Source organism: Sapajus apella, unplaced genomic scaffold (genome assembly GCF_009761245.1).
Source record: "Sapajus apella isolate SASKATOON/1434 unplaced genomic scaffold, GSC_monkey_1.0 scaffold112, whole genome shotgun sequence".
In the NCBI taxonomy this organism is placed as follows: Eukaryota; Metazoa; Chordata; class Mammalia; order Primates; family Cebidae; genus Sapajus; species Sapajus apella.
Genome location: NW_022437052.1, coordinates 4560368 through 4630691, shown reverse-complemented (window position 1 = coordinate 4630691; position 70324 = coordinate 4560368). Strand labels below are relative to the sequence as shown.

The 70324-nt window shown below is 47.6% G+C and overlaps 2 protein-coding genes across 23 annotated transcripts in view; both read left to right on the top strand.

Annotated features, from left to right (window-relative positions):
• Window positions 1–9784: 9784 nt before the first annotated feature.
• On the top strand, window positions 9785–68669 carry SUN1 (Sad1 and UNC84 domain containing 1). Of its 22 annotated transcripts, none has more exons than XM_032259903.1 (23): window positions 9785–9890; window positions 25940–26036; window positions 33273–33461; window positions 35790–35974; window positions 36981–37007; window positions 37111–37284; window positions 42114–42311; window positions 42905–42988; window positions 43306–43416; window positions 45289–45387; window positions 45845–45938; window positions 46826–46884; window positions 47020–47162; window positions 47694–47903; window positions 49582–49668; window positions 50908–50951; window positions 52879–52993; window positions 55862–56116; window positions 57147–57231; window positions 61457–61572; window positions 63991–64158; window positions 66616–66708; window positions 67053–68669. In XM_032259903.1, the coding sequence occupies exons 2-23, from the start codon at window positions 25960–25962 to the stop codon at window positions 67167–67169; spliced, it is 2730 nt and encodes a 909-aa protein (XP_032115794.1). In that variant the 5' UTR covers window positions 9785–9890; window positions 25940–25959; the 3' UTR covers window positions 67170–68669. The 22 variants fall into 22 exon arrangements, with proteins under 22 accessions (XP_032115794.1, XP_032115797.1, XP_032115777.1 ...); XM_032259886.1 differs by having other exon boundaries at window positions 9807–9890; window positions 42114–42284; XM_032259885.1 differs by having other exon boundaries at window positions 9807–9890; window positions 47023–47162.
• Window positions 68670–70055: 1386 nt separating this feature from the next.
• The window catches only part of GET4 (guided entry of tail-anchored proteins factor 4), a 17258-nt gene continuing 16989 nt past the window's right edge, over window positions 70056–70324 (top strand). Inside the window, exon 1 of the mRNA XM_032259884.1 lies at window positions 70056–70293. Within this exon, the coding sequence (XP_032115775.1) occupies window positions 70136–70293 (158 nt within the window). The 5' untranslated portion in view covers window positions 70056–70135. The remainder of the gene's footprint in view (window positions 70294–70324) is intronic.

Genomic DNA, 70324 nt, shown 5'->3' with positions numbered 1-70324 from the left:
TGGGTCACTTGAGGTCAGGAGAGACCAGCCTGGCTGACATGGTGAAAATCTGCCTCTACTAAAAATGCAAAAAATTGGCCGGGCGCGGTGGCTTAAGCCTGTAATCCCAGCACTTTGGGAGGCCGAGGCAGGTGGATTACGAGGCCAAGAGATCGAGACCATCCTGGTCAACATGGTGAAACCCCGTCTCTACTAAAACTACAAAAAATTAGCTGGGCATGGTGGCGCGTGTCTGTAGTCCCAGCTACTCAGGAGGCTGAGGCAGGAGAATTGCCTGAACCCAAGAGGCGGAGGTTGCGGTGAGCCGAGATTGCGCCATTGCACTCCAGCCTGGGTAACAAGAGTGAAACTCCATCTCAAAAAAAAAAAAAAAAAAATTAGCTGGATGTGGTGGTGCGTGCCTGTAGTCCCAGCTACTCATGGGGATGAAGCAGGAGAATTGCTGGAACCCAGGAGGCGGAGGTTGCAGTGAGTTGAGATAGTGCCACTACACTTCAGCCTGGGCAACAGAGCAAGACTCTGTCTCAAAGAAAAATAAATAAAAATAACAAAATAATAACAAAAGAGGGCCGGGCGTGGTGGCTCCTGCCTATAATCCCAGCACATTGGGAGGCCAAGGTGGGCGGATCACTTGAGGTCAGGAGTTCGAGACTAGCCTGGCCAACACGGTGAAACCCCATCTTTTAAAAAAAAAAAAAAGAAAAGAAATGGTAAAAAAAAAAAAGAAAACGAAAGCAAAGTCGAGACACTCAGAGTTAGCGGAGCTCCTGGCAGCCTGATCAGCTCTGCCCTGCCTGGGGTTTGTTTTCCAGAAGGCGTCGCCTCCACTCAGGACTTTTCTGGAGAATACAAGTCATAAAGATGTCCCCACCCTTGTCCCAGCAGTTCCACTTCCGGTAATTTATTCTAAGGAAACTCCAGGACAGGAGGGCAAAGGTGAGTTCAGGGATGTTTTTTGGAACGTTGACTAACAGTGAGCTGGATGGGTCTGAGGTTGTTCACTCTGGGAGAGCTGTCTTCAGTCACAGAGAAAGGCTGCAAGGCCAATTTACTCAGACAAATGAAAATGGCAAGTCACAAAGTCAGTATGTTGTGACTCCATTTTTGTCTAAGAAAAAGAAATATGTTGGCCAGGTGAAGTGGCTTATTCCTGTAATGACAGCACTTTGGGAGGCTAAGGTAGGCAGATTCCTTGAGCCAGGAGTTTGAGACCAACCTGGGCAAGAGAGCAAGACCCCATCTCTACAAAAGACAGAAAAATTATCGAGGTATATTGGTGTGTGCCTGTAGTCCCAGCTATTTGGGAGGCTGAGGTGGGAGAATTGATTGAGCCCAGGAGTCCAGGAGATCAAGGCTGCAGTGAGCTATGATGGCACCACTGCACTCCAGCCTGAGCAACAGAGCAAGACCCTGTCAAAAAAAAAAAAAAGAGAAAAGAAAGAAAGAAAAAGAATTATGTGAGGTTATACTGCAAAATACGAACACTGGCTATTTCTTATGGGCCACCACAGTGACGTCTGAAAGTGTTATTAGGCCAGGCGCGGTGATTCAGGCCTGTAATCCCAGCAATTTGGGCAGATCACTTGAGGCCAGGAGTTTGAGAACAGCCTGGCCAACATGGGGAAACCCCATCTCTACTAAAAATACATTTAAAAATTAGCTTGGTGTGGTGGTGCATACCTGTAATCCCAGCTACTTGGGAGGCTGAACCACAAGAATTGCTTGAACCCTGGAGGCAAAGTTTGCAGTGAGCCAAGATCATGCCACTGCACTCCAGCCTGGGTGACAGAGTAAGACCCTGTGATATGGTTTGGCTGTGTCCCCACCCAAATCTCATCTTGAATTGTAGCTCTTATAATTCCCATGTGTCATGGGAGGGACTCAGTGGGAGATAATTGAATCATGGGGGAGGGTTTTTCCTGTGCTGTTCTCATGATAGTCTCACGGGATAGGAGGGTTTTATGAAGGGACATGCTCTCTTGCCTGCCACCACGTAAGACGTGACTTTGCTCCTCCTTCCCTTTCCACCACGATTGTGAGGCCTCCCCAACCATGTGGAACTCTGAGTCCATTAAACCTCTTTTTGTTATAAATTACCCAGTCTAGGGTACTTCTTTATTAGCAGTGTGAAGTCAGACTAGTACAACCTGTCTCAAAAAAAAAAAAATTCCATTTAGTGTTAATTTTTTTCCCCTTAACACTGAGGGTTGTTGTGTTTTTCAACAACACATGTATGTTGCTTGTCAAATTGAAAAACAATGAAATGTAAAACTAGTTGCCATGATGACAGCTGCTTTTTTTCTTTAGCAAAGGTCTGCTCCAGATGCCCAGCAGTGTTGCTCTGGGACCTGGCTTTCCTGGGTGCCTTTCCTGGGTCCTGGGCTCTTGTCACTCTCTCTCCTCCCTCCAGCTTCGTCCTGGGCAGGTTCCCAGTAGCACATTCCCAGGTGGGCCAGGGGGCCTTCCGGGCTCCCTCCCAGAGACGTTTCTCTCATTAAGACACAGGTGCAGGCTGGGCGTGGTGGCTCACACCTGTAATCCAAACACTTTGGAGGCCAAGGCAGGCAGATCACTTGAGGTCGTGAGTTCAAGACCAGTGTGACCAACATGGTGAAACCCCTCCTTAAAAAAAGAAAAAAAAAAAAAAAAGATACAGGGGCAGTTTGCCTCCTCTCCCTTCTAGCTCCTGTTTTCACTATTTTCAAATCTGCCATTTCCCCTCTGAACAGGGTACAGCCTCAAACAGGTGGATTTTACAATGAAGTGGGAGGATTTTGCCCACAGGAAGACCTCAGAGGTGGCTGCTTGTCCAGATGGTCTGACCTGCTGCAGAGGCCTTCCTCAGCCCCAGGGAATCCTGGAAGGTCTCAGGCATCAGGGTGTCCACACTCAATCCTGGACAGGAGTGAGCCTCCATTTCGGGGAAATGCGCTGAGTGGGGGCCACACTTGTGCCCTGGAGGAAGGGCCTCTGTGTTACTCAGATCTCGAGTTGCTATGAAGGAACACCTGAGGCTGGGTAACGTGTAAAGAAAATAGGTTAACAATATGGTTTGGCTCTGTGTCCCCACCCAAATCTCACCTCAAATTGTAATCCCCATGTGTTGGGGGCAGGACCTGGTGGGAGGTGATTAGATCTTGGAGATGGTTTCCCCCATACCGTTCTCCTGATAGTGACAGAGTTCTCATGAGATCTGAGGGGTTTGTTTGTTTGTTTGTTTTTAGACGGAGTCTGGCTCTGTCATCCAGGCTAGAGTGCAGTGGCACAATCTCTGCTCACTGCAACCTCCACCTCCTGGGTTCAAATGATTCTCCTGCCTCAGCCTTCTGATTAGCTGGGATTATAGGTGCCACCACGCCCAGCTAATTTTTGTATTTTTAGTAGAGATGGGGTTTCATTCACCCTGTTGGCCAGACTGGTCTCAAACTCCTGACCTCAGGTGATCTGCCTGCCTCAGCCTCCCAAAGTGCTGGGATTACAGGCATGAGCCACTTCACCCGGCCAAGATCTGATGGTTTCATAAGTGTTTGGTAAGTTCCTCCTTCGTGCACTTCTCTCTCTCACCTGCCGCCATGTAAGATGTGTCTGTTTCCCTCCCTCTGGCCCTTGCCATGACTGTAAGTTTCCTGAGGCCTTCCCAGCCATGTGGAACTGTGTCAATTCAACCTCTTTTTCCTACAAATGATACAGTCGTGGGTAGTATCTTTATAGCAGTGTGAAAACAGACTAATACATTTTATGTGGCTCACGGTTCTGCAGGCTGTACAGGAAACCAGGCAGCAGCATCTACTTCGAGGAGAAAGGCCTCAGGCTGCTTCCTCTCAAGGCAGAGGTAAAGGGGGAGCTGCATCGCAAGATGAGAGCAGGAGTAAGTGGTGGTGGGGGGGCGAGGGCGGGAATCCCAGATCTCACATGAACTGAATGAGAACTCACTTATCACCAAGGGGGTTGCACTGGGCAATTTATGAGGAATCGGCTCCCATGATCCAACACCTCCCAGCAGGCCCCACCTCCAGCACTGGGATCAGATTTCATCCTGAGATCTGTACGGGACACATATGCAAACCACATCCGCCTCTCTCCTGGGCTCCTGACGACGTGTGGCCATGGCAGGGCAGGCCCAGCACTGGCCAGATACAATGATCTTTATGATCTTTCAAGAGAAGCTGGAAGTCCATGTTTAAAATGTGTGTGTGTGTGTGTGTGTGTGTGTGTGTGTGTGTGTGTGTATCTGACTCCCTGGTTCAAGCGATTCTCTTGCCTCAGCCTCCCGAGTAGCTGGGACTACAGGCACGCGCCACCACACCCAGCTAATTTTTGTATTTTTAGTAGAGATGAGGTTTCACCATGTTGGCCAGGATGGTCTCTATCTCTTGACCTTGTGATCTACCCGCCTCAGCCTCCCAAAGTGCTGGGATTCCAAACATGAGCCACTGCGCCCAGCCAAAAATATATTTTTTAAGTCCTTTAATTTTTAAATATTGGTAACTGATTTAGTTTTGTTTGTTTGTTTTATTTTGCCTTTTTTGAGATGGAGTATTGCTCTGTCACCCAGGCTGGAATGCAGTGGTGTGATCTCAGCTCACTGCAACCTCCGCCTCCCTGGTTCAAGCAATTCTCCTGCCTCAGCCTCCCGAGTAGCTAGGACTACAGGCACGACCACCACAGCTGGCTAGTTGTTTTTTTTCTGAGACAGAGTAGTGTCACACTATTGCCCAGGTTGGAGTGCAGTGGTGTGATCTTGGCTCACTGCAAGCTCTGCCTCCTGGGTTCCAGTGATTCTCCTGCCTCAGCCTCCCAAGTAGCTGGGATGACAGGTGCCCGTCACCTTACCCGGCTAATTTTTGTATTTTTGGTAGAGACAGGGTTTCACCGTGTTGGCAAGGCTCATCTCAAACTGTTAACATCAAATGATCCTCCCACCTTGGCCTCCCAAAGTGTTGGAATTACAGGTGTGAGCCACCACTCCCAGCCACATGAATTTCATCTCAATTGAAACACCACAGTTACTAGGGGACAGGGGTTACCTGAGGCACTTTGATCACCATGAGGACTTGAGTGTATCCTTCGTGTGGTCTGGAGCCTGGCTGGTTGTTTGTGGAGGAGGGGCATGATCCAACTGGTCCAGCCACTGTGTCAGGTAGGAGCAGAAAGACCGGCTGTGAGGTGGCTGTTGTAGGCAAGTAGGACTGACTCTGGTGTGGCCGGGGGCCAGACAGCCCAGGGGAGGGACAGGCTTCGGCTCTGGGTTTGCTTCAAAGACAGAGCCAAAAGCTGGGCGCAGCGGCTCATGCCTGTAATCCCAGCACTTTGGGAGGCCAAGGCGGGTGGATCCCCTGAGGTCAGGAGTTCAAGACCAGCTGGACCAACGTGGTGAAACCCTGTCCCTACTGAAAATAAAAACACTTAACTGGGCGTGGTGTTGTGTGCCTGTAATCCCAGCTACTTGGGAGGCTGAGACAGGAGAATTGCTTGAACCTGGGAGGCAGAGGTTGCAGGGAGCTGAGATCATACCACTGCACTCCAGCCTGGGCAACAGTAAGAGACTCTGTCAAAACAAACAAACAAATAAAAAAACAGACAGAGCCAAAGTGATGCTCATGGGCGTGGGCTGGAAAGAGGGGTCAGGGAGAGCTCCAGAGTCTTTGGCAGGAGGAAGAAATGGGCGTCTTTGACTGTTGTGAGGAAGACCTGAGAAGGAGCAGGATTGGGGAGGGATCAGGAATTCTGATTTGGAGATGTTAAATTAGAGACGGCCAGGTGTGGTAGTTCAGACCTATAATCCCAGCACTTTGGGAGGCTGAGGCAGGAGGATCACTTGAGGCCAGGAGTTCAAGACCAGCCTGGACAACATGGTGAAACTCCGCTTCTATAAAAAATGCAAAAATTAGCTGGGTGGGTTGGTGCATGCCTGTAATCTAGCTACTCAGGAGGCTAAGATGGGAGGATCACTTAAACCTGGGAGGTGGAGGCTGCAGTAAGCCAAGATGGCACCACTGCACTCCAGCCTGGGTGATAAAGCCAGATTCTGTCTCAAAAAAAAATAAAAGGAGACGCCCAGGTGAGGTGGCTCATGCCTGTCACCCCAGCACTTTGGGAGGCCAAGATAGAAGGAAGGATCACTTGAGCTGAGGAGTTTGAGAACAGACTGAGCAACATGGCAAGACCCTGTCCCTACAAAACGTTCAAAAAATAAAATTAGCTGGGCATGGTGGCGGGTACCTGTAGTCTCAGCTACTTGAGGTGCTGAGGCAAGAGAATCACTTGCGACCAGGAGTTCGAGGCTACCCAGGAGTTCATGAGCTGTGATTGCGCCACTGCACTCCAGCCTGGGTGACAAAGAAAGACTCTGTCTCAAAAATAAGTAAGTAAATAAATACATACATACATATATAAATGAAACACTGTGAAGGGCCCAGCATGAATGTCTGCAATCTGTACTGAGTTCAAACTCTCTGTCAATACTGGGAATGTCTGTGCATGGATTTTTGAATTCGGGGTATTAGGAAATCTGGCTGAAATCTGTTGCAACCATCTGGCAAGTTCCTTTCACCACTCCCCACAGACTCACGCCCTGAAACCACACCAGGATGGGGGGGCCGCCCTCCCTCGCCGCAGGGAACAACCACCCACCAAAAACCATTTCCTCTGCGGATGCTTCCCACCCAAAGGAGGAACCAGAGGCAGGCAGGACAGGGAAGTGGCTGGCAGAGAAGCCGAATCCTTTCCTTAAGGGAAAGGGATTTACAGGAGGTGGAGGTTGCAGTGAGCCGAGATGGTGCCATTACACTCCAGCCTGGGCAACAAGAGTGAAACTGTCTCAAAAAAAAAAAAAAAAAAAAAAAGGGAGAGATGATTTCCTGAGCCTCTAGGAGGTCGGCTGGGAGGTCGGCCGGGTAATTTCCTTCACCCAACTCTCTCTCTGGCCCTTGCAGCCACCCTCATCCAGATGGCATGAAGCCCCTGGGCTCGGATTTCTGTCTCCCAGGAGCTGGTTTCTGTTTACAGCTGAAAGGCACAGCCTGCTGCCAAAATTGAGGTGTGAGCTCACCATGAAAAAAGCACTGAGCTCCCCTGGGAGCTTTGCAAGACGGGCCATTGCTGCCCTCAATTCTGTAGCAGAGATGGTGGCCTTGAAGACAGAGAGGCTGCCTATGGGGTCACCCCATCCAGTCTCACTCCAGCCAGGCTATCGGCCTGTCACTGCCTCTGTTTCCCTTGCTGTAAAATATCAGTGGCTGTGCTGCCTGCTCCATCCTGCTCTGCAGTGCTAGGAAGATGGGAAGAGCCATAGGGACAGACACTCTGAAGTCCAGCCTGTTGCCCAGGGTCCTCTTCTGAAATGAGGATCAGCCAGGCCGAGGAAAACGGACCCAAGTTGTGCTTTGGGAGACACAGAAGCCCCCAGACTCTCCTACCTGCTTGTTCCTGTTCCTGCTTTAACCCACTCCACAGACCAGGGCCTTCCAGGGGGCCATACTGGCCCCAGGGTGGAGTCCAGCCTTCTTGGGGGTACAATCCTAGCACTGGAATGCCCGTCTTCTCTAGTGAGAGACCCAGGCGGTGGGCTCTGGCAGAGCCATCTGCCAAAATGTTTCCCCCAAACAGATGTGCCTGTTTAAAAAGCAGATAAAATTCAGGGTTTTAGCAGCAATGTAAGGGCCATCCAAGTTAATGCTCAGTTGAAAAAAAAAAAAAGTGGCCAGGTGCAGAGGCTCACACCTGTAATCCCAGAACTTTGGTAGGCTGAGGCAGGTGGATCATGAGGTCAGGAGTTCGAGACCAGCCTGACCAACATAGTGAAACCCCATCTCTGCTAAAAATACAAAAAATAAATTAGCCAGGCATGGTGGTACACGCCTGTAATTCCCACTACTCCAGAGGCTAAGGCAGGAGAATCACATGAACCCGAGAGGTGGTGGTTGTAGTCAGTGGAGATTGCACCACAGCACTCCAGCCTGGGTGACAGAGGAAGACTCTGTCCCAAAAAAAAAAAAAAAAAAAAAAAAAAAAAAGGCAGTTAGCCAGGCATGGTAGTGGGTGCCGGGGGAGACTAAGGCAGAGGATTGCTTGAGCCCAAGAGTTCAAGACCAGCCTGAACAACATAGTGGGACCCCATCTCTACAAAAAAGATTAAAAAATTAGCCAGATGTGGTGGTGTGTGCCTGTAGTCTCAGCTAATCAGGAGGCTAATGTGGGAGGATGGATGGAAGATGTGAGGGCGAGGCTACAGTGAGCTATGATGCCACTACATGATTACTCCAGCCTGGGTGACAGCAAGACCATGTCTCCAACAACAACAATAACAAAAAGCAAAAAACAGGAGTTCGAGTCCAGCCTGGCTATCATAGTGAAACCCCATCTTTACTAAAAATACAAAATTAGCCGGGCATGGTGGCAGATGTCTGTAATCACATCTACTAGGGCAACTGAGGCACAAGAATCACTTGAACCCAGGAGGTGGAGGTTGCAGTGAGCCGAGATTTTGTCATTGCACTCCAGCCTGGGCGAAAAGAGTGAAACTCCATCTTAAAATAATAATAATAATAATAATAATAATAATAAGGCTTTAATGGCTGGGTGCGGTGGCTCATGCCTGTTATCCCAGCACGGTGGGAGGACTGCTTGAGGTCAGGAGTTCGAGACCAGCCTGGGCGACATAGTGAGACCCACCCCCATGTCTACAAAAAAATACAAAAATATGCAAAAATAAAAAATTATTCAGGCACCCCTGTAGTCCCAGTTTAGGAGACTAAGGTGGGAGGATCTGGGCTGGGGAGGTTGAGGGCGCAGTGAGCTATGACTGCGCCACTGCACTCCAGCCTGGGCAACGGGAGTGAGACCCTGTCTCAAAAAAACAAAAACAAGAGCCAAGAAGGTGAACATGAGTTTACGTCAATTACACTTCATTTTAAAAATGCAAAGAACAAATCAGTATTTACAAGAGACGGTGCCGTCCCCAGCACTAAGGGAACCTGCGAATTCCACGTGCGAAGAGTCGAGTTTCCATCAGCCCGGGCCCTGACGGAGACCGTGCGTGCAGACCGCGTACATTCCCCAGAGGGGCCGCGGGAAGACCCCTGCTTTGGGGCGCCTGCCCACGCCCAGCGCTGTGGGGGAATTGGGGTGGGGGCGGCGTCCAGCACCGGGAGACCAAGGAGACATTGGGGTGGACCTGGCCTAGGTGAGCCCCGTGGGAACCCGGGGCTGGCTCCCAGAGCTGCAGCGGCCCCTCCCCCAGATGCGGACGCCCTCCTGGAGATGCAGACCCCTCCCCCAGATGCACACACCCTCCCGGAGAGGCAGACCCCTCCCCCTAGATCCAAACATCCCAGATCCAAAAGTCCCTGAGATGCAGACCCCTCCCCCAGGTGCAGACCCCTCCCCAGATGCAGACGTCTTCATTCAGATACACAAACCCTCCCGGAGATCAGACCCCTTCCCCAGGTGCACTCCCCTCCACCGGGTGCAGACTCCTCGCCCACATGCAGGTCTCTTCCCCAAATGCAGATCCCTTCTTCCAGATGCAGACCCCCTCGTCCACGTGCAGACCCCTCCCCCAGATGCAGCCTCTCCCCCGAAATAGACCCGTCCTGCAGATGCAGACGGCCCCGCCCCTCCTGCCCCTCCCCGGGAAGCATCCACGCCCCTCCCCCTCCCTATCTCCTCCCTCCCCTTTCACCGCCTGGAGCCCGCCTCGCTCCTCCGCCCGCGGCCCGTAGCCGCCTCGTCATTGGCCAGAACGCTTCAGGTGGCGCGCTCAGGATTGGTGGAGGCCCGCTTGCTCCCGCCCTCGGTCAGGGGTGCGGCCCACGATTGGCTGGCGCGGGTAGAGCGTCTTCTTGGGCCTGGGAGGCGCAGACGAGGCCTGAGGCAGCGGCGCGAGACAGGTGAGCTTCGGGCGGGCAGGGCCGAGGGGACGCCGGGCGAGGGCAGGGGGAACGCCGGGCGGGAGCCGGGCTGCGGGAACGCAGGGCGGGAGCTGAGGTGCTGGGAGGACGCAGGGTCGCGGCCGGGGCGTCCTCAGTGCAGGCTGTGCCGGGGCCTCCTGGGCCAACGGCCGCCGCCCCCGCCCGTCCGGCGCCCCGCGGCTACTTGGGCCTCGACCCCTGCCCGCGCAGGTGAAGACGCCCGGGGACCCTGGCGGTCGTGGTGCAGGAGTCCTGCTTCTCCCCGGGGTCTTGCCGGCCGAGCCGGGACGCGAGGTCTGGGGCCGAGCGGGGAGAGGCGCGGGAGGCCGCGGCGGGCGGCCCGGGCTGGGCGTGGAGGGGCGTCCTCCTCGCGTTCTCAGGCCTCGGTCAGGGCTGCCCGCGTGGACCTGGCTGTGGGGGCCTCAGTCCCTGGAAGTAGCGGCGGGGTCGGAGGTGCGGTGGTGGGAAGATGGTGTTTTTTTTTTTTTTAAAGGTGGGGTCTCGCTGTGTTGCCGAGGCTGGTCTCCACCTCTTGAGCGCGAACAGTCCTCCCGCTTCGGTCTCCCGACGCGCTGGGATCACGGGCGCGAGCAACCGCGCCCGGCTGATAACTCGTGTATTTTGGAGTATTGGGGTCTCTGTGCTGCCCAGGCCGAACTCCTGGGCTCAAGCGCTCCTCCCCCGCCGGCCTCCGCCCCCACCTGTTTTGAGGCGCGCGGGCTGTCCGCGCCCTGTTGGGCCTGCAAAGTGCCCAGAGCGGTGTCTGAGAGCGCAAAATAAACAGTGGCGGGAACACCTTGCCACTGTCACTGTCACGGGGAGGATTTCTCCCGGCTCCCTAGGGCTCCCCAGGGCAGGTGGGCGGTGAGGTCTGAGGTCTCTGCTCTCCCTTTGCAGCTTGTGGTTGGTGTGCCTGGCTGATTCCAGGTGGGAAACTGCTCATAATTACGTCTTCTAAGCTTCAGTAATAGTATTGCCCATGAAGTGCTTGAGGCTCTAATTGCTAATCCTCTGTTTGAGGGCCTTTGTAGTCCGTCTGTTTTTACTCCCACATCTCCACTGTGCAGAAATATCATGTGTTTTGGTTTATTCTCATCTTTTCTTGGACACTTGATAGTTACTTGAAACCTTTAGTTTTCTGAAATTATTTGTCTAACAATTTCCTCTTTCCTTACTCTCTTTTTCTGAGTTTTGGAAATACTACTGTTCGGACTGGAGGGCTTGGGCTGGCTTTATAATTTTCTCGTCTTTCTCTCTCCCATTTTCTGTGTTCTACTTTCTAGATTTCCTCTTACATTTTATTCCAGTGTATCTATTTAGCATTTTAGTTTGGCCATCATATTTTAAATTTCCCAGAGCTGTTTTTTTCTCCTATAACATTTGTGATATGTTCTTCATAAAAGCACTATCCTCACATTCATCTGCTTTTCTTTTTTGATTGTGCTAAAATGCACTAACATAAAACATCATCACCACCTGGTTACAGAATTTTTTCATCATCCCAAATAGAAACCCTATACTGATGAAGCAGTCACTGCCCATTCTTCCCTGTCCCCAGGCCCTGGCAACCACTAATCTGCTTTCTGTTTGTACGAATTGGCCTGTCCTGGACATTTCATGTAAATGGAGTCATACAGTATGCAGCTCCTGTGTCTGACTCCTTTCACTGAAGATGATGTCTTCAGAGTTCACCCATGTTGTAGACTGTATCAGTGTTCCGTTCCTTTTTATGACTGAATAATTTTCCATTGTGTAGATATACCACATTATGTTGATCCATTCATCTGCTGATGGATGCTAGGGTTGTTTCCACCTGTCTGCTATTGTGAGTAACGCAGCCACTATGAACATTTGTGTGTGTGTTTTTATTTGAGCACCTGTTTTCAATTCTTTGGTTGTAGATAACCAAGGAGTGGAGTTGCCAGGTCATATGATAACTCTATGTTTAGCTTTTTGAGAAACTGCCAGACTTTTTCACAGTGGCTGCATCATTTTACATTCCCATCAGCAACGTATGACAGCTTCACTTTATCCACATTCCCCCCAACACTCATTTTCCTTTTTTAAAAAAGTATGAGTATCCTACTGGGTGTGAAGTGGCATCTCATTTGGCTGTGATTTGCATGTCCCTGATGACCATTGAAGTTGACAGTTGTGTCATGTACATGTTGGCCATTGTGTGTTTTTGGAGAAATTTTCATTCAGATCCTTCCCATTTTTAAATTGGGTTGCTTCTCTCTCTCTCTCTCTTTTTTTTTTTTAAGTTGTCAGAATTCTTTGTTCTGCATACTGGACCCTTATCAGACATATGATTAGTAAATACTTTGTCCCATTCTTTGGATTGTCTCTTCAATCTCTCGTTACTGTCCTTTGGTGCCCAGATTGATTAACTCTAATTTTTCTATGTTTTCTTTTGTTGCTCATGTTTTTGATTTCATACCTAAGAACTCTGCAAAATCCAGGGTTAGAAGGATTTGTCCCTGTGTTTTCTTTTAAGAGTTTATCATTTTAGCTCTTGTATTTAGGTTTTTGATCCATATGAGTTCATTCTTGTTTATGATGTGTGTGTGGTGGGGGTCTAACTTCTTTCTTTTGCATGTGGATATTCAGTTGTTCAAGCGTCATTTGTTGACTAGATTTTTTTCTCTATTGAGTGGTCTTGGCACCTTTGTCAAAATCAACTGACTACAGACATGTGGGTGTATTTCTGGACTCAGTTCTGTTCTGCAGGTCTGTATGTATGTCCTTATGCCAATGCCACACTATTTTATAGTAAGTTTTGAAGCTGGGAAGTTGGGGTCCTCCAACTTTGCTTTTGTTCTGGAAGATTTCTTTGCTATTTGGGACCCATTGCAGTTCTATGTGAATTTAAAGATCAATTTTTCCATATTTGCAAAAAAAGACCAATGAGATTTTGATAGAGATTGTATTGAATCTGTACATCACTTTGGGAGTGTTGCCATCCTAACAATATTAAGTCTTTCCATCCATGAACATGGAATGTCTTCCCATTTATGCAGATTATCGTTAATTCTTTCAAAAATGTTTTGTGATTTTCAGTGTACAATGTACAAGTGTACAGTGTACAAGGAAACAGTGCACTTCCTTGGTTAAATTTATTCCTAAGTTTTTAATTCTTTTTGATGCTATTGTAAAATGAATTGTTTTCACAATTTCACTTTCAGATTGTTCATTACTAGTGTAGAAATGCAGAGGACTTTTGTGTTGATCCTGTATTCTGAAACTTTGCTGAGTTGCTTATTCGTTCTTTTCTTTTCTTTCTTTTTTTTTTTTTTTTTGAGATGGAGTCTTGCTCTGTCACCCAGGCTGGAGTGCAGTGGCATGATCTCAGCTCGGTGCAACCTCCACCTCCCGGGCTCAAGCGATTTTCCTGCTTCAGCCCCCTGAGTAGCTGGGATTACAGGTGCCCACCACCATGCCTGGCTAATTTTTTTATTTTTAGTAGAGACAGGGTTTCACCGTCTTGGTCAGGCTGGTCTCGAACTGCTGACCTTGTAGGCCGCCTGCCTCAGCCTCCCAAAGTGCTGGGATTACAGGCGTGAACCACTGCGCCTGGCTGAGTTTGCTTATTAGTTCTAACAGCAGTTTTTTGTTGTTGTTGATTCATTAGGATTTTCTATACATGAGACCGTGTCATCTTCGAATAAAGATAGTTTTAAGTCTTCCTTTCCAATTAGTATGCCTCCCTCCCCCCACTCCCCTTTCTTCACTAATTGCTCTGGAGAGAACTTCCAGCACAGTGTTAAAGACCAGTGGTGAAAGTCATCACCCTAGTCTTGTTCCTAATCTTAGGTGAAAAATTTGTATATGACATTCACTGTGAGTTTTTCATAAATGCCCTTTATCATGTGAGGAAGTTCCTGTCCATTCCTGGTTTGTTGAGTGTTTTTTTTTTTTTTTTTTTTTTTTGAGACGGAGCTTCACTCATGTTACCCAGGCTGGAGTGCAATGGCGCAATCTCGGCTCACCGCAACCTCCGCCTCCTGGGTTCAGGCAATTCTCCTGCCTCAGCCTCCTGAGTAGCTGGGATTACAGGCACGCACCACCATGCCCAGCTAATTTTTTGTATTTTTAATAGAGACGGGGTTTCACCTTGTTGACCAGGATGGTCTCGATCTCTTGACCTCGTGATCCACCCGCCTCAGCCTCCCAAAGTGCTGGGATTACAGGCTTGAGCCACCGCGCCCGGCCTTGTTGAGTGTTTTTATTATGAAAAGGTGTTAGAGTTTGTGAGGTGCTTTTTCTGCACCAGTTGAGGTGAACACCTGGCTTTGCCTAATTGTTTCTTAAACAGCTGGTAAGTATTCAGTTTCTCCTGTATTTTGGTTCCATCTTATAACCTCACTTCCACAATGTAAACTAGTGCCACTATTTTTGGAGCCCTTTGGGGGTTCCATGATGAAAGTTAGATTGTTCTTCAGTGTTCTGCATTGCATGCTTATGATTCAACTTTTTCTGGCCTAAGTCAGTTTATATTCACCTATCTAGCTCCCCAAAAGGTGTTGCTATTTTGTTTTCTCCCTTTCTTTTTGTTATCAATGAAATATGCCTTTAAAAAAATAGCCCTTTCTCGGCTGGGTGCGGTGGCTCACGCCTGTAATCCCAGCACTTTGGGAGGCCGAGGCGGGTGGATCACGAGATCAAGAGATCGATACCATCCTGGTCAACATGGTGAAACCCTGTCTCTACTAAAAAATACAAAAAATTAGCTGGGCATGGTGGCGCGTGTCTGTAGTCCCAGCTACTCAGGAGGTTGAGGCAGGAAAATTGTCTGAACCCAGGAGGCAGAGGTTGCAGTGAGCCGAGATTGCGCCATTGCACTCCAGCCTGGGTAACGAGAGCGAAACTCTGTCTCAAAAAAAAAAAAAAAAAAATAGCCCTTTCTCAAAGAGCTATATGGAAGAGAGTGAATGCTAAATCAGTGTCCAACACATTTTTTTTTTTTAATTGAGACAGAGTTTTGTTCTTGTTGCCCAGGCTGGAGTGCAGTGGCCCTATTTTGGCTCACTGCAACCTCTGCCTCCCTGGTTCAATCAGTTCTCCTGCCTCAGCCTCCTGAGTAGCTTGGATTACAGGCACCCGACACCACACCCAGCTAATTTTTGTGTTTTTACTAGAAATGGTATTTCACCACATTGGCCTGGCTGATCTCAAACTCCTGACCTCAGGTGATCTGCCCACTTCGGCCTCCCAGAGTGCTGGGATTACAGGCATGAGCCACCATGCCTGGCCTGGTGACCTATTTTGAAAAAATGCTGGTAGTTAATGGAGTGTGTTGTCAGCTCATAATTGTTCTGAATTTAGGATGGTTCTGAATTTAGGATGGTCGAATGTTCTAAACAGTCTGCTTTATAGTGTCTCCAGATTCTGAAAATCCAATTCAAAGTTGCTTACAGTGAATGCCAGGCAGTGTTTTTTTGTAGAAGTACTGATAGGATGAAATCATCCTTCAGCGTTCAACTCTTGCCCTTTGCTCAACGTTTCCAGGTGTGGCGAGAGTCCCAGAATTGCTCTCCTGGAGGCAGTTGAATTACATGTGATAAAGCCCACTGATGATTCAGGTTAAGTGGTCCTGAACACAGCAGGAGAGGGTGTTCCAACATCTGGGTTTGTGAGGCAGATTAGAAACAGGACTGTCTGGGTGGTAGGCACAGTGTCCTTGGGCTCGCCTTTCTCTGTGAATATTTGTGGGGTAGTTGTACTTGTGTTGCCTGCCGAGGGTTGAAGTGTTTAGTTGATTGAAAGCCTGCTCTCATTTTCTTCTTCCCCTTGCTGCCTAAATGTGGAGCTCGTTGCTATTTTGGACTGCTCACCCACTTGATTTATAGATAGAGGAGACCAGGCCTGCTGGATTGCATTTGAAGCAGTTTGCTTCCACTGGGATGAAATAAACTAGGAAGTAACAGATGAAAAATCCAGAACATGATGTTGCTTCTTATAATACATTGTTTATTATAATTGTATATTTTAATTGTTTCTATTAAGCATCTTTTATAATTCATTAGTCAGTTTTACAGTTTAAATTGTATCTGTAATTAAGCATGCTTGTTCTGTTGGTACTTTGGTTTTCATTTAGTTGCTTAGGGGCATACCATGAATGGCTGTAGGTTGTGAGTTTTAGTTTAGGTAGTAATATTTGTATGACAGATACTTTTGACATTTGTACAGAATTAAACTGCAGATCTCAGACAAGCAGTGTGAATGTCATCACATCCAGGTGCTGGGTTCTCTGGGTCCCAGTGGGAAGGGAGACATCCCCAGGGCATGTGCAGTTTGAACACAGAGCAGCCCTTTGGTGGCTTTGTTCTTAGTCATTCCCTTTATTTTGATTTTTAATATTATTGGAATATGTGAGCTGTATCTGCAATATGAAAAACAGATGACTTTATTATGTCTTTACTTGTTACAAACCTCTTCTGTACTAAAAAGTATTCACCATTAGCACAGTGAATAGTGTGCACTAGCAGGGTGATCTAGAGGTGGTATGGACATGTGTGCAGCACATGCGGGCCCTGAGACTGCTGTTCCTAGTTACTATTGGGAGTGGAGCAGCTGACACACCTGTTTCAGTTAGACAAGGAGACATGTGACGGTCCGAATGTACTGGGAGGAAGAACAAAGATGCCCAAGCACACGTGACCCTGTGGCCACGCACACATTCCCGTACACGACCCTGTGGCCACGCATGAATTCCTGTACAGGATTTTTCTAGGAGCGTAGTCAGGTAAGGAGTAGAGAGTGGTGGAGACTGGAGGATTGTCAGCTTAGTGGCAAAGTGAGCAAGGTGCGTGGTGTGGGGGTTGCCTGCCTTCTAGGCACATGTAGCATTCACTTGTTCTGCAAACATGGGTTAGAGCTGAAGGTGACTAAGACACAGTTCCTGCCCTCAGTTCAGGGCCACTTGGAAAGAAGGACTCATCAAGAAAGAATCATTATGATTTGTATTAGTGGTGATCACCAGTGAGCCCTAGAATTGGCAGTAACTGGGATGGGATGAGGCCCATGGGAGCTTCCTGGTGGTGGTATCTCTGCTGAATACTAAGTGTGAGGAGAAGTTAGCTGGCAGAGTTTGGGGTGTAACTAGACCAAGGAGATGGGGAATGGGGGTTAGGAAATAAGGAGGGCACCTCAGGAGGACCCTCATTGCAAGGAAAGAGCAGAGGAGCGGCATGGAAATGGGTGGGAAGGATAGGGTTTCCTGCAGCCATGGTGGATCCTAAGGCATGGATGGGAAGTGAGGGAGAATTGGGGGCATTTGCACTGGGCCATGTGCGCAGGCAGCCATGGTGGGAGTCTGCAGGAATGAGGCGGGCAGATTTCTCTGTAGGTGGATCATTCAGGTGGTTTTCTCAAGGATTGGCTTGAGAGGCAAGACTGGAGCCAGGGAGATGGGTCGGGCGCTTGCAGGGAGCCAGCCAGAGATGGCATGTCGGGCAGGAATGGAGAGGTGGGGGTGGGGCACGTACCCTGGAGAGGGAGGAGCCAGCTTTCTGTGTGATTTGGATCTGTGAGCCTGCCTGACTTGTGGGTCGTCCAGGCGGAAATGCTCAACAGAAAATAAAAGGATGCCTGTGTACAAACTGGAATCACAGATGGGTTACATGATTTATTAACGGCTTGCAATGTAAACGTCAAAACAGTAAGAGTAGTCGAATCCACTGCAGACTATTCTTCTATTCTTGGCTTAGGGACAGTCTTTCTGAGAAGCAGGACGTGAGTGAGGGAAGGGAAAGACCAGACATGGTGTGGCCAAAGTCACCTAGGCGAAGTTACGGACAGGAATATCCTGGCATATGCCTATGTATTCATATCCTATGTGTATGTGGTCCTGTAAAACAGAAAAAGGCAGATCCCCTAACAGGATGAGAAATGCAACTGGCTGAGAAACATGAAAAGATGTTTCAAGTCACTGATAATTAAGGAAATGCACATGAAAGCTGTGTGAGACTCTGGATCCAGACACAGCGCTGGCTCTGTAGGAGGAGCATGCTGAGAGTGGCTTCAGCGGCACATCATTGCCTGAAGGCCACTGGTTGCAGACGAGTTGTTCCAGTAGACATTTCCGGCAGTCCTTCTAATTGTACTGATTATAAGGAAATTTAGTGCACTCTAGGTTTGAAGCAAATACAATGAAGCTATTTAAACTAATAGTTCTGTCTTCCTTAAAAAAAAATCCTTTACCATAATGTTTACAAACTAAATAATTTGGCCTTGGGCTTTTGCTGAAACACAGTGATGACCACCATTTTGCAAGAGGAAATGGGGTTTTTATTAAAAAGATCCAGCACCCTTATCATAAGGAGATGTGCGCACTTGATTATTGGTCTTCTGGTAGAAGTTCTTGTTTTTCTTGACACTCAGAGCTGTTTGCTTTTTTTTTTTTTTTTTTTTTTTTTGGAGACAGCGTCTTGCTCTGTTGTCAGGCTGGAGTGGTGTGGTGTTGGCTCACTGCAACCTCCAACTCCCTGGTTCAAGGGATTCTCCTGCCTTAGTCTCCCGAGTAGCTGGGATTACAGGCATGCGCCACCGTGTGCAGCTAATTTTTTTGTATTTTTAATAGAGACAGGGTTTCACTTTGTTGGCCAAGCTGGTCTTGATCTTCTGACCTCATGATCCGCCTGCATTGGCCTCGCAAAGTGCTGGGATTACAGGTGCGAGCCACCGTGCCCAGCCTCAGAGCTGTTTTCTTGATTTACAGGCTAAATGGGCATGCTTACCTTTGCCTGTTGTTTCATCATTTCCAAAACAAATGAAGAAACAGTGCATCTTGGCTAGGAACCATCTGTTGATATGCTTTGCTGCTGATGGGGTGTGCTGGGAGGTGGGAAATGTTAATGTAATTATTGTGCTTAGATAATTATGTCCGCTTTGGGTCCTGCAGTGGTGCTCTAAGGAGCAGATTCTGTTTCTAGCGACAGTGGACTTGTCCACACCTCAGAGCTAAGGCAGTGGGAGACCTTGAATTGGACCCCAGCAGACTGGCTGCCTGTACTACCTCACAAATGAAGATAAAATGTGTTTCTTTTTGAAAGTGACATTTATTACGTTAATTTTTAAAATGATAAAACTAATACCTGCTCTTTAAAAAAATTTTTAAACAGCACAAAAGGGGTTAAATGACAAGTAGAAGTTCCGTTCCCCCGAATTGACTTGAATCTAGTGTGTTATTTTTCTTTTATTTTTTTTAGAGGTGGGGTTTCACCGTATTGGCCAGGCTGGTCTTGAACTCCTGACCTTGTGATCTGCCCACCTCGCCTCCCAAAGTGCTGGGATTACAGTTGTGAGCCACCGTGCCCAGGCTTTTTTTTTTTTTAGATGGAGTCTTTTTTTTTTTAAATTTTTTTCTACCCCCTCACCCCCTGCCCTAGATGGAGTCTTGCTCTGTTGCCAGGCTGGAGTGCACTGGCACTATCTCGGCTCACTGCAGCCTCTGCCTCCTGGGCTCAAGCAGTTTTCCTGCCTTAGCCTCCCAAGTAGCTGGGACAACAGGCAAATGCCACCACGCCCAGCTAATTTTTGTATTTTTGGTAGAGGCGGGGTTTCATCATGTTGGCCAGGATGGTCTTGATCTCTTGACCTTGTGATCCACCCACCTTGGCCTGTACTGGGATTACAGGCATGAGCCCCTGCACCCGGCTCATGTGTGATTTTTCTAGAAGTACTAAAAGCATGTTCACCGGTATATGTACGCAAGTATAAAATATGTGGCATACAGCCCTTTCAAATATTTTTAGGTTACAGACATTTATTTCTGATATGTTTTGAATAATCAGTTAGTTTTTTTAAGGATTCTCAGTCACTTAGTGTAAATCATCCACTTTTCATAAACCAAAAATCGTTTTTCTTCCTCAAAATGTAATTAGAGAGGCAATGCCAATTCTTGTTTGTTATGTTGTAGAAGTAATTACATGAGCATGATCTTTGGAAAACATCTATTTCTAAGCCAGTTTCTCTTTATTTTTTTTTAAATCTACAGGCAAAATAATGTTTTTATTAGTCTCTACATTATTTAGTTTTAATAGGATGAAGATCTAAGCACAATAATTACATTACCATTTAGTACTGATTTTTTTTTCAGAATTTTAATTTTAAATAATTATTTACAGTGGATTTAAGAAACAAACTGAGCTGGGCATGGTAGCTCATGCCTGTAATCCCAGCACTTTGGGAGGCTGAGGTGGGAGGATCGCTTGAGCCCAGAAGATAGAGCCCAGTTAAAGACCAGCCTGGGCAACATAGAGAGACCTTGTCTCTACAAAAAAATAAAAAGATTCACTGGCTGCCGTGGCGCACCCCTGTGGTCCCAACACTTTGGGAAGCTGAGGCGAGAGGACCGCTTGAGCCCAGGAGATAGAGGCTGCAGTGAGCTGTGATTGTGCCCTTGCATTCTAGCCCCGGTGACAACATGAGACCCTGCCTCTTAAAAATGCATATATAAGAAAGATAAAGAAATGAACTGTCTGATGTCAGGCAAGCTGCCCTTCAACAACCCCGCCCTGGGGTGCTTAAGGATTAGCCAGAGTGAGGATGGAGCAAGCATGTGTGCCTGAGTGTGTGTGCCTGTGTGCTCATCATGCCCTTGGCGGTGTCTCTTGGGAAGGGCCCTGAGGGAAGATCTGGTGAAACATCGTTGCCCCGCCAGGTGGAGCTGCAGCTCCGGGTGTCCCGGTGGGCGTGGAGCTTGTGGCAGATGGTGCTCTGAGAGGAGGGACCTGTGTGTCCCCCTCCCTTGGATCAGTGACAGACTCACAGAGAGTTGCAGGTTTGAGTGGTAGGTTTGTCTGTTGTTTCAGGAGGTAGGCTGCCATTTTAAACCAGGGCTTGCAGGGTCCATGTGGGCAGGTCCCCATGGTTTCTGATGGGAATGCTGCATCACACTGGGCTCCTTGTCAGTCTCAGACCACGTTGTCAGTGACGAATGCTGGGGCACAGGAAATGTGGCCTATAGCATCCGGCTAATGTCTGTAAGCACAATGCCTTTGCAGCAAATTCCATCGTTGATGCGTGTTTCATAGAAAATAACTATCAAAATACCTAGGTGATAGCGGTTGGTGTTCCTAGGCTGAAGGGAAGTGCTGATGGCAGGTTTTAAAGTTTGCCTTTCCAGTTTTCTTCAGAGCTGAAAGCATTTCCTAAGAAAAGATGGTGTGCTGATTTTATTTCAGAACCCCTCAGGTTTTCTTTTTTTTTTTTTTTTTTTTTTTTTAATAAAGATAGGGTTTCACCCCGATGGCCAGGCTGGTCTTGAACTCCCGACCTCAGGTGATCCACCCACCTCGGCCTCCCAGAGTGCTATGATCACAGGTGTGAGCCACTGCGTCCGGCCTTTTTTTTTTCTTTTTTGAGATGGCGTCTCACTGTGTCACCAGGCTGGAGTGCAGTGACGTGATCTTGGCTCACTGCAACTTCTGCCTCTTGGGTTCAAGTGATTCTCATGCCTCCGCCTCCCAAGTAGCTGGGACTGCAGACGCCTGCTACCACACCAGGCTAATTTTTGTAGTTTAGAGACAGGATTTCACCGTACTGGCCAGGCTGCTCTCGAACTCCTGACCTCAAGTGATCAGACCACCCACCTCGGCCTCTCACATTGCTGGGATTACAGGCGTGAGCCACTGTGCCAGCCTAGACCATTTAGTTTTGTCCTGTTTTCAGCCTTGTATGAGGATTTTTCAACCATGTTCTCTAGATTGTTACTAGATTAGTACAGACATTCTGAATAGTAAAGACTCAAATGATAATGGGGAATAGGACTAAAATCCATTTTTTACCAAAACATTCAAGAAAAAAATGATCCTGTATATTTTCATGTCTACCATATAATATAAATTATACACTGTAAGAGGTAAAGGATATTAAAGGAGAAACCTAGTATAATTTAAGAAGAATCTTATCTAATTTTTTTTTTTGAGATGGAGTCTCACTCTGTCACTCAGGCTGGAGTACAGTGATGCAGTCTCGGCTCCCTGCAACCTCTGCCTCCTGGGTTCAAGTGATTCTCATGCCTCAGCCTCCTGAGTAGCTGGGACTACAAGCATACACCACCACACCCGGCTGATTTTTGTATTTTTAGTAGAGTCGGGGTTTTACCATGTTGCCCAGGCTGGTATCGAACTTCTGACCTCAGGTGATCCACGTGCCTCAGCCTCCCAAAGTGCTGGGATTACAGGCATGAGCCACCACACCTGGCCTTATCTAATTTTAAAACCCTGCTAAGATGTATATATTTGTAAAAAAACTTAAGCCATAGGTTTGAAACCAAAGTTTGCAGTCTAAACAGATTGCCTCTACTTTTCTGTGTTTGTGAGCTTGTAAACTCTCTTGGCCATGAACGAACACAAGATAAAAGGGAGAGACTTTGTCTGGGTGACATGCAAGGCTGTGCTCTCTCTCCCCCAAAGATGGTGCTCCTGGCTGCCATCTGCTAAGGTGTGTGCTTTTCTAGTTTCAAAGGCTCTCTGCCCATCTATCCTACAGAAGCCATCTCTTAGCAGAACCAGCAGGGACTTTCCCACCGTCACCTCTGTGGATACCTGTGCTGAGCCAACCAGCCTGAGAACCCACGCCTAGGGCTTTCTGCGGCCCAGCTCCTATCTTGGCTTCCTGTACAAAGCTTCGTACCAGTTAGTCTGTCTCCCTCCACCAGGCCAGGGACACATATTCATGCGGAACACAGCTCTGACAAGGTCATGCCAGGCGTGACATTCAGGGCAGTCAGGAAGGGACTGGATGCAGCAGGCAGGAGCGTTACGCCGACGGGCCTTTGTGACACATCTATGCAGAATGTCAATTTCAGATTCTTTCCAGGTTTTTCTGATGCCGTTGAAAACATCCTTGATCCATTTTTCACTTACTGTGTGATTACTGATAAGATTATAAGTGCAAAAAAACATCTCCCTTGAGTCTCTCAGACAGGCAGACTGAGGCAGCTTCCCCTTCACATAGGAAGGCTCTAATGTTACATTTTGGCTTTAATTAGCAGCAGTGTAATGGAAACTGGGAATGCTGTTGTGGAAATGCTAAGTACTCTGGCTGTTGGCAGAGCTGGTCTTAGAACTGCCCTGTTGCCTGTAGATGTGCAGGGATGGGGGCTCTCGCTTGCTGGCTGGGTCCCAGCTGTGGGACTTATCGGTAGACCTTTGCCTTTCATTTAGGGCAGGGTAACTGAATCTTTTGTCTCAGGAATTGCACATCCAGAAGAAAAATAACTTTTTTTTTTTTTTTAAATTTAAAACATTGGCCATATCGCTTTACTCTCAAAATAATTGCAGCTGACGCCTGAGTGCTTGTCATCTGTCAGGCATTGCCTGATGTGCATGGTTTCATTTAATCCTTTTTTTTTACTTTATTTCATTTTATTTTATCTTATAATTTAATGCTTGGATTTTAAAGGACTAAGGATGGAATTTAAAATCTTCCTAATGCATGTTGTAGTCTGTTAGGGGAGAAGGAGGAAGGAGGGAGTGAATGAGACTGCAGGGTTGGGGAGGGGAGTTGGGGAACTCTGGGAGCCTTTCACCAGGCAGCAGGCCTTTGGCGCACATGGGAGAGCCCGGAGCACCTGCTCAGGAACCCGGGGCACATGATCACAGCCTCTGCAGCTGCTGCCACTGCCTCACAAGTTTCTGCTTGGCGTGAGCTTGGCCTTCAGTGCTTGTTGGGGTGGGGTTATTTTCTAGGCTGAGAGATAATGGCCAGAACATTTCCCTAGATCCTAGATAGGTGTCATTAGGCCGGGACTGGATCAGGGTAAATAAGGTGCCCTGTTTCCTCATTTCAGAGTTTTAGGAAATAAAGAAAATGATAGATTCTGCATGTTTTATACATAGATGCATTTCACCAGGGAACATAAAATTCACGTGTTATAAAAGTGAAATCAGAATGATGAAGACAGATTAAGGGTCTGTAATCACAGACTCTCCAATCTGTATTCCCTCAGCACCTGCTGAACCTGGAGTGTGACCTCTCTTTTCCTCACCATCCCTGACTTCCTTTCTTTCCTTTTCTGTGGCCTGGCTGCCCTTAATGGCCTTATTCCTAAATTAGCCTAACATCTGAGCAGGAGTGAGCATCCATAGCACTATTGAGTTAGCCCAGTGTCCCCTATCCAGAGTGGGAGTGGGAGTGGGCATCTGTAGTACTACTGAGTTAGCCCAGTGTTCCCACATCCAGGGCGGGAGCAGCAGTGGGCATTCACTGAGCCCCACATAGGGTTATTGCTTAGCAGAGCAGGCAGAGCCCATTGTTGTATTGCTGCTAGGTGGGGCTGGGTTCTGCAGAGACTGCCAGCCAGGCCTGTGCACCTCAGCAGCCCAGGCGTGGAGGGTAGGTGGAGGGCAGAGACCAGTGGAGCGAGCAACCTAGATTGGATCCTGGCCAAGGCCTTGCTCCTGTGCCATGCTCCTCTGCGTGTGTGGTTGAATCTAGGTTTAGGTGTTGTTTAAAATAGGAAGAGAAGTGAGAAAGACAGTTAAACAGGTAGCGAATATTATTTGGATTAAGCGATCATAGTTTTATTTGCAAAAAGACGTTGACGTGTAAGCTTATAGAATGCCAAGTAAGAATGAATTGTACTTGCTGAACCTGTGTTCTGGGTCGGTGCTGAGCTGGGTGTCCCTGAACTGAAGAATTTTGAAACGTGTTTAAAAAAGCAGGAGTTTTGTCATACCTGCCGATACTTATAGATGCAGTACAATTTTTACATATAAACTGTGGTCTTTATTTATTTATTTATTTTGAGATGGAGTCTTGCTCTGTTGCCCAGGCTGGAGTGCAGTGGCACGATTTTGGTTCACTGCAGCCTCCGCCTCCTGGGTTCAAGCGATTCTGCTGCCTTAGCCTCCTGAGTAGCTGGGATTACAGGTGCCCACCACCATCCTGGCTAATTTTTGTATTTTTAGTAGAGACAGAGTTTCACAGTATTGGTCAAGGTGGTCTCAAACTCCTGACCTTATGATCTGGCCACCTTGGCCTCCCAAAGTGCTAGGATTACAGGCCAGTCAACAGTGGTCTTTATTTCTATGGTACTTCATTTCAAAGAAAGTCATATGAATTAAAGTACTTTTGGTTTGATTTCTGGAGTTCAGTCATTTGTACAAAAGTATCTTTTGTCCAGGACGTTCTTTATTTTTAATTATATCTTCCTCAGATAGTTCAGCAACCAATTATGATTCACATTGCTACTATGAGGATTTTTTAAAATTTCAGGGTATGTGCTTGTGAATATTTTTAGCTGGAGGAAAGTTGTGAGTCATTCCAAATAAATCATAGATGACAACCTGAGAAACAATATACTGAACACTTTTTTTTTTTTTTTTTTTTAAAGATGGGGTTTCACCATGATGGCCAGGCTGGTCTTGAACTCCTGACCTCAGGTGATCCACCCATCTCGGCCTCCCAAAGTGCTAGGATTACAGGCTTGAGCCACCAGGCCCGGCTATACTGAACACTTTCTAACCTAAAAAATAATCTGTTTTCTTGTAAGGAAAAGTGTAAATAGTACCTTAAGCTTTTTGATTATTCATCCTGCAGTTTCTTTTCTGATTCTGGGATGCTTGTGAGAACTTCAGCATCTAGGAACGTGTGCACTGCTGCTTGGCCATAGAGTAGCAGGTAGTTCTATTTTAGTTAATAAAAACTTGTTTCAGAAGACTGAGAACATTTTGACACCGTGAGGATTTCAAAAGACATCTTGAAAAGAGTTCTGAATTTCTTTCAATGTTTCTTGGAAAGTGCTTCTGGTTTCACTAGTCAGTCAGTTGAGGGTTTCACCAGTCCTTTTTCAGGATACGCCAGGGGAGTAGATATTATAGAAGTGCCCCAGGCTTGTAACTATGGAAATACTGTTTCCTCTCTTCAAAAAGTAAAAACACTACTGCTGGCCGTATTTCCTTAGAGCATTGATGGTGACCTGGGTTCAGTCGCAGGTAGGCGGCTCAGGTTGACTAAGACAGGACTGCCCTGGATTTGTGCCCATTAAACACTCTGCATTTCTTTCCCACCTTCTGCAGTATGGTTTGAAGTGTTGAACATGGATTTTTCTCGGCTTCACATGTACAGTCCTCCCCAGTGTGTGCCGGAGAACACGGGCTACACGTATGCGCTCAGGTGAGTGTGCGCCTGCACGTGACGTCCTGGCCTTGCAATACCCACTTGCTTTTGCTGTGGCATGGAACATCACAGGAACTTGATAGTACACCGACTACATGTGGTATTTTGAAGGTGAAAGGAAAAGATTTATCTTATGGCTTTAAGAGCTTGTTTTGGTTTCCAAATTTGTTTATCCTGGTGACTGTGGTTAGTCATCACAAGTGGCTTGATGGCTTCGACCCCACCCAGGTGGTTTTGATCTTGAGAAGTCTCTGGTTATAGCTAGTGTTTGATGTCTATCAATGGCTTGGTATTTTTAAGTTAACAGAAATAACCTGGAATATTACTTGCCATTTGAAAGGAAGCATCTCCTCGAACACTATTGAAGCTCAGGGTTTCAAGAACACGACTTTTGTCTGAGGCTGAGTTTTCTGCTTTTATTCGTATTCTGATCCACTGAAGTGAGACTTTTGAGTCTGAAGACTTGCTGCCGTGCCTCTCATGTTTTCAGTTTACCACATAGAAAGGGTGACTGAAATGAAGCTTGCATTTCATGAAATTATGTGTTAGTGCCAAAGGAAAATATACAACTAGACAGGCCAGGATTTGATCAGCAGGTTGAAAAACTTGTGTACCCAAGCAGATGTTTAAGGCACCAGAAAAATGCTTGTGTAATTTTTTCAGTGGCTTATCTTTTTTTTTTTTTTTTTTTTCTTGGAGACAGAGTCTTACTCTGTCACCCAGGCTGGAGTGCAGAGGTGCAGTCTTGGTTCATTGCAACCTCCGCCTCCCAGATTGAAGCAATTCTCCAGCCTGAGCTTCTGGAGTAGCTGGGATTACAGATGTGCGCCACCACGCCTGGTAGTTCTTGTATTTTTAGTAGAGACAGGGTTTCACCATGTTGGCCAGGCTGGTCTCAAACTCCCAACTTCAAGTGATCCTCCGGACTCAGCCTCTCAAAGTGCTGGGATCACAGACATGAACCACCGTGCCCAACCTCAGTGTCTTATCTTCTAAAGGGTGAAAATGTAATTGAAAATTAGAAAATATTTTGAGAAAAATACTTCTTACCAGGATTAGTCAGCTCTTCAATTTGATGATTGAGTTTTTAATTCACAATTCTAGGTCACATCATACTTCCATAGCAACACATTCTGTTTTGTAAGAGTCCTGTAGCGGTTAGAACAGAATGGGTGGGACAGCTCGGGGGAGACTGCTCCATCCTCCAGACTGTGCAGTATGGAACATGATTCCTACTCATTTATTTTTGCTTTTCTGACCTATTTTAAATAGTGTTTTAAAAATGCCTATATCTAGCCGGGCGCGGTGGCTCAAGCCTGTAATCCCAGCACTTTGGGAGGCCGAGGCGGGTGGATCACGAGGCCAAGAGATTGAGACCATCCTGGTCAACATGGTGAAACCCCGTCTCTACTAAAACTACAAAAAATTAGCTGGGCATGGTGGTGCGTGCCAATAATCCCAGCGACTCAGGAGGCTGGGGCAGGAGAATTGCCTGAACCCAGGAGACAGAGGTTGCGGTGAGCCGAGATCGCGCCATTGCACTCCAGCCTGGGTAACATGAGTGAAACTCCGTCTCAAAGAAAAAAAAAAAAAAAATGCCTATATCTGACCAGGCACAATGGCTCATGCGTGTTATCCCAGCACTTTGAGGGACTATCATGAGGTCAGGAGTTCAAGACCAGCCTGACCAATATGGTGAAACCCCGTCTCTACTAAAAATACAAAAATTGTCCGGGCATGGTGGTACATGCTTGTAGTCCCAGCTACTCGGGAGGCTGAAGCAGGAGAATTGCTTGAACCGGGAAGCAGATTGCACCACTGCACTCCAGCTTGGATGAGAGAGGGAGATTCCATCTCCAAAAAATAAATAAAATTTGTTTTGTCTTCTGGAAAATGACAAACTATGCTGGTTGACAGAACAGTGACAAGCCCACTTGCTGGCCACTGGCTTCGACAATGATGCATGCAGGTCTCTGCTCCCACCCAGCACTGTGGAGCCTCCACGACCAGTGCCTCAGCTCACAAGAGTTCCTCAGCCACTATATTGCTGCACCAGTGGCCTGGCACGCTCCCCTCCAGGGTAGGGTGGGCCCCAACACTTTCTCTCACGTTCCCCTGAAACTCCACTGGACTATTTAAAGCCAGTCTCTAAAAGATGGTGATATATTTTAAATAACCCAAATACCAGTATCATCCCAGCAATTTAAAAGGGCTTCTTAATATATTTAGTCAGTGTTCCAGTATCCCAGATCCTTGAATTTTCTTTTTCACAATTAATTTTTTTTAAATGAACTTAAACAGGATATTCATAGTACATTGGATGATTTCTCTCTTAAGTCTCAATCTGTAGTTCTTGTAAGCTGGTAGGTAAGTCTGGAAGTCTGGTCATCTTTTGGTTTGTTAATTTATTGGCGTGACTCTGTGACAGATGGAATGTAGCTTCCTGTCACCATCCTGAGTCTGTGCTGTCTGGCGTGTCTCCTCTGGTAGCGTTGAGGCTGATTGATGTTGTCAGCTCGACCCACCCACAGTAAAATCCAGCCATTGGCGATGGTTGCCTTGAGCTTCAGGATCAGAGGATGTTTTCCGGAGCCCTTGAACCTGATGTGCTGCTGCCCATGCAAGGGCACCGGAGATGTGAGGGTCTTAACGTCCAGCCTCTCATGGAAGTATTGGCTGTGGAAGCCGGAAGAGAGAGTTTCCAGAAGGAGGGACTTGTCAGCAAAGGCAGATGCTGCTGGACAGTCAGGAAGATGGGGTGAATCAGCCCTGGAGGCCGCAAGTCCTGGCAGAAGCCACTTCAGAGCGTCCACCGGGCAAGAAGCCAGTGGAGCTGGTGCTCCAACCAGTCGGCTGCTGGGGGAGGTGGAGAGGTGTGGCTTTGAGTGGAATTTGTTTTTTACCATGGGGTGAGCCAAGGGTGTGTCTAGATGCTGGTGGTCAGGAGCCAGTAGAGAGAAGCTGAAGATATAGGAGAACAAGGAAGGGCCTCCTACAGAGAGAGAATAGGGCGGGAGAAACTCCATCCAGAGCACACAGGCTTGGCTCGGGACTCCTCTTCCCATCGCAGCAGGCAGGAAGGGTCCTCAGGGTAGAACATGAGTAAATATATGAGTGCATGCATAGGAAGAGGTTGATTTTGTGGAATTGGCTCACGCCGATGGAGGCTGGCAAGGCCCAAGATCTTCAGGTTGAGTTGGCAAGGGGAGACTCCGAGCAGCCTATGGTGTAAGTTCCAGTCCAAGTCCAGGGGCCCAATACCCAAGAGAACAACTGTATAGTTCCAGTTTGAAGGTGAGCTGGCTCAAGGCCCTGGAAAAGCTGATGTTTAGGTTTGAGTCTGAAGGCAGGAAGTAGCTGGTGTTCCCACTTCAGGTTGTCCCACAGGAGGACCTCCTTCTTAACAAAAGCCTTCCTGTTCTGTCCAGGCCTTCAGTGGATTGGAGGGCAGTCTGCCTTCCCAGTGTTTTGATTCTGATTTGAATGTTACTGTCATCCAGAAGCACCCTCACAGATACTCTCAGAATAATGTTTGAGCAAACATCTGGGTGCCCAAGGCCCAGTCAGGTTGACACGTAAGATTAACCCCTGCAGAGGGAAAGGATGGGCATGGTTGAGGGGGAGGCAGTTTTCTGATGGCATCAGGTTTTACTGGGAAGAAAAATGCAGGGCCTTCCCGACACAGACCAAGAGGTGGAGGGAAGGAGATGTTGGCCTCAGACATGGGGTACATGGAGGAAGTCTGAGAGGGCCACTGAGGGCCGGGCGCAGATGGCCCCCAACACATGGATGGCCCGAGGACCTGTGGACCTCGGATGAAGACACACTGGCACCTGCAACATGAGGAACTTGAGAGAAAGCGTTGGGGTCCACCCTGTCCCAGCGGGGAGAGTGTCAGGCCTTGAGAGAGCATTGGGGCCCACCCTGTCCTGGCAGGGAGAGTGCCAGGCTGCTGGTGCAGCAGGACAGCGGGCTGGGGAACCCTTGTGAGCTGAAGCCCAGGTCATGGAGGCTCTGAAATGCTGGGGTGAGCGGGGGTCTGCGGTTGGAGTCAGTGTCTGAGACCCCTTTCGGTCCAACACACCTGAGCTGAGCTAACCTGGCATGCCTTTGTTGGGCAGGTGCTGTGGGTCCAGAGGATGCTTGGTACCTATTTGTCTCTGGTTTTCAATTGGAGTCAAATTTTTTTTTCAGTCTTTTGATACAAAGTACATCTAAATAACACATGTTTAAAAGAACAATGCATAACTAATGAGAGAAAGACATTAACACCTCATGCTCTTGAGAGTGAGATCTCTTAAGTTATCTTCAGTGTCATCATCAGTCTTTTTTCTTTGTTCTGTCACTTAATTCTCTCTAATCCTGTACTGAACACCTTAGTTTGAAATTTTGTGTTTCCCCAAACATTGTAGAAAAGGTAATAAAGTGCTTTAATATGACAGCCTAATGAGCTGCATTGCGTTCTGGGACAGTGCTGGGCCAGCATCCATGTCCTCCTCTCCACAGGTCACTGGTGTCCTCCTGCAGGGCTCTGGGCATACCTGTCTCTAGGAACCATGTTATGGATGGCAGCAAGGTTCACAGTCTAGGCCTGCCAGCAGAGGTGGCTTGTGAACTTCCTGAACTGCACCTGAGTTGTGGTGCTGATGGAATTGTGGGTGCTGGGGTTGGAAGGGACCCCAAGAGGTCACCTAATGCCACAGATGAGGGGGCCAGAAGGGACCCCGAGCTCACCTGATGTTGTGGATGAGGGGGACCGGAAGGGACCTCAAGAGGTCATTTTGATGCTGTGGATGAGGGGGCGCCAGAAGAGATCCTGAGAGGTACCTAATGTGGATGAGGGGCTGGAAGGGAACCTGAGAGGTCACCAGATGCCACAGATGAGGGGGGCCGGAAGGGACTGAGGGGTCACTTGATGTTGTGGATGAGGGGGCTGGAAGGGCCCCCGAGCTCACCTGATGTTGTGGATGAGAGGGGCCGGAAGGGACCCCCAAGAGGTCATTTTGATGCTATGGATGAGGGGGGCCAGAAGGGACCCTGAGAGGTCACCTAATGTGGATGAGAGGGGCTGGAAGGGACCCCGAGAGGTCACCTGATACCACGGATAAGGCAGGCCAGAAGGGACCTCCAAGAGGTCACCTGATACCTTGGATGAGCGGGGCCGGAAGGGACTGTGAGAGGTCACTTGATGTTATGGATGAGGGGGCTGGCAGGGACCCCCAAGCTCACGTGATGTTGCAGATGAGTGGCTGAGACCCAGGAGCTTTCCTGACTTGGGTGCCTACTTTCTCCTGGGACTTGAAATTTTGGTCTTTGAAGACAAAGCCCCAAATTCCTGGTCCCTCCTCCCTTTCTTCCTTCCCCTTGTCTCCTCCCTCCCCGACTTTTAAACATGGCTATGTTACCTTGATGATAAGTCCAGTGCCGTGCAGCTCCAGGTGAAGGCCCCCTGACTGTCCATGGTAGCCAGCGTGAAGAGCCTCTTGTGCTTTTACGTGTCTGTGTGTGGATGGGTACCTGGTGGCATTTTGTTGTTTATTTTAAATAAACAAAAATAAACATGGTTGGTGCCAGGTTTTTGTGTTGAACAGTGTACCCAGAAGTCTTTCTGTGACCACGTGCAGGTCCTCTGTTTCCTTGTGGCCCTGCAGCGTGTGTAGAGGGATGTGCCTCGGTGTTGCTGCCCATTCCCCTGTGGGTGGCTTCCCCACATCCCTCTGCTGTGACAGCGCTGCCGTGAGTGTCCTTCCACACAGCTTCCTCACCTGCGCCTTTCTACCCAAACCAGCAAGCATTCCTGGTTTGTGTTGGAAAGCAGGGATCCCATCTCAACTTCAAACCCAGTAGTTAGATTTGAGGCTGAGGGTAGTGGTGGGAGGGTAGAATTCAAAGAGGTCAACAGATGAATGGAAAGTAGTGATTATATTGGTCCATACCTACACGACAGATTCTGATTTGAAATAAGATAGTTTTCTTTTTCTTTTTTTTTTTTTTTTTTTGAGACGGAGTTTCGCTCTTGTTACCTAGGCTGGAGTGCAATGGCGCGATCTCGGCTCACCACAACCTCCGCCTCCCGGGTTCAGGCAATTCTTCTGCCCCAGCCTCCTGAGTCGCTGGGATTACAGGCACACGCCACTATGCCCAGCTAATTTTTTGTATTTTTAGTAGAGACAGGGTTTCACCATGTTGACCAGGATGGTCTCGATCTCTTGACCTCGTGATCCACCCGCCTCGGCCTCCCACAGTGCTGGGATTACAGGCTTGAGCCACCGCGCCCGGCCAAGATAGTTTTCTTAAACTAGAATCACAATTGTGTAAAATACTCTGCTAGAAGTAAACTAACCCTCCTTTAGATGACACTGGAATTTTGCCTAGCTTCGTACCCATGGTCAGCATTCAGCATAGCCCAGTGCAGTCTCTCTCTTGTCCCCACCTCAACCTCTAAGTAAAAGAAGAACCTCTTTCTTTAATTGCCTGTGGAGACTTGAAGCAGTTTGTATTAACTTACTGTTGGTCATGAACGTGACAGGGTCTTGCTCTGTTGCCCAGGCTGGAGTGCAGGGGTGCAGTCATAGCTCACTGCAGCCTCAAACTCCTAGGCTCAAGCCATCCTCCTGCCTAGGCCTCCCAAAGGGCTAGGATTGCAGATGTCAACCACCTTGCCTGGCTCATCTGTTTATTCAGTTAAATTAATTGAATAATTATATGGAAGGTTTTGGAAGTGACTTTTTTGGTTACAGGCTCAAAGCAGTTTTTGAATTTGTCTCAAGGTGTGGGTTTAGACAAATTCTAAGTTTAGAAGGGGAGTGTTGATGGCTCGGTCACTTGGTTTCCTCTCCTACGTGGATTCGTTCAAAAATGCGCTGGTGTATTGGATTAAATCTCATGTCCTAACTGCGTATCTGCATCGTGTTTACTAGAAGATATGCTCTGATGTGTTTATATCAAGTGGGGACATGCCCTCAGGCAGTTCTTAGGGTGAGTTGTAGGCTCTGTACCTCAGCATCTGGGAAGTGTGCTGTCCTTCATCTGATGTGAAGCAAGAGTGGCTGGGGCAGATGTTGGGAGCTGATGTTGGCTGATCTCTGTGCCACTGTACATTTGCTTTAGAGCGAAGTTGTCACATAGTCATAGTTGCTCTTGAAAATTCACAATATGTTGCACTTTCGGTTTATTATTTGTTCATTTTGTTTCGGAATGGGGGCTTATCTCTGACGAGTTTTTTCCTTCTAGTTCCAGTTATTCTTCGGATGCTCTGGATTTTGAGACTGAGCACAAATTGGACCCTGTATTTGATTCTCCACGGATGTCCCGCCGTAGTTTGCGCCTGGCCGCAACAGCATGCACCCCGGGGGATGGTCAGGCTGCGGGTGTCGACGGCTGTGCCAGCAACATCGTCTCCCTAAAGAACAGAGTGGCCAGGTGAGCACCGCTGCAGTTCCTCTTTGCCTGATCTCTAACACCAGTTAAAACCAAGCTTCCATACTTTTTGTTCTGTAAAGCCACACCCTCTCTCTTGAGCTTAAGGGGGGGGGGGGGGGGGGGGGGTGTGTGTGTGTGTGTGTGTGTGTGTGTGTACAGACACAAACCTGCCATATAAAGTGGTAGTTTGGATGTAAATAAAGATAGGCCGGGCGCGGTGGCTCACGCCTATAATCCCAGCACTTTGGGAGGCCCAGGTGGGCGGATCATGAGGTCAGGCGTTCGAGACCAGCCTGGCCAATGTGGTGAAACTCCATCTCTACGAAAAATACAAAAAATTAGCCAGGCATGATGGCAGGTGCCTGTAATCCCAGCTACTTGGGAAGCTGAGGCAGGAGAATCGCTTGAACCCAGGAGGCAGAGGTTGCAATGTGCCAAGACTGCACCACTGCACTTCAGCCTGGGCAACAGAGTGAGAGACTGTCTTAAAAAGACTGAAAGGAACTCTGGAATCTTTGTGGGTTGTCTAGTATTGATGTTCTGCTGTTCATGTTTCAAGTTATTTGCTGGGACATTGCATGTGCAGTGCCAGCACTCAGGTCTGGAAGCTCGTGGTCCTGTGGTGGGAGCTGAGTCACAACTGTCTTACTACATGTTTAAGGTGGAAGGAACCTTACAGATTACACATGGTGTTGTGGACGATTTCCATGTCCAGTTCATTTCTTTTTGAGGCAGAGTCTCACTCTGTCACCCAGGCTAGAGTGCAGTGGTGTGATCTCAGCTCACTGTAATCTCTGCCTCCTGGGCTCAAGCGATTCTCCTGCACGAAGCCTCCTGAGTAGCTGGGATTACAGGCATGCACCACTGTGCCTGGCTAATACGTGCGTGTGTGTGTGTGTTTTTTTTGTGTGATGGAGTTTCACTCTTGTCACCAAGGCTGGAGTACAGTGGCATGATCTTGGCTCACTGCAAACTCTGCCTCCCAGGTTCAAACGATTATCCTGCCTCAGCCTCCTGAAGAGCTGGGATTTCATGCGCCCGCCACCACACCCTGCTAATGTTTGTATTTTTAGTTGAGACGGGGTTTTGCCATGTTTGCCAGGCTGGTCTCTAACTTCCGACCTCAGATGATCTGCCTGCCTCAACCTCCCAAAGTGCTGGGATTACAGGTGTGAGCCACTGCACCTGGCCCAATTCATTCTTCAAATTTATTAAAAATTTGTGTGTTAACTGACAAATACATTGTTTAGATTATTTACGTGTATTTGTGTTTGTTGAGTTCATTTGATCTCTGAACTCTCCACGTGCCCATCACCACTTCTGTACCAAGAAGGATCAAAAGTCTGCAAGATCTTTGTGCCATGTAGGGATAATAAAAGTGACAGCTTTATGTTGCGCATGTAAGAACAAAGAGTTTCCATTCCAGTGGTCTTTCTCTCGAGAAGGAAGGTGGTGGCTATTAAGAGCGGAATGGCTGATGGTGGAGAGCTGGACTGGGGTCTGAATGGCGGCTCCAGCCTGCAGCTTCCACAGGCATCACAATCATCCAGGGAGTTGACTTTCCACAAAGTTAGATTCCCAACCTCACCCTTAGAGACGCAGGTGTCAGTTCATGATGCAGCAGAGAACCAGCAGATCCTGTTGCATAGCTCCGTGACAAGCATGCAACTACCAGTATTGCACAGCAGCCCAGTCTCCTCCTCCTGGTGACGTGGAGAGCAGGTGTGCTGCTGCACTGGGCTCCCGTGGCCATCATCCTCCCTCTGCCCCGTGTAACTGCAGCCTTTCACCTCCCATGCTTCCTTGTAGGGGAGGATCTTACTCATTGTCCTAGGTTCCCCCAAACTGACGATGGTGAACATTCAGAGGGTGTTTACTTCTGAGGGCTTTCCTTTTGTCATTTGTGGCAAATATGAATGCAGAAATTATTTTATGACCACGTATTCTTGCTGTACTTAACACAATTCCATCTTTACCAGTGACTTAGAAATAGTTTTTAGAAAAGGGGAGGATTACATTTATAAATCACTTTTTAATTTTCAGTTCATTTTTATTTTTAGTTTGTTAGCTTTTAACCACTTTTGGGTTGTAGTGCCCAAAATAACCTGGAAACTATTTTGTGTTTACAATTTTAGTGGAAGTTCTTGGATCCCTGCTTAAAAACTCCTTTTTTATATTAATTGATTCATTGCATTGGAAAAAGCATAAGAAAATGGTTTGCCTTAAATGCTGTGTTTATTCCCAGATGAAGAGTTTGTGTTGGTCAAATGTAATCATTTTGTATTTGCTAGAAAAGATCTGTAAACTTGCTGTTCTTTTTCTTTTTAGAACAGCAAAACAGTGCAGAAGCACAAACAAATCGGCTTTTAGCATCAACCACGTGTCAAGGGAAGTCACATCCTCTGGCATCAGCCACAGCAGCACTGCCATCCTGCAGGACGCTGTGACTCGACAGCCTCCTGTACTGGACGAGTCTTGGATTCGTGAGCAGACCACGGTGGACCACTTCTGGGGTGAGTCCCTGGGAGATGCAGATCGCCCACCTACGGCTGGGGTGTTTCTCAGATTATGCTGGGAAGAGGGAGGCTGTGGCTAGGCCATCTGTTTGCTGTGTGACTGGTTGGGAGAAGCATCAGTTAGGTTTCAGACTTGATCAAGATGCACCTTGGAAGTTGCTTCCAAGTGCACCTTCTCGATTGGGTTATGCTGTCATTGGGTTATGCTAACAAGATGGGGAGATGAAGCAGCAGGTAGTCATCTGATGACTCTGTTTTTATAAATGCATTACTTTTGTGGGATGTTTGAACAAAGGCAGTATAAAAACTTACCAGTGTGTTTTCAAGAAAACTCTAAGCAGTGAGGCAGCCAGGGTTAGAGGGCTGTGAGAGAGAGTTACAGGGTGAGGCATCAGCTCTCGGACTGGGCTGATGTGGGGTCTGGGCAGTGGGAGCCACAGCCTGGCTGTTGAGAGTGTGGGGTCTCAAGGCTGTGCATGGGGAGGGAAGATTGGTAAAGGGCACGCAGTTGCTCATCTGCATTTGGTTTATCTTCTGGTTGGCCCTTTTGAGACAATTAGAAGATCCAGATTAGTTCCAGAGATCATGTGTGCTAATTTTGGGAAGCATTGGTATTCGTGTTTTTTCTGTTTTGCTCAGCTGGTAAGAGTGGTTACCAAGCAACAGAGAGCCATCTCCTGCTGCTGATGAGGTTCTGCCTCCCTGAGCGGGCTGTGAGAAGATAGCCTTTCCTCTCGTTCCCCTTGGGTTCTGCTTACCTCCTTAGGTCAGGTGGTGTGTGTGCTGCTGTCTGTCTCTATTTTCTCCAAAGATAAGCTTTCACCTTCAGTCAAAAGATAGTATCTTCATATATCTGGAGGCATTTTAGGAAATAAACCATGACCAGTGTCACAATGCTGATTTATTAACCATTGTAACCTTTACATTTTTTTAAGAATGGGTTTTGTTCTTATTTGATAAGTTGAGCTCAACAGCAAAAATATGTGGTTTTTTTTTTTTTAAGGTCTTGATGATGATGGTGATCTTAAAGGTAATTATTTTAGCCCTTTTACTTTCATACACATTACAGAAGTTTTAGTTAAGTATCTGCAGTTTGTGATAAACAGGTTCCATCTACTTTTTGAAAACTTTAGGTGGACATAAAGCTGCCATTCAGGGAAACGGGGACCTGGCAGCTGCTGCCACACACAACGGCTACACCTGCAGCAAATGCAGCATGCTCTCCGAGCGCAAGGATGCGCTCACAGCACGCCCCGTAGCCCGCAGCCCCTTGTCGAGAGTTTATTCTAGGGACAGGAATCAAAAACGTAAGTCTCACTCTTTTAAAACTCAGAAAAAGAGGTGTTGTCCTAATATTTCCTTTTTATGAGCTTTAGTGTCTGCACTATTCATATTGGAGATTTAACTCAAAATTATCTCTTGAAAGCTTAAGAAGTACACCCCAAGTCAGCTTTGTCCTGCCTGTCCTTTTTCAGCCCTTTCTGAGATTTCTAGCATCTTATTTTTACTGTTTGTTTTCGTGGCCCTCACTTGTGGCTGTGTCTGCTGTGGTGTTATGGACACTGCTAGTGTTAATACAGCATAGTAAGAAGGTATGAAAGGGAAGGGAAAGGGCAGGAGCAAGGCTGCACAGGGGCTTCCCTCACTGAGCACGGTGCTTGCTTGGGTTCTTCTACGTATACCGGCACTGCTGAGTGCCCACTCTGCACCAGGCACTGTTCATGTATGATCACGGCAGCCCCCTTTTTGCAGATAAGCAAACTGGGGCTTAGCCAGCTCAGGAGGCTCACAGGCAGGTGTGGGGCCTGGAGCTGAATCCAGGCACCTGACGCAGGTGTGAGCTGCCTGCCTCCCCGAGCACTTGGTACCCTAGGGCTCTGCCCAGTGCTGCATGTGAGGCCTCACGTAGTTTATGCGATGCGCACAAAGATTTTGTGTATTCAGGGTTTAATGAGGCTGTGTTTTGAAGCATGCCATTGATGGGCTGAACATAACATTTTTCTTAGAATAAAAGCACATTCCATAAACTGTATGATGGCAGAATAAGGAGGTTCACAGATAATTGAGAGAACCTACAGAAACATGCTATTTTCCAAAGGCTTCGCACACATGTTGTAGTGAGTGTGTCTCTTTATGACTGGCAGTATGCTGGGGGTCAGTGCCCAAGCTTAGCCGTGCAGTTGAGTGTATCTTTAGGTGGAACAGGCATTGGTGTGGTGTGGGTTGTAGCTTCCCAAAACTCATGGCACGTCCCAGGGGACGTTGAACTTGGGTGTTTTGGGGGAGAAGACAAGCTTCTCTGGGCTTCACACCTGCCTGGCCTCTCAGACGAGGGCCAGGACTTGTGCAGCCCACACTAGTGTATCGCTCTGTATTAGAGTAAACATATTTATCAAAGAACATTGGAAAATCAGAGAGACACAAAAAGAAAATGAAAATCACCTACAAGGTGCCACAACAGGAAAAAAACACACTTCCAGAGATTTCCCCTCTACGTTCTTACAGTCAGATTGTGTAAATTGTTTGCATAATCATACTTAAAATAATTATGGCTTTCCTGAAGTATAAATTTTCCCTCCACATTTTCTTAATTTTGTTTTTATGTATGTACTGATTGTAATACTCACTGTAAAATTTTTCAGTAGTATAGATAAAATAAGTCCTTTCCCCCTAACCCAATCCATCTCCTCCTGAGGGAACCACTGCTAATGATAGCTGGGTGGGAATTCTTACTCTTTGTAAATTAGGTAAAATTCAGATAACATGAAATTAACCATTAACAATTTTAAAGTGTGTGACTCAGCAGCATTCAGCCTTCCCCCAGTGCTGTGTGCCGTCCAGGGTTCTTTATGCACCTCCAGGACTATGTGGTTTTGGCTCTGTCTTTCCTTAAATGCCATCACAGTGCATGCACAGTCTAGCATCTCTTTTCATTTTATATGTTAATTGAGATTAACTTTATTCTTTTTGATGCCTGTACAGTTTTTAAAAATTTTGAGATGGAGTCTTGCTCTGTTGCCCAGGCTGGAGTGCAGTGGCACCATCTTAGTTCACTGTAACCTCCGCCTTCGGGGTTCAAGCGATTCTCCTGCCTCGGCCTCCCAAGTAGCTGGGACTACAGAGTTGCGCCGCCACGCCTGGCTAATTTTTGTATTTTTAGTAGAGATGGGGTTTCACCATGTTGGCCAGGCTGGTCTCAAACTCCTGACTGACCTCAAGTGATAACGCCCACCTCGGCCTCCCAAAGTGCTGGAATTAATGGGCATGAACCACTATGCTGGCAGCCTGTACAGTATTGTTTATGGCTGTAGCAAATTTTAGGTTCTAAGTGAACATTCAGAGTTTTTATGTTTGTGCACCATTAAAAACGTTGTTTCTTTGGATGTTTCCCTGTACGTATGTCTTTGTGGACAGTGCAAGCTTTTCTCCAGAGTAGACAAGCTAGAGGGAGAACTGGCCTTGTCCGCTTATGATGTGCCCCTTCACTTGCCGTCCTCCACGGCTGGCCCTAGTGGTTGTCTCCTGTAGTAGGATGCAGGTCCCTTTCCTTCTGGCCAATTCTTCATATTTTTGCTCTTTTAAAACCTTCCATGACATTTCAATGTTTGTTTGTTTGAGATGGGGTCTTGCTCTGTCGCACAGACTGGAGAGCAGTGGCATGATCACAGCTCACTGAGGCCTCAGACTCCTGGTCTCAAGTGATCCTCCCACCTCAGCCTGCCTAGTAGCTACCACCCCCAGGTATTTTTTGTGTTTTTTGTAGAGATGGGGTTCTGCCATGTTGTCCGGGTTGGCCTTGAGCTCCTGGGCTCAAGTGATCTACTTGCCTTGGCCTCCCAAAGTGCCGAGATTACAGGCATGAGCCACCTCACCCAGCCGAATTTCAGGATTTTTATTATGGGTGAGACTGACCGTGCATTCCCTCTTAATTTTTTATTTCTTTAAAGTCACTGTAACTCGAGCTTCACCATTTCCAGCTGGCCTTATGCCACAGATCTTTTTCTTTCTTTCCTTTGATTTTTTTTTGAGACAGGGTCTTACTCTGTTGCTCAGGCTGGAGTGCAGTGGTATGAACACAGCTCACTGCAACCTCTACCTTCCAGGCCCAAGCGATCCTCCTGCCTCAGCTCCCCAGTAGCTGGGACTACAGGCGAGTGCTGCCACATCTGGCTAATTCTTATATTCTTTGTAGAGACGGTTTTACCACATTGCCCAGGCTGGTCTCCAACTCCTGGGCTCAAGTGATCTGCTCACCTCAGCCTCCCAAAGTGTTGGGATTACGGGTGTGAGCCACCGCACCCTACCACTTGCGACGGAAGTTTTTTTTTTTTTTTTTTTTTTTTTGAGATGGAGTCTCACTCTGTTGCCAGGCTGGAGTGCAGTGGTGTGATCTCGGCTCACTCCAACCTCCAACTCCCTGGTTCAAGTGATTCGTCTCTCTCAGCCTCCCAAGTAGCTGGGATTACAGGCACATGCCACCATGCCCAGCTAATTTTTTTGGTATTTTTAGTAGAGATGGGGTTTTATCATGTTGGCCAGGATGGTCTAAATCTTCCGAACACATCATCTGCCCGCCTTGGCCTCCCAAAGTGCTGGGATTACAGGCATGAGCTGCCGCGCCCAGCCTAAACAGATCTTTAAGTCACCAAGTCTTGCTAGGTTGGGAGTGTAAGGGGAGGAGCCTCATCAGAAGTACTTCATCAGGCAGACAGCTGAACCTGTTAAATTTGTGGGATATCATCCCACACATTTAGATTAGCAGAAAAAAGCATCAGTGATCACATCGTATCATTTTTACATTATGTCTTTTTTTTTCCCCTTTGAGACAGAGCTCGTCACCCAGGCTGGAGTGCAGTGGCACGATCTCAGCTCACTGCAACCTCCACCTTCTGGTTTCAAGTGATTCTCCTGCCTCAGCCTCCCAAATAGCTGTGATTACAGGTATGTACCACCACACCCAGCTAATTTTTGCATTTTTAGTAGAGATGGGGTTTCACCATGTTGGCCAGGCTGGTCTCAAACTCCTGACCTCATGATTCACCCGCCTCAGCCTCCCGAAGTGCTGGGATTACAGGCATGAACCACACGCTTGGCCCAACACACATTGTGTCTTCTAAAGTGAGAGGTGACATGTGCCTGTAGTCCTAGCTACTCCGGAGGTTGAGGCAGGCGGGTTGCTTGAGCCCAGGAGGTCGAGGCTGCACTGAGCTGAGATCATACCGCTGTACTCCAGCCTGGGCAACAGAGCAAGATCCTGTCTCAAATAAATAAATAGATTGGGTACTTACTCATACCTGTAATCCCAGATGTTTGGGAGGCAGAGGTGGGAGGATCACATGAGTTCTGGAGTTTGAGACCAGCCTGGGCAACATATGAAGACCCCATATTTACAAAAGCAAAAACAAATTAGCTGGGTATGGTGGCATGTGCCCTACTCTCAGCTACTCAGGAGGCTGAGGTGGGAGGATTGCTTGAGCTCAGGAGGTTTGAGACCAGCCTGGGCAACACAGTGAGACCTTGTCTCAACGAAAAATACAAAACATCAGCTGGGCTTGGTGGCAAGCACCTGTAATCCCAGCTACTTAAAGAGGCTGAGGTAGGAGGATCACTTAGGCCCAGAGTTCAAGGCTGCAGTGAGCTATGATCATGCCACTGCTAGGCCACAGAGTGAGACCCTGTCCCTAAAAAAATTAAAAATAAAAATAATAAACAGCAAAGGTGGTGATTCTAGAGGTGATTCTGGTGCTCCAGTCTACCCATTCTCAAACTGGTGGGTCAGAGGCCATGAAACAAATGACTGTTGGTCAGTATCTGAATGTCGTGGTGTGTGCATAAACGGCATTGGAGTGAAGCAGCCGCAGTTAGGGTACCCTGTAGACGATTGCTAGTGAGTCAGTTCTCTGTAAATCATTGCTAGTGCATCAGTGGAGCTGGCAGCCTCCCCCTGGGGGGTTACTTCGAGTGCCCTCTCCAGGGTCCACTGTCCACCGCCAGTTGAGCTCTTCCTGAGTGAGTGTCTTTGGTGTCCATTCTAAAAGTGCTTTGCCTCAAATGAGTAATTTGGCTATCTGACTTATCAGGAAGTAGATGTTGGCTTTATGGGAAGAAATAACGTGTGTTCATGGTTTTTTAATAGGCGGTGCATCTTTGTACGTGAATAGGATTTTGTGGCTGGCCAGATACACTGCGTCATCTTTTTCATCATTTTTAGTTCAACTTTTTCAAGTGGTTTTAATGAAGCTCAATTATGAATCAGAAAATTACAAATTGAAAAGTTATGAATCAAAAGATTGTGACTCTGAAAGCTATAAGTCAAAAAGCCATGAATCAAAAGGTATTTAAATATTTTTCCCCCCTTTTTCCACCACATCACGCTTTCGAGGTGGAGAAAGCATTGTGCTTTTCCTTGCACGGCGCCTCCCTCACTGCCACCTCTTACAGTCTTGGTGCTGGCTCTTCCTGCTTCCGCTCTGGATCTTGCATCTCGGGAGCTTGTGGAACTTTTAATTTGTTCTATATGTAGTTCAGTTCTTTCAAAGCTGATCAGTGTTGAAAGATCTTTAAAGTTATTTCTTAAATGAAAAGTTACTGTGCTCAACTTTTGATTTTTATTACGTTTTTAAGGCAAAAACGTGAATGCTATTTAGAATCTATTTTTACAAAACGATTTTATGCAGGCTAATCTTTGTGTTGTTTGGGCCACACACATGATTCAGCCAGGGGCTGGGGGAGGCCTTTCACGTCTCTTCCCATGGCCCAAGCCCTGTCACCTGCATTCACCTGTGTGGTAGGAGCCATCGGCTGTCTGAACTCTGTGGAAGTGGCTAGCCTAGTACATTCTCTGATCATGTTGACTTCATCGGGGTGCGAGAAGCACTTGAGCTCAGCGCTGGTGAGTTTTCTAAGCCTCTTTTGCGTGTGTTGCAGCTCATGCCAGTTACTGTGGGAGAGTGAATGTGAGAGAGTCTCTCAGAGAGGATGGCCACCTCAGTGTAAATGGGGAAACGCTGTGTAAGTATGGCTTTGTTTTCCTGTGGGCGTCGGTCGTAGAGTTGGTCCCACACATTGTCGTGTTGGGCAGTAGCAGTAGAGAATGAACAGCCCGTGTGACACGGTTGTCCTCACTGATGACAACGGGCTAGTGGAGCTGCTGCTTAAGCCCTTGTCACAGAAGCTCAGCCACCAGATTGAATTTGCTTTGATTGTTAACTGTCTTGTGTGTAATTGAGTTTCCTAGTTTTTTCAGACTGCCGTTGCTATGCTCAGTTGAGATGGACACAGTTTGCTTGTGAATCCACCACATTCACTGCTTGTCACCACACCCACAGGTGATGACTGTAAGGGCAAGACGCACCTCGACGCACACACAGCCGCCCACCCACAGTCGCCAAGGCCGTCCGGGCAGGCAGGGGCCCTCCGGCACATCTGGGCATGCACAGGTTGTTTCTCGCCCCGTCTCCATCTCATCCCGCCCTGTCACCATGCTGCTTGTGCCTTGTTTGGTTTGTGCTTGGAATTCAAGTGCTTTAAAGCCTTGCTGTAAAAACTGACAGGAATAGTATTAACTTTAGTTTAAAACAGGGTGAATCTTTCTCTCGAAAAGCTTCCTTGTAAATTTTTTTTCTTTTAGAAACGGAGTCTCACGCTGTTGCCCAGGCTGGAGTGCAGTGGCGCAATCTTGGCTCACTGCAACCTCCACCTCATAGGTTCAAGTGATTTTCCTGCCTCAGCCTCCTGAGTAGAGGAGTATTTTTATATTTTTAGTAGAGACAGGATTTCACCATGTTGGCCAGGCTGGTCTTAAACTGACCTCAGGTGATCTGCCTACCTTGGCCTCCCAAAGTTCTGAGATTGCAGGTATGAGCCACCATGCCTGGCCTCCTTGTAAATTTACTTAGTATGAATTAAGTGTTTGAAAATAATTTATTTGAGATTAAAAATCGAGGAAAAGCGAGTCCCTGCTCACCCTCCTGTGCGGGAACTGGGGCTTGCAGCAGCTGTATCTCTGCCTTGTGCTGCATTAGTGGTTGCTGTCTATGTCCCGATGTTTACATGAGCACATTATATGTTTCCAATCTACACTCGAAACTTTCTTGGCAGAGAGACATCCTCTTTAGGCATCTTTAAAAAAAAAAAAGTTAGTTTCAGAAATAATTGTCTCACCTGCTAATTAATAAACATAAAGCAATTGATTTTTCTTTTAAATCCTCATAAGCCATATTTCTTTGCATGTTGACCATGTTGTAATTATATAGTTGCAGGAATTAATATGCAGATGTTAAGTCAGTGTGAGGATAGAACTACCTACAATGAGAACTGGAACAAAACTTACTTTGGGAGGCCGAGGCAGGTAAATCACTTGAGGCTAAGAGTTCAAGACAAGCCTGGCCACATAGCAAAACCCTGTATCTAAAAATAAAAATCTGGAACAAAACTGATTTCATGAGCAGTTTCCTGCCTTATGTAATGTGTGGTTTGATACTAAGTTTATTGTGGTACATTTCATCATCTGGTAGTGCTGTGTTACCATTCTGAAACACTTTTTTACTAGAAAATATTAGCCTTTAGAATAATTTTAATTTTGATCTTTGAGTAATTATTTTCTCACTTATAGCATGTGAGCTGTAGGTGTCTATGAAATTTCAATCTGCTTTAAAATATGGTATTATCTTTCCAATATAAATTGTGCTAGCACCAATGGCCAACATTGTTTCCAACCACTGTTTCCTGGGGTTTTATAGGGGTATCTGCATTTTACATCTTAAGTATCTACAGGCAGAAGTAAATGAAACTATTAAAAAATAGAACTGGCCAGGCGCAGTGGCTTACGCCTGTAATCCCATCACTTTGGGAAGCCAAGGCGGGCGGATCATGAGGTCAAGAGATTGAGACCATCCTGGTCAACTTGGTGAAACCCCATCTCTACTAAAAATACAAAAGTTAGCTGGGCGTGGTAGCACATGCCTGTAGTCCTAGCTACTCGGGAGGCTGAGGCAGGAGAATTGCTTGAACCTGGGAGGTGGAGGTTGCGGTGAGCCGAGATTGCACCATTGCACTCCTCCAGCGTGGGTAAATAAGAGCAAAACTCCATCTCAAAAAAAAAAAAAAGAACTGAGCTTTTCGATGGTAATGTCAGTGTGATATTGTCAACACTTAAGAATTTTTTTTTTTTTAATTTTTTGAAGAGACTCTGGACACACTGACGCGGGCTTTGGTGAAGTGTCTGGTGTGAGCATCCCTGCCGTGCTGTCAGGGCAGAGGCTGGGTCTCTGGCATCAGCCTGAGTGCCCACACACATCTTCTCTGCACAGGTTACTTCTTGCTGCAGACTCTTCACAGGATCGGAGCCGCGGGGCGGGCTGTGTCCAGGACGGTGTGGTCGGCCCTTTGGCTGGCCGTGGTTGCTCCAGGTGGCTATTTTGGGTTTCTGTGTTGTGTTCTCTCCAGAGCTTCTGGCAGCTAAGCACCTGCACGCGATGATTTACCTAACCAAGTAAAAATCTCATCTAGGTTCTCATGCTTTGACCCTTGGTGTAACGTAGCTTGCTCTGCATAACTTAGCAGTGTTAACTTACTGTACTTGTTGCATGAGTGTACTTTGTTTCTCTGGGGTTGGGTCTGGGGCACATCTGGCTGTTTGAGTACACTGTGCAGAGAATGCATGGATATGGGGCTTCCTGTGTTGTGTGTCTATCAGCATAATTCATTACTACCTTGCCTCCTGCCACGGTGACAAGCATCATCAACTTCTTCACCTCCAGCTTCATCTTCATATGCCTCTAGCTTGGCCTTCACAGAAACAGTCCATTTAGGAGCTTGGTTTTCCTAAGAACATTTCCTTAGAACGTTTGGTGTTTTCTCTTGCAGGGAAGGCAGCCTCTGGAGTGTTCTGGTGGCTGGGGATTGGATGGTACCAGTTTGTTACTTTGATTTCTTGGCTGAATGTGTTTCTTCTTACCAGGTAAGGAAGTGGATATTACGTCAGCTTGGTGTTTTAAAGAACCAATTTTGTGCCGATTGCAGGCTCTTATTTGACTTGTTATTTTATAAGGATTTTGCTTATATTCACATAGTGTTTTTTTTTTTTTTTTTTTTTTTTGAGACAGAGTTTCGCTCTTGTTACCCAGGCTGGAGTGCAATGGCGCGATCTCGGCTCACCGCAACCTCCACGTCCTGGGTTCAGGCAATTCTCCTGCCTCAGCCTCCTGAGTAGCTGGGATCACAGGCACGCGCCACCACGCCCAGCTAATTTTTTGTAGTTTTAGTAGAGACCGGGTTTCACCATGTTGACCAGGATGGTCTCGATCTCTTGACCTCGTGATCCACCCGCCTCGGCCTCCCAAAGTGCCGGGATTACAGGCTTGAGCCACCGCGCCCGGCCCCACATAGTGTTTTTGTATTCTTATTTAGTTTTTCAAACCAACCTGTGAGATAAGAAAGGCAGGTATCATTAGGAAAAACAGGTGTGCAGAGGTGAGGCAGCTGGAAGGGCCGGGGCAGGATGGGGAGCCAGGTCCGGGCTCCTGCCCTGCTGCAGTTCCCAGGGGTGTCAGGCCCCTCAGTAGGCCAGTGATCCACAGGGGCAGCGACTCAAGGTGGCTCAGACCTTTCAGTCCGTGCCAGAGAGTTGGTAAGCATGTGCTTGGAAACACAGGCCTCAAGGACGCCATTTTATGGAGAACTACACAGTTCTCCTGTAGGCATCACAAGCCTTGTAGATAAAACCTTAACTGCTTTTCGAATATTGGTGGGGTGGATTTTGTACAAAATTATCTAGAGGGGGAAAACAGATTGGTGAACCCTGACTGAAACTTTTTCCAAGCTAAAGATTTTTATTTTTACTCCCAGGTGCCTTCGAAATATTTGCAAGTTTTTAGTCTTCCTCATCCCGCTCTTCCTTTTACTAGGTAAGTTGTATCTGGCTTAGTTGCCTCCTATGACCAAGCCGTACACATATGTGTAAATTAGCGGGAAAAATGAGCATGTAAGTCCATGTTTTGAGAAGTGTGATGTACCCATGTGTGGTGGTTTTTGTCTTTTAGCAGGTCTCTTCTTATGGGGCCAGGGTGATTTCTTTTCATTCTTGCCTGTGTGGAACTGGGTAAGCCTGCATAGAACACAGCAGGTGGATGACCCCAAGGACGTATTTAAACCTGCGACTTCTCACCTGAACCAGCCTCTACAGGTAAGAGGGTAGAAAGGCCTCTCAGCTGATACTACCCATGTGTGGTCTTTGGGGACGCTTCCACACTGCAAGTGAGAGGGTAGCAAGGTCTCTAAGCAGGCACTGCCCATGTGTGGTCTTCGGAGATGTTTCCACACTACTGTGAGCTGAGCACTTCAGGCAGGTGCCCTGTGTTAGGAAATATTTTTAAATAACAGATAAGCGAGTCTTTGGAGCTCCTTAAGTGTTCTAAAATAGTTCAAATGCACATTTAAAGTATTCTTATGATTCAGTTAGTTTTAATTTAAAAAACAATAGTATTCATTACTATGCAAACTGTAGAAAGTATAAGAGAAGAAAATGAGAACCACCCACAGTCATGCATGTAAGGATTGAGTCCCCAATACTCTAGGTTTCTGTGGATTCCTCCTTTCGTGTACTTGTCTACTCTGTAGTTGGCATCTTGCTGTAGGACACAATTCTGAGGTTTTGACAGACTTGGTGCTTATGGTCACTTGACTACCTGGTTTCATTTCCTTTTTGCCATTTTAGGGTGACAGTGAGGCTCTTCCGTGGCATTGGATGAGGGGCGTGGAGCAGCAGGTGGCCTCTCTGTCTGGACAGTGCCACCACCATGGCGAGAATCTCCGAGAGCTAACTGCCATGCTTCAGAAGCTGCAGGCTCGGGTGGACCAGATGGACGATGGTGCTGCCGGGCTGTCAGCATCAGTCAGAGATGCTGTGGGACAGCACCTAAGGGAGGTGGGTGCCACTGGGCTACTGGGCTCCACAGTAACACCAGTGCGCTTCTGGGTGCCATGTTCTCTCCTGTTGGGAGACGGAGGGGACAGGAGAGGTGCCATTGTGAGAAGGAGCTGCGCTTTTTGTTCTTAGTTGTTGAGAGCAGTGTGCTCGAGAGGGAAGAGTGGCTTTCCTGTCGTTTGCTGAGGACCAGAAACTGTGGCTTCCATAGCTCACATGGAAGTGGTAGGCAGGAGACATGTGATAACCCCAAGCGGGAAGTCTGCTGGTCATGGAGAAACATGGCCTTTTGTGTCCTGTTCTCCAGATTGCCCTCTTGGTGGCAGGTCATGGTGCTCTGTCGCTGCAGACAGTATAGCCACTGAGATGGACACGCACCGTCTCACATAGGTTCCCAGATGCGCTTCTCTTCTGAGGCAGCCCGAGATGCTCCCACCCACCGCAGGTCGGGATCCAGGAACCTCTGGTTCAGAGGATGCCCTCTCTTGTAAAGAAAATAGTTGACACCTGTTCAAAACAGTTCAGTGAACACTAACTGTTACACAGCCTGGGCTCATTTTAGTACAGATTGACCCCATTCTTAAGCTGCCTTCCAACACATGCCTGTCTGTGGGTGTGATCACAGCGCTGATTGGGAGTGCAGGGCAGGACTTCCCTCTGAAGCAGCACGCACAGCATTAAATGCTCATTCCCCCGGCAGCTGGCAGAGTCTGTTACCTGCTCCTCCTGAGCCTCAAGCTCACGTTGGCATCTGCACTGCCTAGTGGAGGACATCACTACTTGCATATGGCCGTGTACATTTATGTTAATTAGCACCACACAGAATTTTTAAATGTAGGTTCTCACGTGCACGACCCCATTTCAGGTGCTCAGTAGCCATGAGTGGCTGGTGCTGCCTTGCTGGACAGCACAGATGCAGCATGTCCCACTGAGGCCCAGGGGTGCTGGATGGCAGGTGTGTTGGAGGCGGCGAGGGCCTCAGGGTCTCACGGGGTTTGGTCTTTCAGTGCCCTGGGCTCAGGCCTGTGGTCTCAGCTACTTGGGAGGCCAAGGTGGGAGGATCCCCTGAGCCCAGGAGGTGAAGGCTGCAGTGAGCCGAGATCGTGCCACTCACTGCACTCCAGCCTGGACCACAGAGGAGACCTATGACCCAGGCTGGAGTGTAGCCAAGAGAGGAAGGGAGGAAGGGATCTCTAAAGTCAGGGATGAAGATAAGGTTTTTTTTTTTTTTTTTTTGAGATGGAGGCTTGCTCTGTTGCCAGGCTGGAGTATAGTGGCGCCATCTTGGCTCACTACAACCTCCGCCTCCCAGGTTGAAGCAATTCCCCTGCTTCAGCCTACTGAGTAGCTGGGACTACAGGCGCGTGCCACCACGCCTGGCTTATTTTTTCTATTTTAATAGGGATGGGGTTTCAGCATGTTAGCCAGGATGGTCTCTCTCTCCTGACCTTGTGATCTCCCTGCCTCGGCCTCCTAAAGTGCTGGGATCACAGGCATGAGCCACAGCACCCGGCCAGGATGTTGTTGTTAAGCAGATTCTTCCTTTAGGTTGTGCGCCATATTGCGACCACATAGTCTCTGATCGTCAGTATTCCGTGTGGAAATGCCTTCGCCTAATTTGCCAGCTTTTTGTTACTTAACTTTCTCCATAATTTGTTCACTCCGTTTCTTTCCTAAGACTGACGTTATGGCTTTTCACCAAGAACATGAAGTGCGCATCTCACGTTTGGAAGATATTCTGGGAAAACTGAGAGAAAAATCTGAGGTATTTATTCTTGACCTTATGCTCTTTTAAAATAAAAAGAAAATCAACTATGGCTAATATTTTAAGCCCCTTAGTCATTTCATGTTCCTCGTTTTAGGGTATTTGTTTCTGTTCTGTGTAAAATGGGAAGAAACATTTGTTTTCTCTCTCGTGTGGCTGCGGCTGTGGGGCTCTGATGTTTAATCAGTTGCATGACTCCTGGGCCACCTGCGTCTCTCAAGAGCACAGAGCAGGGCTGCACACGCCAGGAGGTGGCTCTGCACATTCCAGGCAGCCTCTGGGTTCCCATCCAGCTCCTCCTGGCTCCAGGGTGCTTCCTTGCTGTCACACAGCCTCCTTGCAGTGTCTTTAGAGGAGAGATAAAGGTCTTTTGACAGACAGCACTAGCTTTGGGTGGGAAGCCCGTGACCATGAATTGCTGATAACTCCAGGGGAGGGGCTGGCCCTCTGTGCTGCCCCTAGCCCTGGAGAGTTGGGGGTGGGGCTCAGATTTCAGCTTTGTGTGTCTGTGGTGCTTCATATAGAGCCTGGCGTGTCACATGTGCGTGTGTGTGTATTGAATTACCTTGGGAAATGTCGTGAGGCCAAGGGTTGTATTTAGCACTCCCTTTTGGGAATCTTGGGACCTGCTCCTGGATTATGGACCCTGTGAGATCAGGCGGGTTTACCTGGGAGGGAGGGAAGGGCTGAGAGGAGCAGGCAGAGGCAAGAATGTACCCACCTGCCCACCCACCTGTGAGGGTGTGTGGGCCGCCTCCTCCTGTGTCCACCTTCCCTGGGCTGGGCTGTGGAGACCTCCGTGGAGTCAGACTTGGGGCCAAAGCTGATGCTCAGCACGGGCCTGCTCTCGGGTCACACTGATAGCACAGGCCACCATGGTGCAGCTTCATGTGTGCATCTGCTGTGCTCCCATCCTCCATGTTGAGAACACGCTCTGGGGGTGTGACAGGGAGCTGACTCAGCCTGGGTGCTGGTTTGCAGGAGCTGCATGTTTCGAGCCCGCAAGGCAGTTCCTGTGTGATTTGCACTCCTTGTCACGCACCCATGATGTCTGCTGAAAGGTTTCTTTCAAATGTACCATGAACACTTCCTCCCTCCCAGCCATAGGCGGACTGGACTTTTAATTAAAGGGGATATTCCAGATAAATCAATGGAGTTTTAAGTTAATCAAATATATGGGTTTTATGAAAAGTTAGTATAACTTATGTGTTTCAGTAGGTTATTTCTCATACTTTTTAGGCCATCCAGAAGGAACTAGAACAGACCAAGCAAAAAACAGTCAGGTAGGATGATTTGGAAAATGTTCACTTGTCTTCTGTGTGTGTGTTTGGTTATGTGGAGGGACAGCCGTGATGGGGATGATGCAGGGCCTGCCTCTACCAAGTGTCACTTGAAGGCCCTGAGGTTTGTGGCCAACAGACACACTCCTGCTGGGTGTCCTGCTGGGTCGCATGAGGACAGGGGGGTCCTCAGGGGCTTGCCACCTCCCCTCCATGCGGCATGGACCTCTGTAGTTCAGCATTCTCAAAAGTGCTGCCTGCACCCCTGCTGTGCCCCGAGGTCTTCACCTCTGGTGTCCTTGCAGGGCCACCCTCAGGGAATAGGTCCATGGCCCACATCACAGCCCGCTTCATGGTGGAAGTCATGGTGGGCCCTGTGCCGGCCCTCCACTGGCACCGTCAGCGTCTAGGTGGGTGGGGTTACAGCTCAGCCCCATCCCTGCTGCTGCTCCTGGAAGATAGCCCCGTGTAGGCAGGTCACCTGCTTCCAGGACCTCCCAATTTGTGTTGGGTGTGTCACAGCGGGCCTCTTCGAGTGGCTGTTGGTTCTACTGTCCTTGGAATCCGTGGCACAGCCGGATCCCTCTACAGTTCTTGGGAAGCTGGTGTTTTGGTCCTCATTCCAGGTGGCTTTCTTCCACACGACTGTTGATTTGCCTGAAGCCCCCTTAAGTGGTGCTTCCCTTTCACTGGTGTTCCCAGCACGGCAGCTTTGTCTGTCTTCCTTAGTTTTATGCACACAGCACGAACTCCCCACGGTCCTCCCTGCTTGTAGATTCAGCAGGCTTGGCTTGGTTGTGCTTTCTCAAGGTCCTCGTGTCTGCTCTCAGGAGGATCCGTCCTCCCCCTGTGCCCCGTGTGCCTTTTCTGAGGACGAGTGTGAGTGCTGGAGCACAGTTTTCTCAGCTTCCAAAGCCTTTATTTCAGTAACAAGTTGCTTTAATACACGAATATGTCAATCCTAAAGTGTTTATCCAGGAGTGAGCTTTTTGAGATATGAATTGGTAGTATCTCAACGACTGTGTGTACCTATAAACGTAAATATATTACTGTATAATACATAGTATCTCATAAAGTTAAATTATAAAACAAACCCCAAGGCCATGTATTTTTAGTGCAATTATTTGTTCAATCAGCATAAAAATTTAGATTCAGCTTTATGATGATTACTGATAAATATTGTCTCATTTCTTCCATCCAAGTAGTAACCAGGTCCAACCTTGCTTTGCTTTCAGGGTGGTATGGCTATAGACAATATTGTCTCATTTCTGAAGTCTTATTTTTAATTTTAAGGAAATACAGGGATTCTTTTTTGTTGTTTGTTTTTGGTTTTTGTTTTTTTTTTGAGACAAGGTCTCTTTTGCCAGTGCACTCCAGCCTGGGCAACCTCCCCGGATTCAAGCAATTCTCCTGCCCCAGTCTCCTGAGTAGCTGGGATTACAGGTGTTCACCACCACACCCAACTAATTTTTGTCTTTTTAGTAGAGATGACGTTTCACCATGTTTGCCAGGCTGGTCTTGAACTCTTGGCCTCAAGTGATCCGCCCGGCCCAGCCTCCCAGAGTGCTGGGATTACAGGTGTGAGCCACCGTGCCGGTCTGGAAATAAAGTTTTTAAATGCGAAATCGTTTTCAGCGAGAGCTCTCACTTGCCACTAAGAAGATAAACACTGCTAGTGGCATTTTTATAGATAGCCTACTTGTGTGCTATATATACTTTTATGTTACATACTTGATGCAGATTAAGACCTCTCTGAGATTTTTATTTGAAACCGGCATTAAGTTTCCATGTTAGTGTGGCACAGGATGACATCTGTACAGTTGTGACACCCAGGAGTAGGATCGGGTTTCCTTCAGCCTGTGTGTAGTGTGGGAAGCGTTTAGGCTGGGCTGGGTGGCTTGTGGTGCGTGACCCGTCTTCTCACTGTTAGATCCAGTGCAGTTGGTGAGCACCTCCAGCTAGAGCTGGATCAGCTGAAGTCAGAGCTGTCCAGCTGGCGACACGTGAGGACTGGCTGTGAGACAGTGGATGCCATACGAGAAAGAGTGAGTTTCCTCTATATTTACTTGTTGTTTTATAATAGAAAGCGAAAGAAAACTTGAGTTGACTTAGGTTGATTAAGTTGTTTGATTTCTTTTCTTTTCTTTTCTTTTTTTTTTTTTGAGACCGAGTCTTGCTATGGCACGCAGGCTGGACTGCAGTGGTGTGATCTCAGCTCACTCACTGCAAACCACCTCCGCCTCCCGGGTTCAAGTGATTCTCCCACCTCAGTCTCCCAAGTAGCTGGGACTACAGGCACGTGCCACCATGCCCGGCTAATTTTTGTATTTTTAGTAGAGATGGGATTCCACCATGATGGCCAGGCTGGTCTCAAACTCCTGACTCCAAGTGATCCACCTGCCTTCGCTTCCCAAAGTGCTAGGATTACAGGCTTGAGCCACCATGCTTGGCCTAACTTTGTTTTTCTTTTCCCTCTCCCTCTCCCCCCTCCCTTTCTCTTTTCTTTTCTCTTTTCTCTCTTTCTGTCTCTCTTTCTCTCTCTCTCTCTCTCTCTCTCTCTCTCTCTCTTTCTTTCTTTCTGTCTTTTTCTCTTTCTTTTCTTTATTTCCACAGAATCTCGCTCTTGTTACCCAGGCTGGAGTGCAGTGGCACGATAGCTCACTGCAACCTCCGCCTCCCGGGTTCAAGCAATTCTCCTGCCGAAGCCTCCTGGGTTGCTGGGATTACAGGCGCCCGCCACCACGCCTGGCTAATTTTTATATTTTTAGTAGACACAGGGTTTCACCATGTTGGTCAGGGTGGCCTCGATCTCCTGACCTTGTGATCTACCCGCCTCGGCCTCCCAAAGTGCTGGGATTACAGGCGTGAGCCACCACACCTGGCCCTCAGTTGTTTAATTTCAACTTCCTTTAAAAACTTTTTTTTCCCTATATGAGCTTTTAAAATATTTCAAAATAACAAAATCAGCGCTCCGTAGATTTCCCCTTTCCAGCACCACCAAGCATCAGCACCCAGGCATGGGTCAGCACTCACTGCGCATCAGCACCCACCATGTACCTTCCCAGCCTCCTTGGTGTGCGTGCAGCCTGGGCCTAGTACTGACTTGGGGCTGGGTTGTTGCTGTGTACCTTTCATTAAATAGACCCACCCTATACCTGCTGCTTGCTCTGTTTCGGGTTGAAACGTATCAAAGACGTTGCTTCAAGTCCATCATCCTTAGGCAGAGGAGAAGATCTGGACATTTAGAGCTGCTTAAGAATGAAAACATTATTTGAATGGCAAAAGTTAATCAAAGTCAAAGTCAGACAGTAGATTGGTAAAGGTATTTACAATACATGTGGCAAAATAATCTCTGATGTGCAGAGAGCCTCTTGAATTGGTAGGAAGATAAGCAGTGGTGACAGAGAAAGCATGTGATAGGCTGGGTATGGTGGCTCATGCCTGTAATCCCAGCACTTTGAGAGGCTGAGGTGGGCGGATTATTTGAGATCAGGAGTTGAGACCAGCCTGGACAACATAGTGAAACCCTGTCTCTACTAAAAATACAAAAAAATTAGCCAGACATGGTGGCAGGTGCCTGTAATCCCAGCCTGGTGGAGGTTGTAGTGAACCGATCGTGCCACCACACTCCAGCCTGGGCAACAGAGTGAGACTCCAACTCAAAAAAGAAAAGAAAAAGAAAGCATGCAATCAGGGAGCTCAGTCCTGCTGATGGGACTTGAATGTTACAGCAGGCTCTCATCCCTAGTCTGCAGGCCCACGAGAATGACAGCTGCCGTTAGCACTGGCCAAGGCAGTGGGCTTTCCCCTGGCCATGAGGACTGTCACCAACTACAGTCCCTGGGGGAAATTCTTAGGATATTAACCAGTGACAAATATAAGCACTCTTTGAAACAAGAAACCATGCTCTTGGGGATCATCTTACAGAAATAAAGGCACCAGCACAGAGGCCACACAGGCAGGAGGGTTGGCGCTGCAAAGTTAGTGTGGGGAGGAGTGAGGAAGCAGCCCCCTGCCGCTGTTGGGGGGTGTGGACTAGAGAAGGGTGTATCCACACATGGAGCGTGGGAGGATGGCTGTCATAGGAGGCTTTGCCCTTCATTCCACGGTCTATTGTTATAAAGCAAGAAGAGAAAGGTATATACATATGTGTATATGTGCATAGAAATAATGCACATGGACATATTTAGCATACGTAAAGCTATAATTTAGGTTCGTTTATATGATTGTTTTTTTATCAGTCCAAGTTTGTTGAAAGCAGAGCCTCTCCGATGCACCTGTGTGCCAAGCTGCCGGGTACTCAGCAGGTGCTTGCTGGGTGGACACGGTACCTCTGGATGGTATGGACATGCCCCACTATGTCCTTCAGCTCCAAGGATGCAGGTTGCACTCATCCCATGAGCTTATCTGTTTCTGTTCTTTCTTTTTTTTTCCCCGAAACGAAGTCTTTTTCTGTTGCCAGGCTGGAGTACAGTGGCGTGATCTCCCCTCACTGCAACTTCTGCCTCTCGGGTTCAAGCAGTTCATTCCCACCTCAGCCTCCTGGGACTACCACCAGGAGGCTGAGGCATGCACCACCACACCCAGCTAATTTTTGTATATTTAGTAAAGACGGGGTTTCACCATTTTGGCCAGGATGGTCTCGATCTCTTGACCTTGTAATCTTCCCGCGTTGGCCTCCCAGAGTGCTGGGATTACAGGCATGAGCCACTGCACCTGGTTTATTTCTGTTCTTTTTAACATGTTCCAGTGTTATTGGAGGGGTTCTTAACATGAAAGAAAAAATTGTATCACAAATGACATTATAGATTTTGCAAGGATATACAGTACTTCTGAAGTATCTAAGATAATGTACCTGAAGAGTGGAAGTGATTGAGTTAAAATAGTAAATTTGTGTCTGTCTATTTTACTAGGTGGATGTGCAAGTCAGAGAAATGGTGAAACTCCTGTTCTCCGAAGATCAGCAAGGCGGCTCTCTGGAGGAGCTGCTGCAGAGGTTCTCTTCTCAGTTTGTGAGCAAAGCCGACTTGCACATGTTGCTGCGAGACCTGGAGCTGCAGATCCTGAGGAACGTCACCCACCACATTTCTGTGACAAAGCACATCCCGACCTCGGAAGCCGTGGTGTCCGCTGTGAGTGAGGCGGGAATGTCCGGAATAACAGAGGCGGTGAGTAGACAGTGAGAAATGCTCATAGTCCACTCTGTGCCGAGACTGAAGATCTAGCTGTTAAGTGTGGATGTTGATGTCTGTTCTAGAGTGGTCTGGTCGGGTGTGCTTAGCTGGAGCGAGTGAGATGGGACATGCCTGGGCAGTGCCGTGTGTGGAGGGGGCACCTGTGCGGTGAGCTCCAGCTCAGGCTGTCAATGGTCATTATTGAGCTGCTTCATGGGGGTTCTTTATACTTTGTGAGTCTTTTTGTTGCAAAGAGTTCATTCATCTACCTGTGTGATGGCTATACCTTCTGAAGTTACATAAAAATTTCTCAGTTTATTAATCTGTTCTCACACCGCTAATAAAGACATACCCAAGACTGGGTAATTTATAAAGGATAGTGGTCTAATTGACTCACAGTTCCACATGGCTGGGGTAGGCCTCACAATCATGGGGGAAGGTGAATGAGGAGCAAAGTCTCGTCTTACGTGGCGGTAGGCAAGACAGCATGTCCAAAAGAACTCCTTTTATAAAACCATCAAATCTCATGAGACTTTCTCACTATCACGAGAATAGCATGGGAAAAACCCACCCCTCATGATTCAGCTACCCCCACCTGGTCCCTCCCATAACATGGGAATTACGGGAGCTACAATTCAAGATGAGATGTGGTTGGGGAGGCAACCAGACCATTTCAGTAATATCTAAATTCCCAGAATTTCCTGTGTTCCAGTCTTGAAGTCTCATCCTCGCTTCATTCATGTTTTATGGCATCTGGGGGATTTTTCTGGTTCAGAGATTGATGGTGGCTGTGGCTGAGCCCTGGAGGAAGAGGCCTTGTCCTGTCCCATCTGTCTGATGGCGTTGGCAGTTGGGTGTAGGACTGGAGTATGGAATTAACATCCCCATGCCTAGGATCTCCTAAATAGGTTCCATTGAGAAAAGGCTCTAATGTAAAATGTCTGGTCCTCATCTATGGCACTAAAACCTGAGTCTCTCCTGTCCTGTTCTGGTGTTTGGTCATCCGTCCCTCATATCTCTCTAGCAAGCTCGTGCCATCGTGAACAACGCCTTGAAGCTGTATTCCCAAGATAAGACTGGGATGGTGGACTTTGCTCTGGAATCTGGCGGTGAGTAAATAGACATTCTGATTATCAAGTTCGATGGTCACCTGTTAGCAGGGGTGTGCACTTCCAGCGGTAAGGACTCCTAACTTCTAAATATCTGAGAAAGGGAACATGATTCTGGGCGTGTCCCTGGTGTTCTTTCTTGCTGGCCAGTTGTTTTAGAGGGGCACAAGTTCTCCCATGGAAGGGCTGGAGGTGCATGCTTGTGGCTAATTCAAGGTTCACACCATAGAAGTTTGGTTGACTGTCCACTCTCTCCTGTGCTGTGTCGACGATTGTTCAGTACTTTCAGGAGAGACGCAGTAGTGACCACACAGCTGTCCCCTAGGGCATCCCCTCAGCGGCAAGACAGACCAGGAGCAGAAGCAGGCTAAGCAGATAGAATGATGGGAGCTGTGTTTCAGGCCCTCAGAAAAGTACAGAGGCCGCCGTGGTCTGGGTCTGGGAAGACCTTGCAGGAGCACAAGCCTAGTCCAGGCCTCTTGGGTCAGGTTAATTTGAAAATCAGAATCGCAGCTGAGGAAGGTCCTGGGGTCCACACAGATCCCTCTGTGGTGAGTGGGGCATCACACCTGGGTTAGACATGAGAATTTCTGAAAGCACCGTGAGAGGAGAGCTACACTTGCTTCACTTCCACTCAGGGAAGGTTTTGCACTACACGTGTTACAGAGATCTTGGTTTTCTGAATTTTTAAAATTTAGGTGTGCGCATGTGCGCTAGGGGACTAACATCACTTAGAAGATGCTGTGTTCAGTACACGTTAGTGTGTGGAAGGGTCAGAGAGCCTGCAGGGCAGAAGGAATTTCTAAAACGCATGATGGTGTGTGGTTGGCTTAGGGACTCTGTTGTGTGGTTGTGCAGGAACCTAATCCCATTAGTACGGGAGCAGCTGGCTTTGATTGCAGTCATTTGCCATCCTGTGGGTTCTTCTTGCAGTGGCTACTGACTGAAGTCGTAGTAAATATGGCCAGATTGTTCCAAACAGTAGATAGACCTCAACAAGGCTACTGGCGTGATTGGTGTGTATTTGTTTAAAATGACTTTTAGAATATTAAGTGCTTTTAGTTACAGATTTTTAAATTCAGTGATTTAGGAAATTATTTTCCATTAAGAGGCATCAAATGACATGAATCATACAGTTTGGGCCAAGAGTTGTCATTTGTTCTTAAAACCCTTGTTGCTGGGCGCAGTGGCTCACGCCTGTAATCCTAGCACTTTGGGAGGCTGAGACGGGCGGATCACCTGAGGTCAGGAGTTAGAGACCAGCCTGACCAATATGGTGAAACCCCATCTTTTAAAAAAAAAATAACAACAAAAAAACCCTTGTTAATCCCTACCGGTCTGTGTGTCCCTGCCTCAGAACACTCGTAATCCTGAGGAGGCTGCAGCCCAGGTTCCACTACTGAACAAGTCATGGTTTGGCACTTTGTTAGAATGAGAATAGGATCTTTAAAAAGATAATGCACTGGTTCAGAAGTTGAGGTCCCAGTCAGCTACATTAAAGTCCCCTCATTTTCTTGTTTCAAACATTAGTTCCTGCCTCTCCTGCCTGTGGTTCACCAGCGCCAGGGCCCCTGGAGCGCCACCCTTTGGAGCTCGCCCTTGTTGCCTGGGGTTATGTGCTGCATCCAGGGCTTACCATTGCTGCCTCCAGGGCCGACTTGGTCTTTGTTTTTTGGGGGTTGTCTTGCTGTGACAAGACAACCTGCCTGCTCTGATTCCTATCGAGGACCAAACTGGACTTGTTTTTTATGCTTCCTCTTATTATTGAGATGTAATTCACACACAAAAATTCACTATTTTAAAATGTACAGCTCTGTGGTAGTTAGCATAGTCACAGTGCAACCCTCACTGCTGCCTCACCCCAGAATCTTTTCCACCCCAGTAGAAACCCTGTACCTGCCAGCAGCCATCCCCACCACCCCAGCATTTTCACTCTGACTGGTAATTATCGTGATGGAAGGTCTGCTCTTCAGGTCCAGAAAGCTCACCTGACAGGTGACACCAGGCTCAATTAGATGCTTTATTCTTCACTGAGAAAAACGAACAAAAGTTGTCTCTCTAGCAGTAGTGGGGGGGAAGGCCAGTATATTCAGAATTTCCCAGTTTCAGTAAGTAAAAATTGTATATCCTAAAGCAGTTGTAAACTCTTAACACTCAATTTGGAGGAAGTACAATTAATTAAGAACAGGAGTAGGAGGTTCATTGTATATGTAAAAACTTGAGTTTAAAAACACTTTTTTTAATCCTAAAATATTTATTAGCTGGTATTAGATAGTATCCTTTATCATTTTCAAACTCATGTATTTTAATGGCTCCTTAACTAATTACCTATTTTTTAAATTTTTGTGGGTACGTAGTAGGTACATATATTTATGGGGCATATGAGATATTTTGATACAGGCATACAATGTGAAGTAAGCCCATCATGGAGAATGGGATAACCATCCCTTCCAGCATTGATCCTTTGAGTTACAGACAATTCAGTTACATGCCAAGGTATTTAAAAATGCACAATGAAGTTATTAATTATAGTCACCCTGTTCTATTTTTTTTTTTTTTTTTTTTGAGACGGAGTCTCACTCTGTTGCACAGGCTGGAGTGCAGTAGTGCAATCTTAGCTCACTGCAACCTCTGGCTCCCAGGTTTAAGTGATTCTCCTGCCTTAGCCTCCCGAGTAGCTGGGACTACAGGTGCACCACCATGCCTGGCTAATTTTTGTGTTTTTAGTAAGAGACGGGGTTTCACTATGTTGGCTAGGCTGGTCTCCAACTCCTGACCTCCTGTGATCCACCTGCCTCGGCCTCCCAAAGTGCTGGGATTACAGGGGTGAGCCACCACGCCTGGCCTCATTCTATTTTATTTTTTTGGACATATTAAACATTCCCATTTCCCCCCAGCCCCCACTATTCTAACCAGCCTCTGGTAACTATCCTTCTATTCTCTATGTCCGTGAGTTCAACAGTTTTGATTTTTAGATCCCACAAATAAGTGAGAACATGGGATGTTTGTCTTTCTGTACCTGGCTATTTCACTTAACATAATGACCTCTAGTTTCCATGTTGTTACAAGTGACAGGCCTTTTTTTTTTTTTTTTTTTTTTTTGAGGTGGAGTCTCGATCTATCACCTAGACTGACATCAGTGATGCAATTTCAGCTCACTGCAGCCTCTGCCTCCCGGGTTCAAGCTATTCTTCTGCCTCCCAAGTAGCTGGGATTATAGGCCCATGCCACCACGCCTGGTTAAGTTGTGTATTTTTAGCAGAAATGGGGTTTTCCCATGTTGGCCAGACTGGTCTGGAACTCCTGACCTCAAGTGATCCACCCGCCTCAGCCTCCCAAAGTGCTGAGATCACAGGCGTGAGCCACTGTGCCCAGCCTGCTCTCATTATTTTTTATGGCTGAATAGTATTCCATTGTGTTTATGTACCACATTTTCTTTCTTTCTTTTTTTTTTTTTTTTTTTTGGGGGGGGGGGACGGAGTTTCGTTCTTGTTACCCAGGCTGGAGTGCAATGGCGCAATCTCGGCTCACTGCAACCTCCGCCTCCTGGGTTCAGGCAATTCTCCTGCCTCAGCTTCCTGAGTAGCTGGGATTACAGGCACATGCCACCATGCCCAGCTAATGTTTTGTACTTTTAGTAGAGACGGGGTTTCACCGTGTTGACCAGGATGGTCTCGATCTCCTGACCTCGTGATCCACCCGCCTCGGCCTCCCAAAGTGCTGGCATTACAGGCTTGAGCCACCGCGCCCGGCCTGTACCACATTTTCTTTATCCATTCATCTGTTAATGGACATTTAAGTTGCTTCCAAATCTCAGCTATTATAAACAGTGCTTCGCCAAAGATAGAAGTGTGGATCTCCCTTCGATAGACTGTTCTTTGGTGATACCTCAGGAGTGGCATTGCTGGATCATATAGTAGCTCTGTTTTTAGATTTTTGGGGGACCTCCAAACTGCTGTCCGTAGTAATTGTACTAATTTACATTCCCACCAACAGTGCATGCAGGTTGCTCCTTGCCAGCATGGGCGATTGCCTGTCTTTTGGATAGAAACCATTTTAACTGGGATGAGAAGATATCTCATTATAGTTTTTACTTGCATTTCTCTATCAGTGACATTGAGCACTTCTCTTAAAAACATTTTGAATAAATCCTTAAGAAGTGCAATAATATTGCTTCCAAAATAGTGGAATTAGACACTGAGACAAGTCTGAACTTTGCTTTAAGGTGGCAGCATCTTGAGTACTCGCTGTTCTGAAACTTATGAAACCAAAACGGCGCTGATGAGTCTGTTTGGAATCCCTCTGTGGTACTTCTCTCAGTCCCCGCGTGTGGTCATCCAGGTGAGTGACTGCCAGTGGCTGGAGCTGCTCTTCCTCAGTGTGGACTTTGTTCATGTTCATAGCTTGTGAGTCCACAGCTTAGTGGAACTTTGTGAGATGAACACGTCTGTGGAACTGGTACCACAAGAACCAGCGTTCCCACACCAAGGAGTCCCTGGTGTCCCCATGTAGCCTTCACGCTACACATCCATTAGCTTGGATTTGGTGTCACACAGATGTGACCATGTGGCCCATGCTGGTCATGTCAGCCTTCCTCCCTCCCTCTTTTGGGTGGCCGAGCCATGGTGTTGTGAGTAGCATTGTTCCTGCTCGGGGTCGTGGGTCTTCCATTTGTGAGAGTGTAAGCTGTGCTTTCTCAGGTGTTTAGCGAGAATAGGTGGGGAGGCCCCTTGCTGTCTAGCTATGGCGCAGACCTTCAGCCCTGTCTCCCAGGCCTTTTGTTGTGGCCCTCGCTGTGTACTGTTTGTGACTTTGTTTTATGCTTTGTACTATTGGCTATACAAGTTTAAAGCACTAAAGGATGGAGAATTTAAATAGATATGTTTTTTTTTTGCCTCAGTACTCAATCCTGCCTAATATTCATGGCATGTTTTGAAGAAAAGTCAAGTAATTCCTTGTGTGTGGAACATGCACAATACTTCTTTCACTTCAAAACCACAAGTCTAGTCTTAAAAATTCATGAAATACCCATAACCTAAGTTGAGGATCCCATGGAACTGTCATGGTCTCGTCCCCAGGCTGCCCCGGCTAAGTGTCGGGTCATTGTGACTGGCTTTCTGCGGCCATCAGCACTGCACAGGCTGACCAGGGCGTTGCTTGTGAGGGCACAGCCAGGAGCCCTTCCTCACTGCAGACGGACACAGCCTCCGCTGCAGTGAAGCCACACATACCTGCGTTTCGCAGGCAGCTGCTTAAACTGTACCAGTCACGAGTGCCACTAGTGCAGTCTGCGTCACCTGGCAGGGCAGACAGGTTCCCTGCACGGGGTTGCCACTGTGTTCCTGCAGGGCGGTTCTGCTCTGGCCATAACATCCTTCTCAGAGGGCTTGGTGATCGTGACGCTCCCAGACAGCATTGGCAGCATGAGGCAGGTAGGGATCTGGTGGTGAGGGCACAGCATGGGCTTCAGTGTCTTAGAGACTGTGAGGGAGAGGGTGGAGCTCAGCCTCCTCTGACGCAGCTCTCTCTCAGAAGGAACTGCATGGTCATTTGAGGGGCAGACATCATATAAACAACCAATCATTGTGATGGGATTGGACTGAGAAGCTGTCAGCCCCTGAGAAGTAAAGAGAATGTTTACAGATTATAGGAACAGCAGATGTAAGGAACCAACTCCCACCCCAGGACCAATGTGGACCCTCACCAGCATGTCACTCCAGCCCGGCAACCGAGATTTTTGGGCAAGGGTGTGGCCTGGCTCACTGAATGTCAGGGAAGTTGCTGTGGTGCGCTGTGGTGTGGAACATAGCAGCATTGGGAAAGCCTGTGCACAACAGGGTGACTCGGCAGGCCTTTGGCTGCAACACCCCCAAGAGCGGTACAGGGGAACCTCAGTGTCCCTCCAGCACCATGAGCTGGCAAGGGCGAGGCTCTGGGCTGGCAAAGGGAAAGCAGTTCAGGGGCCAGCTCAATCTTCACAGCACACTCTGGGGCCAAGGGGCAGTAAATCCACAGCTGGCATAGAGAAGAAGCTGTTGGGTACGTGCTCACTGTTCACTGTCTCTCCTAAACATGAATGAACATGCATGTGTCATCCTCACACACCAAAGGCAGGCTGCTCGCATGGCCGCCGCCTCCGTCACGCACAGCAGCATTGCTGCCTAAGCCTGAGCACAGCGTCTGAAGCTTCTCAGCCAGTCCCTTGTGTGCTTGGGGTCGTGGTACCGTGAAGAGTGCTCTCCGGTCACATCTGCTTCCCGCAGTTCTGCCCCTGCACCTTCATGGTGGAGGCGCGATTGCTGGCCAGAGGCAGATTTGTGGACAGAGGGCTGACCTTGCCAAGCTGTGTTGCCGTGGCCGGTGGTGAGAATGTGCGTTTCCCCTGGGTGTCAGCAGCAGACTCTGTTAGACTCTTGATTGTTGTTGATCTCATGGCATGGGGGGACTATGGTAGTTCCCTGTGATGTTGTCCCCTTGCTGTGGAGGGTGGAGGGCATCTCCTCATGGCTGAGGACGGTTGATGTTCACCTTTTCTTTGAAGTGTGTTGTCTCACTCATTTTTCTTTAAGGTTCTGGTCATTTTAGCTTTTATAAAACATATGGGTTGGAGATAGTGGCCCTTTGAGGAATTAATTACAAATGCATTTCCCAGCTTATCTTCATAATTCTTTTATTTTCATCTCAGTCTTGCTGTTTCTGTTTTTTAGGTGGGTAGGAGCATCCTCACACCCTGACTCCTCATGTTTTTCTTTTCCCCAGCCTGACATTTACCCTGGTAACTGCTGGGCATTTAAAGGCTCCCAGGGGTACCTGGTAGTGAGGCTCTCCATGGTGATCTACCCAGCCGCCTTCACTCTGGAGCACATCCCAAAGACACTGTCGCCAACAGGCAACATCAGCAGCGCCCCAAAGGACTTCGCTGTCTATGTGAGTGCACTTGGCCATCTCTTCTGCTCTCATGTCTTCCACAGATGAAAGCTAGTGACGTGAGCACACTGGGGACAGCTGCCTCCTGCCGCCCCTCCGCCCTCTCTGAGCAGATTTAGTGTTGAGGGGAACACTCTAGTGCTTTTCTAGGGAGAGTAACTTATAAATGGCACATTACCTGATGTTCACTTTACATGTAGTACTACATTGATCAAGGTAAGCATGCCTAAGAATTTTCCTCTTCACCGCTTTTGCAAGGTCGCCTGTGAAAGGTATTCTGGTAAATGGGTGATGTGAGAGCAGGTGACAGACAAGAGGACTGCCATGATCCTAGCCTCAGAGAAACCCACCATTAACACTGCAGCATTTTCTGGTCTCTTCCCCACACCTTTAAAAAATACAGTTGAGCTTGTCATCCCAACACTTTGGGAGGCCTAGGTGGGCAGATAACCTGAGGTCAGGAGTCTGAGACCAGCCTGGCCAATGTGGTGAAACCCTGTCTCTACTAAAATATACCAAAAAAAAAAAAAAAAAAAAAGCCAGCCATGGTGGCGCACCCCTGTAATCCCAGATACTTGGGAGGCTGAGGCAGAAGAATCGCCTGAACCAGGAGGCAGAGGTTGCAGAGGGCCGAGATCGTGCCCACTGCACTCCAGCCTGGGCAACAGAGTTATACCCTGTCTCAAAAAAAAAAAAAGTTGAGACAGTAGTGTTTATGAAGCTTTAAAATTTTCATAAAATATTTCTTAAAAGTATTTCTGCCTTAAAATTGGCTTGGGGTGGTGGCTCTTGCCTGTAATCCCAGCACTTTGGGAGGCCAAGGTGGGTGGATCATCTTAGGTTGGGAGTTCGAGACCAGCCTGGCCAACTTGGTGAAATACGATCTCTACTAAAAATACAAAAATTAGCTGGGCTGTCTGTCATCCAGCTATTCAGGAGGCTAAGGCACAAGAATCACTTGAACCTGGGAGGCAGAGGTTGCAGTTGAGCCAAGATCGAGCCACTGCACTCCAGCCTGGGCAGCAGAGTGAGACTGTCTCAGGAAAAAAAAAAGAAAGAAAGAAAATTGTATTACAAGCATTTTTCCGTGCCAGTTAGAGTCTTTATGGCCATCCTTAAGTAGCATTAATTCCCTGTGTTGATGTCGCTGGTTCTCCTCACTATTTTCCTTTTCCACTTCCCTGTGTAAGTAGCGCACCTTTACACCTTCACTAATTCCCGGGCACAAAATAGAAGTGGCTTCATAGTTTCAGAGGGTGGTAGCATGTACGGCATGAGTGCCCTCAGCACTCATGGTAGAAGCGCTGGAGCACCTGTCAAGCCCGGGGAGATGAGGCCTCACCAGCAGAAGGAGGTGCCACGGAAGACCAGTGCACTGTGTTACCGGCATTTTCACAGCAGGACATGAGAAGGGTGTTCATCTCAGTTTCTCTTCTGAGAATTTAGCCCTTTTTAAAAAATCTCTGCTAACTTGATAGATGAAAAATAGTATTTTATTTAGTCTGCATTTCTTTGTATTTCACATGCGTGTTGCCTTTTTTGTAAATTCTAGTCTTGTTTTTGTTCATTTACCTTTTGGGATCTTAATTTCCTTAGGAATATTTGAGATTTTTAGTATGTAAATAATAATCATGTGTCATTCTGTTACAGATATACTTCCCATTGTTGCTCTTACCTTTGTATTAACACTAAGATGCCCTGAGTCTTTAGGAGGCTGTATTTTTATTTCACTGGTGATTATCAGAGGCAGTAGTTATATCTACTCGCTCACTGTTATTTCTTCCATAGCATTTCTTAGCCCTAGAAAGTCCTTTCTCATTTCAAAGGCAAATTTCAAATTTGCCTTTGTCCCCTGTATCTAGTTTTCTTCCTCTGATAAAATGTATATAACATAAAGCTTACCATTTTAATAAGTGCATAGTCCAGTGGCGTTACATCACACTGGTGTGCAGCCATCACCACTGTCATCTCCAGAGCGGCTCCATCTTCCTCATCTGAATCTCTGTCCCTATTGAACCCTGAGTCCTGTACCCCAGCTGAGCCCGGCATCCCCTTCTGCCTGCTCTCCTCCAGTATCGGTCTTCCATGTCAACTCTTTCTGCTGGTGAGGCCTCATTTTCCTGGGCTTGGCAGGTGCTCCAGCGCTTCTACCATGAGTGCTGAGGGCAGCAGCTGAGCATGGTCTGTGCATTGAGTGAGGTCACTTCTCTGACACTCATAGCTTGTCCTATGTTGGCCTCAGTCTTCCTAATATGTTTAATGGGGGAATCATGCTGGCCTCAGGGCATGTCGTGGGTTACATGAAGCCCTCAACAAAACACACCTCTTCCTTCCAGGGAAGGCCTCATCAGTGTGCCATGGAGGAATGACTTTCTTGAACCGATGTGGAAGGGAAATGGTCCTATTCACTCAGTGTTATTTTTCCTTTAGTTCATGATTGTATGGTTTTGGTTTCAGGGATTAGAAAATGAGTATCAGGAAGAAGGGCAGCTTCTGGGACAGTTCACCTATGACCAGGATGGCGAGTCGCTCCAGATGTTCCAGGCCTTGGTAAGAACCAGGGCTTGTATTGCCCCGGGGTCCCTAAGTCCCACAGCCTCTGGCGCCAGCAGGGCCTGGCCAGCATCGACAGACTGGGAAGCAGTGTGAAAACCAGCCTCTGAAAAACATGAACCTGCGCTGCTTGGCTCTGCATTGGTGAGCCGTTCCATGGGCTAACACTGAGTTCTGTTTTAACCTGCGCCTTCATGCCCTGTAATTACTTACAAGGATCACATAAAAAAAGTTAATTTCCATCTTAGCTCCTTCCAGTCAGACATCGTATTTGGGGAAGTCATTGGGCTTGGGGTTATTAACAGAAAATACATGTGTGTTTCTTTTCTCCTTGATTTCAGAAAAGACCCGATGACACAGCTTTCCAAATAGTGGAACTTAGGATTTTTTCTAACTGGGGCCATCCTGAGTACACCTGTCTATATCGGTTCAGAGTTCATGGCAAGCCTGTCAAGTGAAGACACTACACATTATTTTTGTACATTTTTGTATATACTGGGATAGCCTGAAACACTGGACTCCTTCATGGATGAGAGCATATACAATGATGGGACCGTGTCACCCCTTAAATAAACGTGGCTGCCAGCCAGAGGACGTGAGCATGTGAAGGGTGCCCTGACACCACATTGGGTGCTCCCTGACTCCACAGGTGCAGAGGGATTGCAGCAGTGGAAGCGTGTTGAACACGTGGCTCTCAGACATGCCTTGTTTTGAATGGGAAGCTCTTTGTATTTGCATTTCCTTGACATCAGGAGCAAAGCAGATGAAGCTGAGTGTCTGGCATGTTCTTGACACTTTGGTTTTCCGCCTTGCACTGGCTCTTCTAAAGGACTTTTGGAGGGCAGATATATTTAATCTGTTAAATCCAACACACATTTCTTTCAGGGAGAAACAATGTCACCAAATTTTCAGAGTTCTAAACTCCTTTCCTTCAAACCAGGATTTTCCTTTATTCAGCACCAGTAGGTACTAAGTCTCCAGATGGGGAAATGACTAAAATGTGTTTTTCTGCTTTGTTTCTGAGAAAGGTTTCCAGTCAGGACTCGCCGTACCAATAGCCATGGAGGAATATAGGAGGGTTTCGTTCTTGTAGGCTGAAGTGAGTCTGACTTGAAAGGGGCTGGTTTGGATCTAAGCAGACACCCAAATGGGGGTTCTCCAGTCTCAGTGAGGCTTTTCCTGTGAGGATTCACAGTGGGTGTCTTCAGGGCTTGTTTTAAGTTTTGCTGAATAGGGAGCACCGAGATGCCCTGAGCCTTTCTCTTTCACTGGTGGTGATCAGAGTCACGAAACCGTTACATTTCAGGATGATCGTTTTTCCTTCAGCAGCACTTCTTACTGGCTCTGGCTGGAATTTGCCTTTTATCACAACTGTCACCATTCTCACATGATTCTTGTGAGACTCTTTTTGGTTATAATATTTAATATTTAGACTATTTTACTGAGCAGACTTTATAAATGAGATACCTGCAAGGCGCTTAAAGTGTTACAGACGTCTTAAGAATTATTTAAGTTTTGTTGGGTTAAGACAGTTTTCAATGTACCATAAATGTTGTTTTTTCAGAAAAAGACAAAACGATGGTGCTGACTGGCTTTCTGTATATTGCACAACAGTCCTCAAATACATGAAACTATTAATACATCAAGCAACGTTTTTTTCACTCTCCTTAGAATTGCAACTATGCAGTTAAGGTGGATAAAATGTACAGATGTTTCATATATCACAGGTTACATATATAAATCAAAATTTCCTATATAAAACTCGTTTGGGATTTGGGGTGGAAATATTTTGAATATTAATTTATTTTTAAAGATGCAAGATAGGACTTTGTGCAATGTATTTTTGTAAATGCTTTTCAAAATATCTGTCTGGTAGTGCTGCTTCTGCTGCCACCAAATTGATAAGATGCTATTAAGAGGTTTAAATAAAGAGTTTAAATTGTTAAAAGTGCATGGGATAAAAAGTCTGTTTCTTTTCTCAGTCTGTCTGTCTCTGCCCCTGGGGTGTGGGGAGGGACTGGGTTTGCTGGCTCTTGTTGCAAGCTCTGTGGCGCAGCTGTTGAACAGTAGTAACCTGTCCTCTGAGGCCTTGGGTATGCCGGGCACCTCTTTCTGTAGGGCACCATTTCTGCTTGGAAAATGGACTGAATTACCAGTTGCTTAATGGGTAGAACGTTAGGAAAAGAGATGGCTTTCCTCAGGACACTCTTGTCATCACTGTGTCTGCAGCTGAAGGCAGGTGCTGGCACTAGGTCACAGCACACACACCACTGTTTTGCACCTGGCTTTTCCCCAGTTACCAGGTGTGTCCTGTAAGAACATTTCTTCTTAACAGCCGTTTTTGTCCATTGTGTGCACGGCTGGATCATGGTGATTCAACCAGGGCCCAGCTTAAGGGCCTCTGTTTCCTCTTTTTTATTATAAACAGTGCTAACCTGAGAGTCTGCTGACCCTGGAAATCCAACAGGTCTTTCGACCAAACCACTTTCAAACCCCAATGCTTAGAGCCAAGCCGTTTCCAACCCTGCATGGCTAGGGCTGGGCCCCGTTTCTAATCCTCTGGGGTTGGACCCGTTTCCGCCGCCTGATGGGGCTGGGAGCTCTAGGCCAACCCAGTTTCCCCCTCCAGCATTGCCTGAGCCCCAGGGAGCGACTGTCCGTTCACCCAGGCTGTCAGCCGCAGGTCCCCAGCCACGGCCAGGGAAGGATCGATCGCAGATGGCCTCTCAAAGAGGAGGAAGGCAGCTCAGCTACCCTAAAATTTTTTGTTTTTGAAACAAAGGTTCGTTCTGCTACCCAGGCTGGAGTGCAGTGGTGCGATCTCATCTCACTGCAACTTTCACATCCCGGGTTCAAGCAATTCTCCTGCCTCGGCCTCCCAGGTAACTGTGATTACAGGCACCCACCACCACTCCCGGCTAGTTTTTGTATTTTTAGTAGAGACGGGGTTTCACCATGTTGGCCAGGCTGGTCTCGAACCCCTGACCGCAGGTGATCCACCCGCCTAGGCTTCCTAAAGTGCTGGGATAACAGACATGAGCCGCCGCGCCCAGCTCTAAAAGTATTTTTAATTTAAACATTTTACACAGTTAATTTTTTATCTCAGTGACTGCTATTACACCAAGCGCGTGGGGACCCGGAACGCTCCTTGCTCGGGGACAGCCGCCGCCGCCTCAGTCTCCCCGCCGCGCTGCGCCCCGCCGGACAGTTCCGTGACACCCGCCATTGTGGCGCGAGCCAGTCCTGGCCCCGAGTCACGTGTCACCTGCATCCCCGCCCCGGATCACGTGCGGCCAGCCGGCGTGCCCGCCCCCGACTGCGTGCGACTCCTCGCGGGCCACCGTAGAAGGGCGTCCGGCGGAAGCCGGGAGGCGCTGCCGACCGCGCCTGCGACAGCGTCAGCCCTTCGCGGAACGCCGGCCCGATGGCGGCGGCGGCGGCGGCTATGGCCGAGCAGGAGAGCGCTCGGAATGGCGCCCGCAACCGGGGCGGAGTCCAGCGGGTGGAGGGCAAGCTGCGCGCCAGCGTCGAGAAGGGCGACTACTACGAGGCGCACCAGATGTACCGGACCCTGTTCTTCAGGTACTCGCGCCCGGCCCTCGCCGCGGCCCGG

Coding starts and splice junctions, on each gene's coding strand:
- SUN1 (XM_032259903.1), top strand. CDS start 25,960: ATGGATTTTTCTCGGCTTCACATGTACAGTCCTCCCCAGTGTGTGCCG. Junction 42,989..43,305: donor TGTAAATGGGGAAACGCTGT/GTAAGTATGGCT, acceptor CCACACCCACAG/GTGATGACTGTAAGGGCAAG. Junction 64,159..66,615: donor CAAAGGACTTCGCTGTCTAT/GTGAGTGCACTT, acceptor TTTTGGTTTCAG/GGATTAGAAAATGAGTATCA.